Source organism: Sebastes umbrosus, chromosome 13, assembly GCF_015220745.1.
Source record: "Sebastes umbrosus isolate fSebUmb1 chromosome 13, fSebUmb1.pri, whole genome shotgun sequence".
NCBI classification, from domain to species: domain Eukaryota; kingdom Metazoa; phylum Chordata; class Actinopteri; order Perciformes; family Sebastidae; genus Sebastes; species Sebastes umbrosus.
Genome location: NC_051281.1, coordinates 16422311 through 16494399, shown reverse-complemented (window position 1 = coordinate 16494399; position 72089 = coordinate 16422311). Strand labels below are relative to the sequence as shown.

The following is a 72089-nucleotide window of genomic DNA, read 5'->3' as shown; positions in this document are numbered from 1 at the left end:
TTGCCTTAACCTAACAGTGGACATTTGCGTGGCGTACAAATGATGCTAAAAGAGTAAAATGCGTGCTTCTGACATGTGGAATGTCCGTGTAATGTCGTGGTATTTACCCGCCTTCCTGTGAGACTGGGTTGGTTTGATCAGATTTGATTGTATTTGATTACTGTGAGCAGATTACAGTGAACACAACGTGATTCAGTCTCACACACAAGGCAACTTCTACCTAAGATTAAATATAATTTTTCTTGATAAAGAAAACTGTAGATTTAGAGTCCAACGGGCCACGATGAACAGATTACAGAACTCCTTCATCCTTTACTCCATCAATTTGTTAAATCAGAGTAAAGGTCCTCAGTAGGCCAGGAGTAATGTTACATCAGGTTCTGATGTAATGCACCCAGTTGGTGAGTTTTAGGATTTTTTTACCTATGTAGGTCAAACACATGTGAAAGCAAGTGAGGAAATTTACTGCACTGAATCTATGCGTTTGTAATAATGTTGGAACATAGTACTCTTGGTCAATGTGTTTGCCTTTAAAATATATTGTTTTTATTTTATTTTAGATAGATCTGGAAAATGATGCCTGTTATTGCGACTCAAGTGAACACTATCTATTCTTTTTGTAGCATGTGATATTTAAGTCTCGGTTATACTTTCCACAAAGGCGGTCACACGGACATGAGCTGACGCGGAATCGTGACTTTTATACTCTGTGCATGTTTCTCCTTGCGGCAAACCAACATTCTCAAAGCTCCTCAAAATTCTCAATTTTTTCCGCCCATCTGTGTCCGCGCGGTTAAAAAATGTTGAATGTGCACGGACAGACAACAACCTGCCGCACGAAACCCCCGCTTTGGCTGTGCGGACACTCACGACCCTCATGGATGCCTTTACAACACGGAAAATAGAAATTTTAGATTAAAAAAAATAGATTTTAATCTCAATGACACTTTTATTTAGTTAAATAAACAAACTGCACTCAACAATTTGTTACTTTCTGAAAACAACAATGCGATAATGACGCCTACTTCATGCAATGATTAGCCATGTGTGTTGAGGTGAGAAAGTTAGCAGAGTTTGAATGTTTTCAGTCTTCACAGTACTTCCGTTACTTTTTCTGTGTACAACCGAGTGCAAAACTATGAATGCTTTCCTGGAGAGACTGTCCGAAAGTATGCTCCGTTATCCCCATATTTAAACGAATATCGCATCCCTCCCCTCTATGATGATGGGACGAGTTTGATGGTTTGGGACAACCACCGTAAAACTTCAATTAAAAGCCGAGCCCCAATTACACATTGAGTCCCATTTACTTGCCGGGTGTGGACACATGTTTGGAGAAATAAACGCAGGACTCAATCAGACACCGGGTATCTTTTGTCAATATGGACATAAACTGTACATTGTACTACACATGGGTTATATTCTCCACAATTCATTTGTTTAATGGTCAGAAACCATGGGCACAAAAGTATAATTCATTCAGATTTACAGGCATGGTATAAACAAGAGAGGCGGAAAAAAGTGGTGACTCCCTACCTTTGAAGCGGTCATAAAGTCTGAGTAGGCCTATGTATCCATTTGTTGATTATTTATAATCCTAGTCCATAATGATCCACTGATCAAAAGAATCAAAACTTTTTTTTCATTTCAATGATTTCAAGTTGTGTCATGTGAAGACTACACTTTAACTGACAAACAGTATTTTCTCTCCTTCCTGCACCGTGTTGTTGGGTATGCTTGTTTTTGTTACCTTGCTGGCTACAAAATGAAACTGTGCCCACCTTTCTGTGTTTAGTTCCTTTTCAATATACCAAATAGGCTTGTTGCTGATGGGCAGGTGGGTTTTAAGAAGGATAAAGAGGTGTAGTGTCAATAATAGCCACATTTTTATACAAGGAATATTCATATTGGTTTAAATAAACAATTTGATAGTATTTCCCATCTTTGCTGAGCAAGAGTTTTGTGCGAAAGGAATTAAGACTCTATAGACGCTTGTCCCAAATATACACTGGCTGAGTTCAGTAACCAAACTCAATACTGAAGCAAATAAAAGGCCGGGCTATTGATTACAGTTTTACGGTATAATCACGTTTGCCTTCTGAAGTGGTCGACAACATTTAGTGCGAATTAGTTTGTGTTGAGCATACCTCCACCTTAATGAAAACAAACTAATATCCTGAACCAGTGTTTCACTCACTGGTAGCACCCTGTTTTCTTGGATATATATGCAGATCGCTTACGTTCATTCAACATACAAGATGGAGGTGCATCTTATGGCATTTCATCTTTTTACTTCTAGTATATGGGAGAGGGAAGGAGTCGAATAAGAGATGTTGAATCCCTTCCTTTCCACACAGTCTGTGGGGATCCTATTCTGCAATAATGGTGTAGGGCTTGTGACATTCACTGCTGATAGAGGACATCATTTCACAGGAGACCTCACAGAGCAGCTCGACCAGGAAGAATGTGGCCAGATGGAACTGGGCTGAATTGTCAACATTTCCCTGTTGACTAGCCAGCTAAGCAAGTTCTACAATGCAGGCAGATTTTTACATTCAGGAGGCAACCGACGCCACACACACACAACGCCCCAAAAAAAGCCACTAAAACCAAACTAAAGTGAGTACACAGAGCCTCCTGAGTGCCTCGTCTGAGAGGGAGAGGACAAAGGTGAGGACTGGCTGTAATAAAGCCGTATGCCCGCTGTTAAGAAATGAAATGTAAAGCCATCACCGTGATCCATCTTCATTAAACAATTTCCCCTCTCCCTTGCTTGCGAGGGTATCAGTTTCAAGGGGTCAGGTGCTATTTCTCCTCCTCTTGGGTGTCGGCATGTGTTTAAATATACTGTAGAGTGCAGCACCAGTGCAGTGCAGCGAAGCAGAGGAATGGGAGGCCATTGGTCCCGTGCCGATTGGCTGCCATTCAAGGTTACTCTTGGAGGGTTTCCCATCACCCCCCTCTAAGTGATACATTGCAATCTGACAAATGCAAACTGTGACATTTAGGAAAGCACTGGGAGAATAACTACCGTTGTGTTGTTAATATGGGCTCCTCACTGCCAAACTAGATTGTTGGGCAGGCAGCTTTACAAGCCTGATGTCCATTACACAGCCGGATCATTTCATAATTACACTGCACGCGCTTTTCTCTTTTTTCAGCCCACAGTCCTCAAATGTTTTAATAGTTTTATGACATAGGAATTAACCGACTGAAGAACTGTAAGCCAGTGCACTATATGCAAACCTGTCTCCTACAAAATTACGTTCCCATACAACTAAACTGCATTCTTAATTTGCGTTTCAAAGGAAACATATTTGTTTGAAACAGTTTTAAACATGTTAATGTTGTAAATTGAAACAACAACAAAAAGGCAACCAAACTACTTTGTGAAGTTTAGCAAAAAAAAACATCATGGTTTGGCTTAAAAGGACTACGAAAACAAAACATAACAAAAATGCAACAGAACTACTTTGTTAGGTTCAGACAACAAAACTGTTTGGTTACGTTTAGTAAAAAAAACCCTGTTTAAAATAAGTGAATGCAACCTCCTCCCTATGTGGACTTCCGTGGACTCATTACAAACGGGTTTGTGGTATGTTAAAAACAAAAGTAATCTGCGACAAAATACGTTCCCCTCGAAACGTAATTCACAATGTAGTTTCTTTGTATGGGAATGTAATTTTTAGGAGACGGGGCTGCTATATGTACTGTATATTGCAACGTATTCTCATACAACCGTTCATATGATATCTTACGAAAAGTTACTCCTCATTTTTTGTGCGTTTTCCTAGAAATGTCCAGCGTCAATTTACGCTCCAGTCTTTTCAATATAAACTTCCGTCTTCAAAGGAAACAACTTGGTTAGGTTTAGACAACAAAACTACTAGTTAGGTTTAGGAAAAGATTGTGGTTAAGTTACGCTGCACCGGAAGTGAAAACTACTGAGGAAAAGATTGTGATTTGGGTTAAAATAATGGAAGTGCAGTTACTTCAGTACGGAAGTACTACAACGTTGACTTCTAGCTTCACACCGGGTACGAACACCGGCCTCCTGGGCGAAAGTCCGGTGATTTTGGATCTACCCCGAACCTCCTCCCAACGCAGTGTTCATCGCTCTTTATATTTCCTGGTTCCCGATTACATGGATTACATACCAATTGATTTTGTGGTATATATACGAATTACAGATAAAGCTAGGAATTGTGTATGAGAACAGCCTGGTGTATTGGCAACAGTAAAAGAGACAAAATGAAAATGTTACACTGTGCAGATGTTGAGTAATTCCACATCAAAAACTGTCTTCAACATCTGTGAATGCAACAGAGTATTTGTTTTGGATGCAAAGTTCACGCTCTGCTTATAATTCAGAGAGCGAGTGGCGAGTGTGAAAACTAGATTAATTAGGAACATCTAAGCAGAGCATAAACATGAAAGTATTTTTTTTATAGGTAAACAAAAGTGTGTGTGCAAAGATCAGATGTTGTTTTGACAACGTAATTACATGATTTATGCCCTTTTTTTTCTAATCTAAGTCAGGGATGGCCTCTCTGTTTTTGCTGATTCATAGAGAGAATACACCAGGACAGATCAGATGAATTGCCTTTTTCTCCGAGTCGTGTTTGTCTAAATAAGAACTCTGTGATCAATCTTCAGTCTTTCAGTTAAGTTTATTGTCTTGACTGGCTCCTCGTTGTCTGAGTAATAGCTAGGCATTTTCGAATAGCTGATTACCTCATCGCGCCGGGGCAAATCTGTTATAATTTGAGAGAGCAGGTACACCACATCGCACTGCCTCGCGCAGCCAAAATAAACACACAAGATAGGACGTGTAAATCCTTTGGAATCTCAATATAAATCTGCATGCAGAGATTTGTCAAAACATAAAAACCATGGCAGCAAAATCATATTGTATTATGCTGACGAAAATTACAGAAAGCAGGAGGGAACCGGAAGACTCGTGGGAGAAATTTCTCTCTTTTTGTTCCCCACATGCACTGAGCTGTTCCCCATGTATGGTTGCAAGGCATACATTAATTATACCGCTCACAGGAATTGCTCTGCTGCCATTGTCGCCGAATTACCGCCTTTCGCTACAGATCGGCTTCTTCTTCTTTAATGTGCCATTTAATGCAGTTTCTCCTAATCCAGTTCATAGATAGAGGTGAATGGAAATGCTGCCGTGTGTGTTTTATGCAAATTGCGAGAAGAGGTGATTAATTTATAATGGCTTTCAGTGCAATTGAAGGCAGCGGGAACTGATCAAGGGCAAGGACATTATAGAATGGTACAGGCTGCATAGGGGTGGCTCTGCTTGTTCTGCACTGTACCACAGCATGACAGTATCTCATTACATCGAGACAAAACACCTCCCCCATTGATAATGAGCATTTTTCATGAGGAGGGACCGTTTTCGTCTCTTGCTGAATTTTCCCGCACCGAGCTGCACATCATTCTTCATCTAGCTAAATCACGTATTGATCCAGCACTATATCTCATATCCATGCACTATAATGTGTTGTGTACTGTGCATGCAATGTGCCGGAGCTACTCTGAGGTTTTCTTTACCGTGGATGCTACATATGAACTGCAATGCATCATCATCCCACAATTTAATAACAATAGTCTTTACGTTGGCTAACTGAAATGTGTTTCATACTGACGTTTGAAAGTAAACCAAACACTCGTGCACATAAACCAACACTGTTTTCTCTCAGAGTCTCTTATGCAGCCACCGTTGTTTTAATGGAACGGCATAGACTCCTGGATATAATCTTTCTTGCCTGGGGAAATAAGACTGCAAAACTCTGTTTGTATGTTTTGGTGTCGTTCATTACTGATTGCAAACCGCCGAGAAGGCCTGGGCAGATTGATCAGAGTCAGTTGAGATTTTGGCTTTTGTCTGATGTTGTACAAAACATGCGGGCATAATTCAAATAAACAGAATCTGATGCAGCGCCAAGCAGCTGCGATGTTCGTTCTCACAGTCAGTGGATCATAACATACAGTGTGTTAGTATTTAAAAGCCTCTGGAGTCCCTCTATTGATCTGGGAATACATGTTTTATTTATAGTAACAACTTTATTTATACATCATGTAGATGCAAGCTGCAGAGAAAAAGTAAGGCTGGGTGATATAGCCAAAATCTCCTATCCCGATGAAGGTAATTTCATATCTCGATAACGATATATATCATGATATAGGACGTTTTCTGGTAATTCAATAAATAAATAAATACAGTCTATATGAAATAACCACATGGTAAAGCCTATTTTTATATACTCCTGTGTGAATTAAATACTTGCCAAATGAGTATTTTCTCATGTAATTAAAAACTTTATCACAAAATTATCAGATTTTCTGAGAAATTTGAGTTAGTATGTGCTTGTTATTATCAGTTTAGACAACGTGATTGAGTATCACGCTATCTCGATATATGATTTCATTACGATAGGATTCCATTGAAAGATGATCAATTATCATATTGAATTATCAGCAGCACTAGTTAACTATAGTAAACATCTGCAACAGATGTTCACAAGAAATCACTAGAAAGTGAAACTGCGGGCACGCCGTATCTCATTTGTCATTCAAAAAAAAGAAATGTTTAAAAACTATTAATGTTTTCAGTGATTTACAGGCATACATTGACTTTCAATGAAAGGTTGGGATAAAATCACTCTGTTATAGTTTTATTTCTCACATTTTTCTGCTGTACGTTTGTATGACCAGATAAACAATGTTTTAACAACCTAGAACTGTTCTCACTAAAGATTTGTCCTTTTTTATAAGCACCTGTGTAATTTCTCCATGTATTTTGGGTTCCTGGCAGCTTAATACTTTGTTAAATTGACAAAATGATGAATCAAACTTATAGAAGAGTTTGTGCTGAAGAGAAGGATACCCAATCTCATGGGAAGGCGTATAAATAGCACAACATTACGAGGGCATTCTGTCTGTCATGAGAACGTATTTTAGCCTTTTTTGCGTGTCATTTGTACGCCACACAACAAAACTACAATAACGGCTGCAGTTAGTGTTAAAGCAACAAAACCACTTAGCTATGTTTAGGAAAAACATCATAGTTGTTGTCGTAAAATAAGTAAAGTACGTACAGAAACAATGTAACTAAAGTATGGAAAACAACCGACATAACTTCAACAAGAATTTGGGATACAAACACCGGTTTCCTGGTTGAAAGACCACAAGCGGTCTTTCTCAAGTTTTAGTCCACGTCACTAGTTTTGAGCGTAGCATATGTACGTAGATGCATTTACATTGCAGTCAGTACAGACTACATGGCGTACACATGACACGCCAAAAGCAAGAATGGCGTTCTTATTGCACGCAAAATGACTTGCGTTTACCGTGTCATTCGTACGCCGTTTAGTGCAACCGGTCTATGGTTTAATTTCTAACATTTTTCTGCTGTATGTTTGTATCAACACTTAAACAATGTTTTAACAACCTAGAACTGTTCTATAATAATATTTTGAGTAATTATCACTCAAGATTTTTTAGGCGCCTGTGTAATTTCTCCATGAATTTTGGGTTCCTGGCAGCTTAATACTTTGTGAAATTGACAAAATGACAAGTTAGACTTATAACAGAGTTTGTACTGAAGAAAAGGATACCGTGCATGTGGGGAAATTATCCCAAAGTTAAATTAAATGAAATTAACCAAAATGAATCTGGACTTCAGAGGGTTATGATTGGTCTGGAAAAAATAAAAAAAAAACAGTTATAGCCATTTTAAAGCACTGTAGAGGAAAAAAAGACTTCTTGTCCTCAATGGTGCCATTAAAACGGGGTTATGTTAATATCACTGGTGGCTATCTGCCCCTGCTGCTTCTCATGAGTTCATATTATTAAATATTTACCAGCGCTTCAACAACAGTGAGACGATGGCATTTCCTAAGTGTTCCTTAAAGCAGTGTAACTTGGCAGCCAATAAGGTGTCACTGCGCTATAGTCACCATTATTACTTAATTTCTTCACTTGTGTTTTTTTTTTGCACATGTATAAATGCCAATGCAGAAGCCATCAAAAGCACGATTGTGATGTATTCCTCCTCGCTGCTTTGAGGAAAGGTGCATCATATACTTTATAGTGAAGAGAGCAGGAGCCCTGAACAGCCCAAGAGGCTTAGCACAGAGACACAAAGCAGCAGTGGCACCGCTCATACCTTCAGGTGACAGAGTGCTGATGATTATAGCAAGGACAATGCCCTGCATGTGTCAAACAATTGCCAAATAATTTATGTCATCTTTTCCACTGTTATTTCCGTGGAGGGCACTAACTGTGTTGCCAATATCAAACCTCCTGCAGAGGAGAGGCAAAAAAAAAAAGGGGGACGTGCTACAAAAGACTGATGGAGGGAGCGAGGAAGAGGGAGCAAGAGGAGCGGGTTGGGGGAGGGGAATAAGTGCCAGGCTCAGCTTTTTTTCCTGACTGAAGATGCACAGCCATCTGTGAGGAGACAAACACACGTATGGCCATCATTTGTCCAACATCTTACGTGATGTGAAGGCTTTTCACTCGCCATGCCAACCTGTGTGGCAGATGATGTATGTGTTTCTTCAGTCCCGTGATTACTAGCATGGAGCTGCAGAGCAATGCTCTTCACCTCATCAGTTCCACAGGCTGCGCTCCAAGGTGGGTGAGGGATTCGCTGCAAGATGGCTTCTGACACTCAGCACAACCAAGGCGTACCAGCATGAATATTATACAGTGCATTTCACCACAGCCACCCACTGTGAACAGATCAATCGAGGTGGATGAGGTGAATTAGAATTTTAATAGAGTGCCTAGGTGCAGTAATTAAAAAGAATGATTATATTTTCCCTAAATGTATGAAAAAGTGGATGGTCCATTGAGGTGGTGTTAGCTGCTTTGGTCTTATATAAATATATATATAGTGTACACTGCCTATTTGTTTCTCATATGTTCTTTGATGGAAACTTTTTAAATGACACTGCAATTACAAGAAATACAATAATGTACATCTGTATTATTTCCTTTCCTCATTCAGGCTGTTCTCTACACTGTTCGTAGCTATACCTACGAAAAACGTCCAAAAACACCGGACTTTCACCCAGGAGATCGGTGTTTATATCCCATGTGAAACCAGAAGTCAACATTGATCTATTTGTCACGCAACTTCCGTACTAAAGTTACGCCACTTACGGAGTTATTTTATCCCAAACCACGATCTTTTCCTTAAGCTAACTAAGTAGTTTTTGTCACGTAACGTCCGTACTTAAGTTACGGCACTTCCGGTGTTATTATAACCCAAACAGCGATCTTTTCTTAAACCTAACTAAGTAGTTTTATTTTGAAGAGACTGGAGCGGAAATTGACACATACGTCATGTGTTGCTGGACATTCTATTTATTTATTTTATTTGTTTATTTGTTTGGGACGGATCACGTTAATGAACATCAGTATAAAATACAGGTTGGAAACATGCAAGAGTTAGCAAAAATGCAAATTTTCATCCTTAGTCCCTCGGCAGATAACAATATACATTTGTATATTCATAGTAAAACACATGAAAAATGAGGAATAACTTTTTATAAGAAATCATATGAACCATTTTATGAGGATATGTTGCCCCATTGTAGTTTTCTTCTGTGTAATGGTGGTTAATGTTTATTTCTTTATATCCAATATTGTTCAAGAAAACAAAGCTTTGTTTATCTACCATAAAAAGCAGTTGCCCTGCATGTACATAACATTTTTGCGACGCCATTAATCACTGCCAGGATTTAGGCGAGAATTATTAAGTTTCACTTAATTTGGAGAATTAAGCCCATTGCTCCTTTTGGTCCATAATTATCTTTCATGGCCGGTGGGTGATGCATAACAGGTTTAAATACAACTAATGCGGCACAAACAAAAAGGTAAATACACAGAAGAGGAGGATGAGAAAAAGAAGCGGAGACAACAACACAGTGTCACAAGGTAACCTGAGAGACAAGCGGGTGATAATTGTTGTGGGAGCCACGGGTGCAATCGGCTCTTTGAGAGAAAGGTAACAAACCAGCAAAGCAATAGAGATGAATCACAGTGGAGGATCAGCTGCTGCCATCTACCTTCCACTGAGGCCCTATTAGAGTCAGCTCACAAGCTTTATGTTGCAGCCACAGACTTCTACTTACAGCTATGAAAGCAAAACAAATCCCTGGTGTTGAAAGTTTCAGATAAGGTAGGTTGATGTGAAAGGTTAAGAATTTACCTTTAATATTTGATAATTTACTCATCAAATATTGAATAACTGAGCTCCAGAGATGAGATATTGTGACCCGACAGATCCTCTAACAGAACAAGTCTCGTGCTAAGTTGAACAGCAGGACAGGAAGGATGTTATTGCTTTAAAGTTCACGACGAAATCTGCAAGACAAGTGAGCTTAGTCTCAATTAGAGCACCATGGGCCTGTCTGTCAACGAAAATATCGCCATTGTTCGGTGGCTTCATCCAGAGAGAGAGCGATGTTTTTGTAGGGTGACCTGGGCAACTATGCTGTGTCAACTGGTGTCAGGCTACAAGTACGATATACCAGCATGTCCGCAGGCTAAAAACCCCAAACGAGGCCCCTTGTGTCCCAAACAACACAACCAAAGATAAGGCTCAAAAGCCTCCTCCTTGACAAATATTTCTGGCTGAAAGGGCCAGAAAAGGTGACACAGCCACGCTGACTAGACAGGAAACGAGTCAGCCAACCTCTGTTTGGTATGTCAGCAGCTGAACAGGAGAGCGTGCATGAACATGGGTGCAAAAAAAAAGACATTTGAAGGGGTATCCTTATCAGGCGGTTCTAACAGTAGGAGTTCATCATCTAAATTGATAATCCTCTAATGTGCGACGATGCTTAAGATGTGTTCCTTTGTTCCTCCGGGGCAGAAGTCGAGGGCTCTCCTCTAATGGGACCTTGCACCACAGAGGAAGCTTTGTCTCTCGTCAAAGAAGAGGAAGTCCTCTGCTGCTGTAACCACGCCGCCGTGCCCCTCAGAGAGCATGTTACAGGCGACGCAGCATCTTTCATGTTCCAGTTAAGGGGAAGAGGGACAAGTGAACAACCCGACCTTTAACCCTCACGTGACGTTGCAGAGCATGTGGTGATTTGTCTAAAAGTTTGACCCTCACAAACGATGACCAGCCAGCGCGGCAGGCCATAATGAAATCCTTCACTTGAATTTGGAATTGGGTAGATTTTCAAAAGGGTCGAATTAATTTCCCATGAACAATGCAAGTTTTTTTGCCTTTCGGATACAAACCAGGCCATCCAGTTCAGTGGTTCTCAAAATGGGACGCAGGAAAAACTCATTAGGTTTCCCCTCACCTCCCTCAGCTGTGGTTGAGCTACAGCAGGTTAAGTGTCACTCAGAAATTAGCGTTCTCCTGGTAGAGCAGTGGACGCCACATCAGCTGCTACCATTTTTGTAACTACATTAAACAAACCCTCTGAAGGCCTCAATGATGCATGCAATCTTAATTTTTATTACAGCAATTTATTATACACTCCCCGAGCTTATGACAGCCCCGACTGTCATTAACAGATTAATTATAATTTCCCCCCGCGCTCAGAGTTAAAGGGAAACGTGAACACATACAGGCGCCCCCTTAAAAACAATGAGAGTTGGGTAGCCGTGTTTCATCATTCCAGTGGCTTTACCCTTCACCCTTCCTGAGAGCAAATGAAATGAAGGAACGAGGGGTCTAGCTCCTGAGGTCCTCCTTGCAGCCAATGTGCATAACAAAGCGCTCCGACATAACCGATGCACTACAAAGAGGAGAATCTCCTCAAGAAACTCTCACTAGGACTGACGTGAAAGTTGCCTTTTGGTTCCATCTCCTTTGAGCCATTGTCCAAAAAATATGCCAGTAATATCATGTACAGCACTAGTTTCCATGAAGGGTTTTAGGCCTGTCAAAGTTAACACTAAGTGAAGATACGGGCATCATATGAAACAAGGAATTCTAAGGAATCGTTGCAAACGTCATTGGTACCAACCATGTCATACTAGCTCGCTGTGAAGGAGGTTAAATAACGCTCCGAACTTTGGCGAGTAAAAACTGGCATGGCCATTTTCAAAGGGGTCCATTAACCTCTGACCTCAAGATATGTGAATGAAAATTGGTTCTATGGGTACCCACGAGTCTCCCCTTTACAGACATGCCCACTTTATGATAATCACATGCAGTTTGGGACAAGTCATAGTCAAGTCAGCACACTGACACACTGACAGCTGTTGTTGCCTGTTGGGCTTAAATTTGCCATGTTATGATCTGAGCATATTTGTTATGCTAAATGCAGTACCTGTGAGGGTTTCTGGACAATATTTGTCATTGTTTTGTGTTGTTAATTGATTTCCAATAATAAATATATACATACATTTGCATAAAGCAGCAGATTTGCCCACTTCCATATTGATAAGAGTATTAAAGAATTGACAAATCTCCCTTTAAGATTCTGAACACATAAAAAATGTGTGATTCATTTGTGATTAATCGCGATTAACTATGGACAATTATGCGATTAATCACGATTAAATAATTTAAGCGATTGACAGCCCTAGTTTTAACCTGACTCAACGTTTTGGTAAAGCAGAACATATAGTCTTGCATAAAGTTATTATACATTACTTTTAAGTTATTTTCACAAGCCTGAGAACTGAAACAAAATCCTACACTATAATATTAAATAACATTTCCCTGTTTCCTCTCATTAGTCCTAGTTATACAATCAACTCAGATTTCCATTAGAGAAAGTTGTATTTACTCTACAGAGAAGGTGAGAGCAAGCATACTGACAATTAACTATATTCCCGAGGCAAACTCCTCAACAGCCACGGCGACACTTATGAAGCTTACTGCACTTCAAAAACTGATATCATAACACAGAACTAATGATAAATAATGCATAGCTTTTCAGAAAAGGTGGAAAAAACAGCGAAAGAAGTAGTGGTCTGATTTTCACTAAATTTGTACTGATGATATCCAAGTTTGAACATGATGCATACATTGCAGCATCCCCGGCTGAATGATCACAAACGTATCGATAATACCGTAGCTTCAAACACATGGTGTGAACACACCGGAAGAATGAAACAAAACATTACTATTTTTTAACTTAACAACATCGGCCGGTACTCACTGAGTACTGAGTAGTGGCACTACTGATTTTTGTCCACATGAGTACCCTTACTTCTTATTGCGTACCACCACATCCTGGTGAGTCTAGGTGTGTACCCCTAAACACCTGTGTAACTGTGTCTCAGTGTTGAAAATGCCTTTGGTATTCCTTCTCATTATCCAATTTAATCTGTAGGCCAACAGATATTATATTAAGTTGGTTTTACTGTAGCGTATATACAATATTATATTTGTGTACAATTTGATTTGTATCAATAGCTACATGAAAACTGTTTATTAACCAAATATACATTTATGTGCAAACTGTGGAAATGTATGGTGTATGTAGGCCTAATGTATGTATGAAATGCATCCAAAAATACATTTGAGGTGGGATATATTACCTAGATATATACGTATAGATATAGGCATAAATATATCCAAGACACATACAATGATCATGTCATGCATTTTTCCAATTCGGGCACTGGCTAGAGGTAAGCATATTTCACTTAAAATGAAATGATTAGTCACTTTTTAACTAAAATCTCAGAAAACATCACAAAAACAATCAGTGAAAATCACACAACAGATGCAGCTCCAACCAACCATCCCAGTTCAAGCATGCTTCGCCCCTGATAGGCCTACAGTAAGTAGCCACTGCAATAAACACTTCCATAGTAACGTTACAGCCTTAATGCTCATTAATTGCTTGTTAACGTGACGGAAATGACGTTACATTGAGCCAACAGCATCCTTGCATATGCTTCCACACACTCACCCAAGCAAGCAAAACTACAAAAAACACATTAAAATGTAACTCAATCATATCACAATAGGAAAAAGAAATATTGTCAAACCTTGTGTCGTCATCAGCCAGATCCCAAAGACACACCTGCAGGTTTACCTTTTTCTCCTACCACCTACCGGCATTACTCCTTCAAAATAAAAGCATCGGTCTTTATTAAATAACAGGCGAAAAATTAACACATTGTCAAGGGGAGTTTGTCAGGTTGTTAAATATGTTTTATCATACTGAAATGAAAACAAGAAATAATACTTTCATCAGTAAACGAAATTTGCATTTTTATCACAACTGTCCATGTTCATTTCTATGTGGAAATATTATTTTCACATTTGTAGCCCAAGGGCTCATGTGAAAAACAAACAAATAAATATATTTCTATTCATAAAGTCTCTATTACACAGAATAACAGAACTATTATCATTTGTATCAAAACTGTCATTATATGTACGTCATCTCTTGGTGTGTTAGCAACCCTACCCGAATCAGCTGTGTCTTGTACACAACAAACATCCTAGGCTACCTACTGCAAACAAATGACTTAAATCGCTCACTCAATGAGTCCCTTGCTGCACGTTTGTTCGCAAGTTGAAAGCTCAACTGAACTGAGAATTGAACACATCATTTTCAGGAAGTGATTTAGTTCAGTTTGTTCCCCCAAAAGATTTGTTCTTTAGTTTGTCAGACTGACATAGAGTTGGTGCTCCGGCAACCTCTGCAGTACTAGTTTGGCGTGGGACACACGCTCCTGATAGGACTTGGCAAAATTCAGGATGTCATCAAGGTACACGTAAACAAATAGTTCTAGCATGTCCCTGAGAACGACATTTACGAACGCCTTAGAAGACTGCCGGAGAATATGAAAGACTGAAAGGCATGACGAGGTATTCATATTGGTTGAACGCCGTCTTCCACTTATCCTCCTCACGTGTGTGCACCAAATTGTAATGGAGAGATAATTAACCCAACCTGTGAGTGGCAAGCTCTCCTCACACACAGCCACATCCACGAAATGAACAAACATGAAAAACAACAGATTATCCAAGTATGCTGGACCATACTGAAGGTCATTTACATACTGTACATGTCACAAATGTATTCATTGAAGGTCTGTCACCTGCAAATTAATGCAAGAACACAGAGATATTGAGGTCAGAGTAAGTTTAGCTAATTTGTGTTTAAGGCTGTGAGGCAAGAACATTAAAAAGCTAGTTGGGCGTAAGGTAATAGCCCAATATTGGACAAAGGTGGAGATTAAACTCATTAGATCACCCTTAATCATCTCTAATGACCCTCACCTGTAATTTGTACCTCATAAAAGTTCTTCCATCTTAGAATTCATTATCTTGAGTTAAACTGATGAATTTAAAAACACTAAGAATGAGCGAGAGGAAGTGTTGGTCTATAATTAGTCATGTAAAATAGCGGAATAGATTCTATGAAAAATTGTGATGTTATATATAATGGTCATGGAAAATACTGTCTGCTAAACAATGACACCTCAAACATAGGTCCACTCAACAGGTAAAAGCACAGAAGCCCGCTCACACGTAATGTAACTAGCATAAAAAGGAAACTTTAGCATGTAAATCCTGCTGTTTACTGTCAACATATAACAGATATTGTATCATGTATCTTATGTTCATTCAAACAGGGATGTCTGCAGGGTGTAAAGGCAAAGCTTCACCCAGAACAAACTGTGTCAATACAGGATGTACTACGTTTTATTTATCAGCCACACAGGATCATCACAAGAGACTTTGTACAGAGAAGCAGAAGATGTCATACTCCCTCCGACAATGCTCACTATCATTCGATATTTATAAAAAAGAAAATCATGCGTGTGAAAATGTGAATCTAAGACATAAAATAGTGCAAAGCTAAAATATAGGGAAAAAATATTATATATATATAAATTTATATATAAATTTGCATCTTCACATCTCGTGGAGTTCAACTTTGCTTCAACCAATAGACGTGTGTGTGGTTGACCCCACTTGGCACTGCCCACATTCAGCATTACTATCACCTCGGCAGGCGATGGTCACTCGCCTGCATTCGCACGTGTGACCGTGCCCAGTCTGTTCCAGGCTACTTTCTACATAAATTATAAATTACAGTTGGATTTTGACCCTCAGCTTCACATTTGAGGCAACAAGAGTGGTTGTCGCATACAGTATTTCTCAAAATACATAATTTATTACAATGCAGCACTCCTAAAAACAAATATCCCTTGACTTTGAAAACTTCATTAAATGAGTCCAGCAGTATTTTCAAAGGTACTTATTGAGATACTGTTGCACTGGCTTTACTATTTGTTGCAGCAGGCTTAAATAAACAATGTATGGAGCGCTGTGTGAGTAATGCTTCAAAGTACAATGTTTCATTTATGAGCTGCGAGACACAATAGTAAAGAGAGCCACATTTCATTAAATTTTAATTAAGACAAACGATCTGCGAGGGCACACCATCTCTTAGGTGGTTCTCCCACATCACGTGACAACCAGATGGACACAACCACTGAGGACGGAGAGAGGAAATGATGGCGACCTGCTAATGGATGACAATACATTTGTGGGTTTCTCACTGAGTTACACACAAATATATATTTATACCTCAAACTAAAACAGCAAAAACAGGGGTGGTTGTACTAGTTTGAGGCAACATCCCTCTGGCAGGTGGTGTGATTTATGATGGGATGACTGTGATGAGAAAAGGTTAGCAGCATGTCATTAATGAGATTTCACAGTGCCACAGTAAAGAGGCATCCCATGTTGATGTTTCCAGCTTTTAATGTAGATACTAGTCTTTATATTGGTCATCAATGGCTTGAATAACATGAATGTCCTGTAACTGTGACAGGCTTGTGATGCAGTGTATGCAATTATTCAAATGTGCAATAATGTTATGGCCACTTTGAGCCAGCAGAAACAAGCTGAAACACAACACTGACATGTCACCACCTTGTCACAGTCAAGTCAGTCAGAGGATGGACGCCAGGAGGAGAGTAGAGATATGAACACATGAGAGGATAGCAAGGAGCAACAATGAATGATAACCCTCATCCCTGAAGTATTTCGGTTGAGAATCTTTCTGGGTCTATTTGTTTGTAAATGCCGAGCTCAGTGCATGGCGAGAGATGCTGCTGGGGAAGTGTGGAGTGACTGAAAACTTGTCGGGTACAGCTATGGCCTGCATCCTTCTCTTTTTGGCAATCATGGCATTCAGTGTATGTTGTAGCCTGTTAGAAGCAAATAAAGGCAAAAAGTTGGTGGTAATTAAATTCACTAGACATAACCTGAAAACATTTTACCAGTACTATCTTGGCCGTGACAATATTGTGAAGTTGTTGGCAAACAGTTGCTTATTTTACACACCCTGCACATACGGAGCAACATTATCATTCATTTGGAGTCGTGTTTCTGGTCACCTGACGAATGGAAGTCCAATATTCACTCTCCTTTTAGCTCCGTTTTTGGTCCCTACCAGCTAGGGCTTGGTATTGGTACCCAATACCTTCAAGTTATCGACCGAAATAACCCAGTACCAAGTAGTATCAGAACTTCTCCAGTCAAACGATACCATTTGATCCATTTTGTACCCAGATCTAGAAAAAAATGACTATTTGTATGGTTTTGCTTCGCAGCCAACCACCGCAAGAGTTCATCGGTTTAATGCGACATATGATTGGCCCACTACACCGCAGCAGTTACAACCCATACAGCCAGGACTGCCTGCACACGGCACTTAACATGGAGATGGCTGAACCGGCGGCTCGCAGGTAACGGTGCAAATAGCACAAACAGTGCTAGCAGTGCAAACAGTGCTAACAACAGCAACAATGCTGACAGAGCCCGAGCTAACAGAGTTAACAAGAACCGGAGGGTGGGTGTTACGCTTCCATGACGGGTAACTGCCGTATGAGTGCAGTGCAAAGCAGCGACGATTAGCTAGCCAGTGGGACACACACAGCCACATGATGGGTATCGAAACAAGCAGAAAAAAAAGGTATTAAATGAAGTACTCTATTGGTTTTGGTTTCACTTTAAGGGTACTGGTATTAGTGAGAGCCGTGAGAGTGAACCAAAACAGCTGTTCATATAAAAATATTAATTACAACAGCTTTAAGTAAGAGACATTAATGAAGTTGGTGATAATGGTTTTTGCATAATATTTTTGCCGATGCATCTTTTTCAATGGTTCCATATAAAGAAGTCAGAAACACACTTGTTGGCCTCTCTGGGAGTTTAAAGCAGGTCAGTTTCTGAATACATGGAGCGTGATATAGGTATGCTCAATGAGACAAAATATTATGTGGTGTTGCTCTGTGCACAGATTCACTATGAGGAAACAGCTCCGAATGTGAGTCACATTAGTAGAAAATCACATTCCTCCAACCCTCGACTAAAGAAGTCTAATGTCAGCACTTCCCAGGAGGAAAATCACGTAATTCATTTTCCTGTCAGTCAGACCTGACTAGAGTGCTGTCAGTCACCATAAGCAAAAGAGCCATGAACACACTGCTCTGCTACATACCATTAGGATCGGCAACAGTCACATTTTCAGGAGTTACTGGTTGTCAGCAACACATTTTTCATGAGCGAGCCTTTTGGACTTAATCCAGCCCTCAACATGCTGCTTTGTGGACAAGAGGTCTGAGGATGTAGCTCCATGTGGGATCCACAGCTGGAAGAAGGAAAGCAACTTAGTACAAAATCTCTCTAGAAAGACTGCACTTTAACATTATTTCTACCAGTTGTTTTTTTTAAAGAAAAAGCACATTTCATATCAGCAAAACTTGGAGAAGATGTTGATATTATGTATGCAGTCATTAGAGGCTCGGTAGAACAGAAAGAGATTGATGGACTCGTGTGCAGTCTGTGCTGCCTGGTCATACTAAGGCGAGCTCCTTATAGTGCTTTCCCCCTGGGCTAGCGCGACTATTGGTCGAAGTTCAGATATAACTTCATTTTCTATGTGGATGAAATGCACCTTAAGGGCATAGGCAGCGGGTGGAGGAGAGGAAGGAGCTGTGCAGAAACTGTGTTTCCAGCTCACACAGACGCTCGCTGAGAGTCAGAGGCTAGGGCATAAAAGAAATCCATTGTGGCTGTGGAGCCTGACTGCTGACAGAAATTAAATTGTGTCCACGGACTTTTCATATAACAACCCAAGGTCTATGTCAATAGTGCCAGAGTCTCAGTACCATTACCGAGCAGGCAAAAAAAAAGCCTTTTTATTTGTACTACAAATGTCAACCTTTCAGTTTCCTTTATCTCTCTGTCACATGAGCAATTTCTAATAAAGCAAAAACATCACAATTTTTACTGAGAAACATCACTTCAGGACAATCAACACAACAGCTTTTGTATTAACATCGAGTAGTTCATAATAAAGCTGCCTGTGTGTGTGTTCTGTATTTTGTTTTTGTTGTGATCACATACATCACACTCTCATCAAGTCAACAGCATGTTAGTTTAGTCAAAAGACATTCTGATAAAAATGTACTACGTCATGTATTATTTCCATTATGATGACGAGATGCTACTGAAATATGTACTATTGTAAAGTAAATAACAAATCATCACATTACTGTTGCTAAAAATGCATTGCTCTCAATACAGCTACAGTTTAGTCTCATGCTGACAACCAGTCAGATCCAGCCTACAACATGTTGTAGCTCTGATATAATGCGTACATTTACACCACTAGTACACCAGCACATTATTTAAGACAACTTCCAAAGGTAGTGCTGTATTTGAATGTTTTTGTATATGTATCAGAATCCAATAACAATCTCATGTTAAAGAGGAACTATTATGCTCATTTTCAGGTGCATACTTGTATTTCGGGTTTCTACTAGAACATGTTTACATGCTTTAATGTTCAAAATATGTTTTATTTTTCTCATACCAGCTGTGCTGCAGCACCTCTTTTCACCCTCTGTCTGAAACGCTCTGTTTGAGCTCCAGTCGGCTCTGATTGGTCAGCTGGCCCACTCTGTTGTGATTGGTCAACCAAACCAAACTCTTCAGACTCCGCTCCAGCTCCGCTCTAACTTTGTTTGAAGGCATGCCAAACTAGCCGCTAGGCAGGTATTATGCAAATATGTTACTTGGTGATATCACCACGTTACGGAAGAAAAGACGGGACTTCAAGCAAGGCGACAGTTCACACAAAAACTATATAACAACTAAAGGAAAGGGAAAAAGCACAAGAACATAATAGGTCCTCTTGAACTACCTAGTGGCAGCTAGGTCTGGATATCTAATGCTACTTACCTAAACTAACATAAAACATGCTAATCTTATTTTTGAAGGAATCTAACGTTTGAGGTAGAAAGATCTCACCCGGTAAATGTTTATTCAAATAATGAGTCTAGAGGGAAATATTTGTTCTTCAAATCTGACACCAAAGCCATTTGAAGAAATAGGTTTAGTATTTTGGTAAATAAACCGAAAGTTTTCTTTACTTATCTTGCCAAAATTTAGATAAAAAGATCGATACCACTCTCATATCTGTCTGATGAATATAAAGTTATAGTCGGTTAGCTTAGTTTAGAGGCTAGAAACAGCTAACCAAGCCACATTTTAAGGTAAACAACAAGTGAAAAATGTGCCATCAAATTCCATTATAGCTGATCTATGCAGTATAGTTGTGGACACCAATCAGTTATCAAATCAGAAAAATAAACCACTGTAAGATAGAAAAAAAGAAGAAAGGAATAGTTGTTTTTTTCATTCAATATGCTTCAATATACAACAACAAATCTTAATTTTCTTCAAAAGAATTGACTGTGATTAAATGGCAATTTACAGTATTTATATTTTATATCTCTAACTCCCATAAAAGTCTAGCTTCAGTTTTAAATATAAGATGAATGCACAGCTGTTTTTACAATCATATCCACATCACTGAAACCTGTGTCCCACACTGTAGCCATATATTTTTTTTAAATACATCTTAACAGACTGCGCGGTGAAATCTTGATTCAACAAGACAAGATAGTCACAAAATTCCCAGCTCAGTCTTAGTCTCTATTAAATCTTTGGAGACAGATACAGTGCTCAAACGAATATCAGATTGACAGATTGATACATGAGGATGCCGGACGTGTTGATAGTAGCAATCTGTATGAAACACAGGCCAGAGCAGCGGAGGAGAAATTACTTATTTTTTTGATGCATGGATCCCGCTGTTGAGCCTAGTTCACGGAAAGTTCAGTTGAGCAGCAGGCTCTGTCTCGGTCCTTTTGAATGGATTCACTCTCCACTATCTCTCTGGCAGGCCGGGGGTAATGGATGAGGTGCAAGGTTCCAACAAAAAGCACATCTGCATCCACACGATAAAGTGTCTCACAAAGGAGAGGCAGGTTTCTTTGAACGGGGGACCCTCTCGGAGTTTCCCACACATGGTCCTCATAAACAGTTGAGGTCCACAAAATGTTACTCTTTTGAGAAAGACTATTGGAAATACATGCAACTAAAACACATTCATGCATTCTCACAAACTGACCACAGCGTTATATGACACAATGATAAGAATATTCTAGTAATGGTGCGGCCATTGGTGTAAACTGTTCTGAGATGTGTTTTGCCGTTGGTCCATTATTGAGCACATGCCATTGCTCAGGGTAGACAGTATTGTGTAATTGACTGGCTGGCCCTGAGGCAACTGGAGATGTTAGGCATCTCTGTGGTCACACCTCAGTGCCTCACAGTTGGCAAGGCTGGGCTTGCAACAAATCACACTCCACTGACAGCCACGCTCGTCTTTCGCTGCTCGCATCCTGTGGAACTGCAGCAACAGCAACAAAATGGCCTGAAAGCCAAGGGCAGCACATTTAAATATTACTCAGCAGCACCAAAAATTAAGCCTAAATACTCTATCTGCACATAAGGACCAACTAGTTCCGATCAGAGAGCTGTGAGCACACGGTGGGAGCGCTTACCCTGCCTGTAACCTTAGAAATGGCTGGGAAACCTCTGCTCCAACAAATGGGAAGGTCTGGCGGGGGAGATGTATTGTCTGGGCGCTCCAGAGAGAGAACAGATGGGGACCTGCTCCTGTTGTTGGGCCAACAGGACACTTGAACAGGCAGATTGCACATTTACATTTACGCCTGAGAACTGGAGACATTACGAGCCAGCGCTTTATACAGCGTTAACATGCATCGCTGCATCCAACATGTAGGAGCAGATAGGTTTGCATGGATGTAGGTTTTCAATGCAGACATTGAGCAAATCAAAATTGTGATGGTTGTATGAGAAATGTCATGATATCAATCATAATTGGTCTATATAAAATCAGTTGTTCTATCTGGGACAGACAGGAGGCAAACAATTGCGAGAGTCGTTCCTGGGGACACAAATGTATTCAGATTATGCCTGGTGGTCAGAGTGCATCCCAAAAAAATCCTCTAGTTTGATTTTATCCCATCTATCATTATTCTCTTTGGCAAACACAATGCCATTGGTTCCCAGAAGAATTATAGGGCAAGCACTGCAGAAGACAAACAATTTACTGGCACTTTGCCTCACTGAACAGCACTGTCAGCCTGCCAGGAACCATCCATTTTAAACAATACATGTTTTAGTCACCAAGCTGCACATTTCTTGGACACAATAACTCACAGTATTCATACAGCCATTGAAGTTAAGCCAACTACTTAAGATAATAGAAGCTATTCAAACACTGGAAATGTGTACTCTCGCAACATATCCTCATACAAACGGTTCGTATGATATCTTACGAAAAGTCATTCCTCATTTTATGTGCGTTTTCCTACGAATGTACAGCAACACCCACACATTCTCATCCCAACTCGTCACATAGGGACCCTTTGTCAGACCCCTCGGTGTCACTTTACGGTCGCAGTAAACACATAGTTAATGCTGTGAATTAAACAAAAACACTTATTTAGGATTAGGCAACAAAACCACTTAGGTTTATGAAAAAACAACATAGTTGAGCTTAAAAACTACTCAGTTTGTACTGTGAAAATGGGACTGGAATTTGTCAACACAGGACACAAACAAACAGCTGATTATAGAGTGAAAGTGAAACTAACGCATGGGACACGAACAGAGGTCTCCTGGATGAAAGCCTTGTGTTTGTTGGACCTATCCACCTCCCCTCTTGTCCATTCCTGTGTGTCTCTTTCGCACTTTAAACTACGTCACCACATCACTTTCCCTGAGCATTTACTATTGATGCCTATAGGTTCACATTGTAGTTAATGGAAAGCCTGGTGCATCTCATATCATATCAAACGATGTGACAAAGCGTTGGTATTTGACGCCCTGGGAATGAGAACGGGCTGGCAACATATGACACACGTGTCAATTTCCGCTCCAGTCTTTTCAAAATAATCTTCTGTCTTCACAGGAAAAAACTTGGTTAGATTTAGGCAACAAAACTACTTTGTTAGGTTTAGGAAAAGATCGTGATTTGGCTTAAAATAACACCAGAAGTGACGTAACTTAAGTACGGAAGTAACGTGGCAAATAAATCAACGTTGACTTCTGGTTTTACACGGGGGTACGAAAGTCTGGTGTTTTTGACCCATCCATCCACTCCGTCCTCCTCCCTACGCAGCGTTTGTCGCTCTTTATACTTCCTGGTTCACAGTTACATGGATTACATACGAATTGATTTTGCGGGATACAAGTTACAGTGCATTACTTTTCGTACTGTAGGTATAGCTACGGACGGTGTGTTAGAACAGCCTGACTCTCATCACACTTTATGCTATTTAGATAAGCAAATATTACATCTTTAAATGAGCAGACAGGATGTTCTGGAAATCATCTTCCACATCTCTATTTAATATATTGTACCCTAACCTACCTCACCTTTAAAGAGGGAGAGCAGATACGATTGTTCTTGGCAGCCTTTTCTGCATTAACTCCCTCTCCTACCAGAGTGTAAATTAAGAGGGGAGCTAGTGCAGTGTGCCGAAGCAGGAATGTGGGCCTGAGGCAGAGCAGAGCCGAGCAGCGGGATGCTCCAGGGGAGCCGGAGGCCACATTATGCTGCAGCGGGGCCAGAGAGCTCGGTGTCTGACAGCCCCGCGCCCTCGGTGGACACACCAGGACCACTGCCACCGTATTCTCAGGACATTTACATTATTCAAAGATAAATGCATTGTCAATTTTGTGTCTCCCAGCACTAGATATGTGTGCCGCTTCACTCCTCCCGCAGCCAAAGGTGGGCTCACCTCCACCCGCTGCAAGACACGCTACAAATGAAATCAAATGTCTTTCTCAATGGTGCAGAATTACTTAACCCTGCACGCTGCCACTGTGCTCTTGGATTTTAGATTGTGATGCAGAGGGGCTGTAGGTAAGGAGAACAATGGAGGTAGGAAACGTGTCTTTGCATTTGGGTAGTTTTGAAATGTAAAATTTAACACTTAGAAAGAGGATAGTGAGGGGAATAGCACCAAGAGGAAGCTGTTCCTGTATGTTATTCTTACATATGGAACACTTCATCTCATCAAAGCCAGAAATTAGATTACCAAAAGTGTCGTTTATTATGTCGCATCAGTCTGGTGGGAGACTTGATAAGGTGCACTTGAAAAAAAATAATAATCATAATATAAATTAACGTTTTTGTGGCTAAAAATACTCATTTCTAACCAAGTTATACACTTAAAGGAAATGAAGTCTACCTTCTCTATAGAGCGCTGTAGGAATGAGTCCTAAAACCCCAAAACTGAGTTAGCATTTTAGCAATTCCGGTTCCCTCGTCTCAAAGTCAATGTTTTTTTTAATAGGTTTTTAGTTAGATGCTTGAAATAAGGTCTGTGGTTAACACAAGCTAAAGAGATTTTAACGTTTTATTCTACGATATAAAATACGTCAGTAAATATCCCACTTGTGAATTTTTAAGCTTTTACGCGTCTTAAAAAAGGCGGTTGCTAACAAGTATCTAAATGAGATTACTAAACGTCATCCTGCCACACTAGTACGCCTTTACAGCTTATTGCTGGTGACGTGAAGTCATGCAACCGTGGTGTAGTTTGTTTATAGCCTAACGTTAGCTTTTTACTTCTGCCGATTTAATTTATGCTTCAAAAATCCTAAAAGTTGTGTTCATTTGTGAAGATTATCTTGCTGAACAAAACATGTAAGTATCATAAACGTTTGTTTGCCACAGAGCTTATTTTCTGCAATAATCCAAAATCCAATGAAAAAATCCCTTTTGCTTTCTGTCGAGGGAACCATTATGATGCTAACCTCCTGGTTGGCCTACAAAAATACGTCATCTCTGCAGCACTCTATATGCTACTCAATGGTCTACTACTTAAAATTTTAAACTCAGAAGAGCTGTCTTAGGAAGATTGATGGTTTGGGAGGGTAAAGAAATATGGATATTGGCTTTAAATTCATGACACTGTATTTTTATAAAGCTGTAAAACTATGCAACAGATGTCAGATTTGATCTAAATGTCACAGCCGGATTGCTGAAAAAGTTAAAGCCAAACATGAGTTGTGGTATAAGGTCATCTTTTAAGATTTAGATAAATACTGTGTCACACTTCATATTTGTAATTTGTGATGTGTGCTCAAAGCCAGTTTGGTCCTTTTTCATCTGACAGTTACAGTGGATTATAGTACATAAACACCGCAAAAACATTTGTGGAGACAAAAAAAGAAAACTTGAATTACAGTTTTTTTCAATTACTAATACACATTTTTGAAAACAGGCCTCTCGCTGCTATGTTGGCTTCCATTGTTGTTGTTGTAAATAGGTACCTCTGGTCTTTTTGTAGTGCTTACATCCTGACTGATGAGTCCACAATCAAGCAAATAGGTGTTTGGCCCAGGTGGCGCGCTTTTTGGCCAATGGCTCCATGGGTGTGGCATTTTGAATGGCAGTGTTTTGAAATGACAAACAAGTGATTTTATGTCAGATTCCTGTGTCTTATGTAGAGAACTGTGTGCGGTGTGTAGCAAAAAGCTTAAGCTTGTAATAGAGTTTAAGCTTACACTTAGAAAGCAGAAAATGTGTTTGTAGTTTTGGATACTTGAACGGAGGTGTCAGGTTCAATAATTGTGCTTTATGTGTCATTTTAGTGTGTTAGCATTTGAAAAAAAAAACTGTAAATGATACATCTAGTGATATTCTGTATTTATATCATTGTCAACAAATCCCATGAAAAGACCAAAACCAACATTGTACCTTCTAATGAATTGTCTCCTGTTTGAATAACATTTGCTAAAACACACAGTGCCCAGCTGTTTTAGGGAATTATTTAGCCTTTTATGAAAATGAGACTATATATTTGTCATGAAAGATTTACATCTTCAGTAGGAACAAATGGACTTGGGGCTTAGTGCCACTGACAGGGACAGTCGGAAATGTATACCAGCCTCATCCTTTAGACGTGCATTTCTATTGATTTTCATGCCACACACTCCAAGCCATTCTTAATATTTCAGATCTCCTTTCTCTGCAGTGAATTTTCCTTTAATAATATATTATTCTGCTATCCACAGTAAACCATCCTGTACAGATGCTGCGTGTGTCAGACTGATAAAGATCTACCTCACATCCCCAGCAGAGGAAAAGACCTCCAACGAAGCAGGATCCAGTTTCCGTCCACTGTGAAGGAAAAGTTACCCGGGACAGAGTGTGGGATTGATGTTGAAACTTCCCTCCATGGATGAATTGTTAACTTTAATACGAAAACTTATGAATATACTTATTCATTCAACAATCCATCTCTCATATCTAAAAGTCACAGACTATTTTACTGAAATAATGTGTCTGGGATTACAAATGAAAACCACACAGGATCATTCTTTATCCAGCAGACAGATTAAATTCCAAACCCTGTTACAGTAATAGGCACACTTGTAGCTCGCCATGAATTAGAGCTCTAATTATATTAGGTACTATTTTAAACAAAATAACACATTTCTTATGATCCATAGGTGTAATTTATAGCAAAGCCAGGTTCATTTTCCTGGGCAATCAATTTCGTGGTGTAGCAGAAGACTAATATAATTATGTAAAGCGCTGAGAGCTGAGTATCGCAGTCAGCACAGAAGGGCTTTTCGAAGATAAATGAAGATGCAATTTATTCACTCATAATTCCATACGGAAAATGCCGTGAAAGAAATCCATATGAGCATCAGAAAAGGGTAGAGGCACTAATACTTTTTGATATAGACTAGCAGAGCATTGTAGTCAAGGCTTGGGTAATGTATGAGTTACTTCAGGTTTCCTCACATCAGTGAGCTATCTTTCACGCGACGAGGAAGGAGGAGAAGAGCCTTTTGGCCAAGCCCTCTAAATCATACCCAGAGGAGCGAGTCATTTATTATAGTTACAATTATATCAATATCACTAACACATAAGAGCTGCGATAAATCCACGCACATCAGTTTCTCTGACAACATGCGTGATCAATGTAGGGGGGTTCCTCAGCTACAGTTATTCTTAGCAGTTTGGCTGCAGTGTTTTATGAATCAGCAATGCCCCAACTCAAAACTCAGTGTATTAAAAATACTGTGCCTTGTCAAAATTGCACAACAAATGGAAAAATCCTGGATAACATTCAGTGCCAGTGTCTTTTTTGTGTGTCAAATGCCAATGTTTAAAAATTATATCTGCATATTGCAACACCAGTATGGTCAAGTTTAGGTAAAGATCATGGCTGCAGTTAAAAACAATAGAGCTGTCAAAGTTAACGTGATCATAAAGCTTGTTTAAACGCCACTAATGTCTTTAATGCATTACTGCAATTTGCGATTTTTAGGTTGTAGTGGGCTCAATTTTAAAGCTAGGGTGAAGATACTGGCACCACATGAAACCAGAAAACATAAAGAGTCCATTGGTACATTGTTGAGAAGGAGGTTAAATAACGCTCCAAACTTGGCAAAATGACATGGCCATTTTCAAAGGGGTTCCTTGACCTCTGACCTCAATATATGTGAATGAAAATGGGTTCTGTGGGTACCCACGAGTCTCCCCTTTACAGACATGCCCACTTTATGATAATCACATGCAGTTTGGGGCAAGTCATAGTCAAGTCAGCACACTGACACACTGACAGCTGTTTTTATCTGTTGGGCTGCAGTTTGCCATGTTATGATTTGAGCATATTTATTTATGCTAAATGCAGTACCTGTGAGAGTTTCAGGACAATATTTCTCATTGTTTTGTGTTGTTAAAGGATAATATTCAGATTTTCAGTTTTGTAATCAATGCTTTCTTCTTGGTTCCTCCTAATATTTTGCATACACTATCCCTGCTGTTGAGTATGCAAAACAAAGGACCACCCAGACTTCACTGGAAGTCAATTTCAGTCAGCTGCAGAGGACAGCTGCAGGAGAGTGGGAGCTGGCATTGTAAATAATCATTTTAAAGGTGCTTGTGATGTAGATTGTGCAAAATGTGGAGCAAACCTGCATCACTAAGTTAGTCTTCAATGAATGGCATCCAGTTCTGCAGTTTGATTTCAGGCTTTTCACCTTTAACAATCTACTTATTTGATCATTTAGTGATGATTCCTTGAACTAACTGTATTGTTTACACTTAAAGAACACTTGACTTGTATACAGATGCTTTATTTTATTTCTTATTTTATTGTTGGCCATTTGTGTTTTTTATATATATATCTATATATACACCTCTTGTTTCACTACTTGTCTAAATAAGTCCTGTCTATTCTATTATCTTTTATTTGTCCAGTTTTCTATTTCTGTGTAAGTACAGTGAGAGAGATGCATAATAAACAGTCAAATTCCTTGCATGTACTTAGCAAATAAAACTGGTTCTGATGATTTTACTTTGCTCAGTTTATGTGTGTGTACAGATCTTTTCAATATGCAATATGCCCTCTTTAATAATATAACAGAAGGAGAGATGTAGGCCCATGCAACCAATACACACATAATGTGTATTCAAGGATGTGATGTATTCCTGCAGTAGCTTTATAGTCGGTTTCCTTTCAGAAGGAAAATGCAGTGTATAGGTTTTATGAGTTGGCAAACAACACAGAGTGTCTGCCTCCTCTGCTCATCCACCTACACACGGTGTGGTGGATCCTTAATGACAGCAGAGGCCAGAGGACAGGAAGGACTTGTGACAATGGTGTCCTCCAACATTCACATCCTCTGTCAGGATTTACAGATGTGGTTGTGTGATACAGATCCTTCCTCCTCGTGTCTGATACCAAAGAATTACTGAACATCAACACAAACAAGGAAAGAAATTAAATCAGTTTAATGGACTGAAACAAAAATTAGGATTGTAAAACCATTTATGTAAAGCCTTTATATAAAATGTGTACTGTGTAGATGTGTGGACTTCTGTGAGGAAAAAGATGGCACATTCTTTACAGAATAAAATCAAATATTTTGACTCTCCTGTATTTTGTATAAATAGTTTAGATGAGTGAATAAAAAACTCACAATTTCAAGGCAAATTAAGTCTTTTATTTGAAGAAAAAGTGGGTATTTTAGATATTAATACATTCCCTTTTATCAATATACATTAAATGAGGTAAATTTTATTTAGCAACTTTTACATCACATAATGGCATACAAACAATATTATTTATATTAATAACAGCACCCTGTTATCCTTAGAAAGATGTAGAAATTCAATTAAACACACAAAATTAGTTATTGCGTTTATAGGCCTGCTTTAATTATTTTTGACTGTAAGAAACATAAAATACAGGTAAATAAATAAACATGTGAGTGAATCCACAGCAATATAATAATCTAGTACGTTAACTTCCCAATCATTAGTCAAAGGTGGCAAATTATTTTAAAGCAAATTTCCCTGAAACTGGAGCAATATGAGGCATTTAAGCTATTTGTTGTAGATTAAAGTCACAACAATAATAATAAATCCTGCACTTTAGGCTGCAGCAAGTTTCCTCAAATCATCACAGTTGGAGCTTTTCATCACAGTTTGAGAGACAGCGACAAAAAAACACAATCTATTTGTTCCATTAAGAGGAAATAAATGAGTTGCTGTGATAAAAACCAAAGCAGACCTTCAGGCCCTCCTTTTTTCTTTTCTTGTCCTCTGCTCCACGACTCTCTTTAAATCTGAAACAAACTACAAACCAACCAACCAAGTCCTTTTAGGGTTTTTTTTTTGTCAGATTTTGTTGAGATGAAAAATCCTTTCTCTGTTCACTTCTTCTTTGTTGTTGAAATTCAGTCTTGATCCGATGATAATCCAACTTCGCTCTGCAGGATGCATTTAATAAAAATACATTTTCTTTAATTTTGTCTGCGACTCCTGCAACTCCTGCTGGCGCTCGCCTCTCGAGCCATGCAGCGTGTAAAACAATAAAAGCCCTCTTGGGATGGAGATGAAAGCTGCTCACAGAGGAGGAACCATCGCGATATGTTCTGTGCGCACCAACTTTTCTTCCAAGGTCTGATTAAAGAAGTGTCTCATGTTGGTGCAGTGGGAATAAAGATTTCCTCCTGCAGCCTATAAATTAATATGAGCTGTGACTTCAAACAGAAGGCTGTAAGCTCTGTGTCCACCATCTTTAACATAAAAAAAATACCTATCAATATGTTTTAATTTAATTTAATTGACTGTTAGGATGCCCTGTTGGCTGTTAACACCTCTTGTTCTCATTAATAGGTCTCCTACAGTAGAGATACTTCCTCATATGTAAACATTAGCCTCCACTCAGTGGGCGTGGTCTGCTCTGCTTTCATCCAATCAGGAGCTCTAAATGAGTTCCAGCTGCACTGCACTGCTCCAACAAAAGCTTCTCTTCTCTTACTTATTTATAGCTATGATTCACTTAAGTTGCAAATCAAAATGTAAGCATAACCTAAAATCTTGCAAATCTTATTCTGTTTAAAAAAAGATTCAGACTCATAATATAGCAACAAGACTCTGTAAAGTAGCTTGTTTTCATATAGTTTTCTAACCAGACCTCACTTTATAAAGTATAGTCTTTTTTTTTTTTTTTTTAGAGCAGCTCTAATCAAAGGAACTATGCTGCTGCTATTTCCAAATGGGGTGAAACTTCCTTTTTGCATGCCACATTGTTTAATTTGATCTTGGCTACACCCTCATGTCCAATCACAGAGTCAGAGGCGTGATGGCAAAGATAACATCTGAAGCTCCATTTGCTCCATTTGGTGCTGCAGCTGTGAGATTTTGTTTGATTTTATTATTATTTCCTACTTTGATTGCCCATGGTAACCTATGTTTTCATCATCAGGTTTAAAAGTTTAGAATTGAAAAAAATAATATATATATGTATTATTATTTTTTCATATTAAAATTTTGAGAGCTCTTCTCACTCCAGAAAAAAAAAACTTTTATTCTAGATTAAATAATCTTCATTTGAATTAGTTAATTTTCATGCAAAATAATGCAGATCACATAAAATAATTTCATTAGCCTATAGTATTCAGCTTGTTTTGAAATGAAAAAAAATAATAATGTATTTTTCGTTCAATTTTCCAAATGTTATTTTATTAAGAGTATCACTAAAAGAGCAGAGCTGCAGAGAGCTGCAGTGGGGGAGATGAGAGAAGAAAGAGCTCACCAGGGTTAAAATGGCCGCCATCCACTGAATACTGAGGTGATTTGTAGCCTATTGTTTAGTAGCTCCTATAGCCAAGACCCAGAAAATAAATTCACAATGAAATGAGATGAAATCAACTTTCAAAAGCTTTAATACCTGCGAGCTGAGTCACATTCAGCTGAAACTTTTTCTGGGGGATCACTGTGAATTTAAAGTCACTGATGATCTTAAATCTGAGGATGCATCATCTCAGAAAATGTGAACACAGTAGGGTGTTTTTTTTTTCTTTAAACTCTCCCCCACCATTAAAGATGGAGGCTGCTCAGTTTGAAATGTGTTACTTGGATTTGGAATGCAAATGCTTTGTTCAGGAGGAGGAGGGATCAGCGAGGAGTCTGAAAGCGACGAGTTTTTGATTAATGAGCTTTGAAATGGCTCTCCAGGAGCAATAAAGGATGAACTGCTCTCTCTCTCTCTCTCTCTCTCTCTCTCTCTCTCTCTCCTTCTCTCTCACACACCCATCGTTGCATCATTTCCAATGTCAAAGCATCTTCTTTTGCTTTTATTTTATTGTCTCCAATATGCTCTGCCTTACCCATCCCCATCAGTAAATGTCCATATTTCTCTATTTATGAAACATTATTTTGAAGCTGTGTACCCATCAATTAGACAGCCAGTGATTATAATTATATTTATATTCTCTTGTCCCAGCAGATATAGGAAGGTAATCATGTGGTCGAGTCTTAAAAAAAAAATGATAAGTGACATGTGGAAGGTGCAATAAGCCCATAGACTGACTTCCCTCATACCAATGAAACATCAATAATGTGCAGAGCCCTTTATCCTGCTGAAATGCACTTTGCATTGGAAGCATAGAGCCGTCTGATGAGGTTTAGATATCCTGGTGTCTAATTATTGATTTGGACTGTATACAGTAGAGCTGTGGAGTCAATAAGCCTCCTCGGTACTGTTACCTGACAGTTTCACTGGGAGGAATTAAAATAATCAGAAAACAGTGCCGCAGGGTGTTTTACAAAAAAAATCAACAAAATGCAATAAAGAAAATACAAGTTTGAGCACTTTATTTACAAAATGTTAAACACAATAAAATATAACATTTCAATATCATTAGGGGTTTCATAAATTTATGGATATCCAACTGAATGGAATAACAATGGAAGACAAATCAAAAATAGTAATGGACTACACGAAATGACATGCTGGTGTGTATAATATTTCTCGATAGTCTACGTTTTGCTTTAGGTTTTGACACAAGATTAACCATGGACACGTAGTGGTGTTTATACACTATCAGATGTCCCATTTATCCCCAGATTTACAATTAGAAATGCTCTTTTTTCAACAATACACTGCGAGTCAATAGCATTTTTCAAACCCTGTTTTGCCAACACTTTCCAAGTGCACTGATCTGTCCAATCTTACAAAAAAAACAAAAACTCCACACTTATAAATACTCGCATATAAACGATAAATAATGTGCAATACAAAAAGTAATTAAATAATAAATAGGCTATATGCTAGTATGAAAAGATTATGCAAAAAATAATACAAAAATAAATAAATAGGATGCCCGTGAGGAGAATGAGATCCTATACAAAACAGGACAGAAAATGTCCCTAAAAGTCCTTCTCCCTAAAGATGAGCTTCTACTTCTTCTTCTTCTACAAGACTTACCTTCAAGTAACAGCATGAAATATTCAGTCAAAAAAAAAAATTGCGCATTGCACTTGAGAGAAAAAAACAAAACAAAGAAAAAAGGAACAACCAGGCTGCCCAAATATATTCAACAGAAATGGACAAAAAGCTGTATTATTATTTAGAAAATAATTACACATTAATAGTAATATCAATAATACTGTAATAATAATACAACACGACTCCGCTTGGGAGTGTAGTTATTAGACTAGTGAGGTAATAAAAAAAGAGCGCAACATAAATTTTGGCACACATACACACACACACGCGCGCACACGCACACACACACACACACACACACACAATAAAACCACATTATTATTATTATTACAAATGCGTGAGTTTAGGCGCTTCCTGAATCCTTCCCTGAGACGCTTGGTGAGAGGTGAGGTCTGTGTATGTGGGATGTGGATCACAGGGTCCATGGTGGTGGTTTCCTGGGATCTGAGCCGCACAGCTGTAGTCCACGCTGGTGGATGATGGGTGAGGAAGGTGACCCAGGTTGAACATGGGACCAGAGGCTGGCATGGAATCAACAAAGTTCCCACCCACATAAACTGGGCTGCCTTGCAAATTTGCATTGGCAAAGCTGCTGTTGCTCTGCTGCATGTGGTGGTCGTACTCGGAGTACCTCTTCTGCTGCGGGATGCATCCGCCTAAGGGTGCAGTGTAGGCGGCCAGGCCGTACATGTTCTGCTGCGGCTTGGCGAAGGATGGAGGCGACGGCGCGTCATAGCTGAGGCTGCTCACGTTTTGGAGCTGCTGGCCGGAGTATCCAATGTGATTTGGGCCACTCATTGGCGGGCTCCTGTCCGGGGAGTGTCCCAGGGGAGAGTGAGCCAGCCCTTTAGACTTCTGGTCCTTTTTGTATTTCATCCTCCTGTTCTGAAACCAGATCTTTATTTGGCGCTCGGTGAGATTCAACAGATTGGCCATCTCCACTCTCCTCGGGCGACACAGGTATCGGTTAAAGTGAAACTCCTTCTCCAGCTCCACCAGCTGCGCGCTGGTGTACGCGGTTCTGACCCGTTTGGAGGCTGGTCCAGGTGGGCTCTTCTCATCACTCAACTCGCCACCTGGAAAAAAACAACCACAGCATCAACTTATAGCCTCAGTGAATGACTGAATGTGAATACCTCTATCTGTGCAATATATCCTTGATGCAATATACACCTCAAGTGCATCTTTGTTTACATTTTATTTATTACATCTACTTTACCTATTTTACAAGTGCAATTACCTCTGTTTACATTACATCTATTTTTATATTTTATACTTCTAGTGTAACACTTCTGTTTATATTTATTTATTTATTACATCTACTTTACCTATTTTACAGGTGCAGTTACCTCTGTTTACATTACATCTATTTTTATATTTTATACTTCTAGTGTAACACTTGTGTTTATATTTTATTTATTACATCTACTTTACCTGTTTTATATTGCTTTATAACTGTGTATACCTGTTATATGTTTTATCTGCCTCGTTTAGTCTTGTCAAGTATTTGTTTTAAAGCACTGACCAGAAGAAGTGGCCACTGTGAATCTCGTTGTATTTAATACAATGACAATAAAAGCTTTCTATTCTATTCTCTATTCTATTTCAGCCCAAAGTCAAAGCAGCAAACATCAGCAAACAGAGTGAAACACAGGGGAGGTATAAAGGTATACAAAAATGATAAAAACAATAATAGAGATATAAAAGATACAGAGTGAATGGGTGAACATAGTGTGTGCAGTCCGTCAATAAATAAATGTAGTATGTGCAATAAATAAATGTAATATGTGCATATGTGCAGTCTATAAAGTGGTATATAGGATGTATAGTGTAAAGTGCGCCAGATGTTAGAGTCCCAGATGGTTGCAGATAGTGCATGTTTAAAGGCAGATAGTGCATGTTTAAAGTTCTTATTACCAATCACAAGCACAACTTTAGTAATTAATAAGTATTCTTGGGTGTGTAAGGGTATTATGGGCATTCCATGTTAAATGATGATATTTATCTGTTAGATCATGATAGATTCAGTCGGAGTCTTTTTCTATTTTCTTTGTGTTTTTGTCTTTTAAACTGTGTTATTGTTTTATTTACAGTTGACATGCATTACAATGTGTTATGTTAGTGTATGATGAGTAGTGTGAATTTTTGTATTGTCACCATGTAAACTATGTTAACCCCAGAAAGAATAGCTGCTGCTATGCAAAAGCTAATGGGGATCTAAATAAACAAACAAACAAACAAACAAACAAACAAGGCCCAGTCCACCCCCCACCACCCATACACACGCACCATCAGGGTCTCTACCTGCACTGGTGCAGTTGTTGCCCTTCTGCTTTGAGTTCTGCCTGGTCTCCTTCATCCAGGGGAATATCTGCTTGGTGAGAGTTGGTGTGGCAGTACTGGAAGAGCTGTTGCCGGATGGGGACTTCTTCTTCTGGGCTGCAGAGCTGATGGAGCCTGGAGAGGATGCAGACAGTGGAGGAGCCTGCTGCTCCACAATAATACTGGTGGCTTGGCTGCTGCTGTTGCTGCTGCTGCTTTGACTGCTGCTTTGACGCATGCAGTCTCCATTCAGGTCACTGTCTTTGAGGGTCGGTGGCCTGGTGACAACAGAGGAGGTCTGGATGGGACACACTGAGGCCTGGTAGTCATTGTCAATGCTAGAAGCTGGGTAGGACTGGTGAGCTGGGCCATAGTTGTAAGAGTCTGGTTTGGGGAAGGTGTAGCTTCCAAAAAGTCCAGAGTTATCGTAGTATGTTGCTTTCTGCATTTTTTTTTATGGATTCAAAGCCAATAAGCCAGTGCAACTCTATCCAATGGCATGGGTGTTGTTTATTCACGTGATTGGTGTTTCCCACCGTTGCTCCAGTCTGTGACCTACAAAAGAGAAATATATCAGACTCATCCGGACACACATGAATAAGGCCCACACTCATTATAGCTGCAACTTTTGAGATTGAGGGTTTAAATTCTCAAGAAAAAAATCCCTCTGCTTGGCCCAATACTCAGCTATACTACATTACAAGTTACCAACTGTCTCTAACAGTGATGCATCTCCCAGCTCCAAGATTCATTTCTGGCACAAAACAAGTTAAAGTTTAACTCGTGCTTAAAGGACCCTCTGGGAGGCTTTTAGGAGTCCCTCACAAATAAGCTGAATCAGCATTTGACACACACATACAAACAAAAGCCTTTTCACTAATCACAAGGCCTGACAAAGCCCGTCATGCATTGTGTTCCCTGCAGCAGAAATATATAGCCCACCAAGGCCGAGCGCATGCGTTTTGGATCACATGTTTACGCACACAAGAAGCTACATCCACTGTTTGTTATTAATGTTAATATTAAAAAAGGTAGGTGATAGAAACCCTCTATCCAAGGCTGGCGAAAAAAGTGATATTTGAGATGGTCCTTTTCTCACAAATATTCTACATGCCAAAGTAGATCAGTTCCACAATATTTGGCAGCCTTATCTGAATTATATTGGACCTGAACTCTCTTCCATTATCTCACAAGGAGTCTCTTCAACATGAATTCATATATCCTGTGACTTCCCTGCACTATATGGACTATTTCCTATGACCTCCTATATAAAAAAAAAAATCCTCAGCTGTACCAGTGTTTGTTGTTGTTGTTTTTTTTATTATTATTATTATTCTTGTGTTTGTGAAAATAAGAAAACCCAATAAACATATTAGTGAAAAAAAAAAAAGTAGGTGAAATCGGTGAGTAACTATGAGAGAGGTGGGAGTGGGAGTTAAATATGATATTTCTTTAGCCTTAACCCATATATTTTGGCTGGTTGGTTGGTTTTCAGCCTTTGTTCCATTCAGGCAAAAAATGCATCTTTAATTGTAAATAAAATTTTAATTCAGAGAGAATTAAATGTATCAAATATTCTGGATATTTTTTTTTTATAGTTGCTACATTTTGTTTCCAGAATATATAACAAGAGGCAACATTTGAACTCTTAAGTTGAAACAGAAATATCAAAGAGCCCTGTTACTGTAATGTTGGTGGCTCGAGGAGGTGCAGCCCGCGCGCCGTGCATAACAATTGCACCTGTCAGTGTGGACCGCGGCACAATTTATGACCGCAAATGTTATGGTTGTAAATGGCCTCAGAGAGGAATGAAAAGCAAAACAGTCCTCGAGACTCGCAGCCCTCAGAAGTGTAAAACTAAGCGTAGGAGGAAGGCAAGGGGAAAGAATTTCATACTCCTCTTCTCCCATACAGAGGCTTGGTTTATAAGCGATGCCTCCATGCTGGCTGAGCGCACTGAGTCTGCAGACAAACACCGAGGTGAAACACTGGAGAGCTGCTTAAAAAAGAGGCGGTTTGCATGATTTATAATTTGCATGTTTTTGACTAATGTATTGAGGAGAATGTAAGCTTAATTAAATTTCATTTTATAATGTATTTTCTTGTGGAAAAAGATATGTTTTTGTTGGCTTTAATTCGTTGCAATTGGACATACTGAAATACAATTTTTTTTATTCTTATTATATTCTAACGTTTTTATCTATTCTTTTGTTATTATACTGTTTAACTTGCACCAACAAAACCAAAGCAAATTCCTAGTGTCTTACACCTGGCAATAAACACCATTCAGATTCTGATTCTGATTCTGATTCTCATTCTCATTCTCATTCTCATTCTCATTCTGATTCTGATTCTGATTCTGATTCTGATTCTGATTCTGATTCTGACTCTGGCATCCGCAAATAATTAGCCGTATACATGCGAAGTTAAAGTCATCCCTCATGTCTGTGTTGGTGATTTAAGCCTCCTGTGAAACACTGTGAGCGTTAATATGTAGCCCTAATAACAAATCACCCTTTCACCTTGTTAGCAGTTTGTTGTCCAACTCCCTTCATTAAAGAAGTGTTACTCACCGAAATCTGCGCAAATCTCTTTTATCTCCCTCACGCATTCATCACTGCTCCCACCTCGACCTGCAAGAGAAATAACATAAGAGTTTCTTCACGTTAGATTTCTTTTTAAATCACAGTCACATATAGGCTCGATGCATATTTTATATAAAAAAAAATAAAGATTAATATCATCAGGCCCTGTCTTCTCCCCCACAAAAAAATAAATGTAATTTAATTATAAAAGTTCAAATAAAAAAAAATATATATTTTAATTCAAATAATTCCTGGACAATTTATTTTTTATTTTTTTTTATTTTGCTTAATTGGAAGACTGAATTTGACCACATATGACACTTTTTTTTCCAAGTCTCTGCTTGAGAGAGAGAGAAAAAAAAAAGTCTTACATGTGCACTTTTTTACACAAAGAGCCAGCCCAAATATTTAGCAGTCATAAGCTTTTTTTGGTGACCTTTTGGGTCATTCAGCTTTAAGTCAAAGTTTAATGAACAACGAGCAGTTTGGCTTCAAGTAGAACTCAACTCTCCACTAAATTCAAAGCAGCTTTTCAGAAACGGAGGAGAAGATGCTCGACCGACGGCGAGAAAAAGCAGAAATTACACCTCAGGAAATATCAGTGGATTGTTTTATTTACTGTGCGTGTGAAACCACCTCTGTTTCCCTGCTTCTATCTGAAGATAACTAGGAGATTTAAGCCTCCTTCCATGTTGAATATTTGTTTAAACTGGTCGATAATCTTTGCCTGAAGAGCTGTTTGAGCCCACTGGGCTGCTAGTAGCAGACATGGTTCCTCTTTTCAGACAGCAGTGTTTTTCGCCTACGCGCTGTTACGGTAAGTTTGGTTCACACAATGGGCCGGACTCAATGTGGAGTGTTATTATCCCAGTTAGTCGTTTCTCCTGGCTAGACCTCTCAAATCCTGCTCACATTTCAATTAAAAACAGCACTGGAGAGCCGGTTTGTTATTGTTGGAAATGTTTGTTACATGCAAGAAATAACTGCAGTTGATCATTTTTGTCTATTTGTAGTAAAAAATGCAAAGTCTGTTTTTGTTTGAGAAAGCTGCTCAGAGAATGTAAAATCACCAGTTGCAGCTATATAATGCTGCTTTTTGTTGATTTTAGGTAGAAATTCAGCAGCTATTCTGCAAATACGCACAATAAAGGATGTAGTGCTCATCAATTAAACCTAAATCTGTTAGCACAATATAAGCAAGATGTTTGTTACATGCAAGACATAACTGCAGTTGATCATTTTGTCTGTTTGTAGTAAAATGCAAAGGTCTGTTTTTGTTGGAGAAAGCTGCTTTGAAAATGCAAAATCACCAGTTGCAGCTATATAATGCTGCTTTTTGTGGATTTTTGGTAGAAATTCAGCAGCTATTCTGCAATTACGCACAATAAAAGATGCAGTGCACATAAATTAAATCCATTGTAAATATGTTAGCACCATATAATAAATGGGGAATAATCAAATTAAATATAAAATAAATAAGTTTTCATTGTCTTAACGACTCAGGTCTGATTTTAATTCTCAATACCAAAGAAAAAAAAAGAAAAATAACCGCATATATGCAAGTGAAGCCAAAAAAAAACGCATCCAAAAATAGTAGGAAAATTAAAGTATTTGCCTTTTTATCCTTGTTCACTATCCATCCCGGCAATCCTTCAAAACATCCAATATGAATTCATGTATAATATAACGTTGCAGGTTAACAAAGCCATATAGTTGAAACCACATAAATCACGGGCAAAACGCCACTGTGACGATAAGACAACAAATTAATGTGATTTACGATCCAAGAGTCAAAAAAGAAAAAAAGTTGCTCTCTTATACTTCTTCTTCTTCCCTATACGAGCCGGTTTTCATCGAAATGAGCTGAAAGAAAAGCAGCTGGAGCTCAAATCTGTCGATAATATTCTCAAGGAAAAAAAATAAAAATATATATATATGAATGTGCTTTAGAGGAGGTATAGCTGTGGACTCCATATCCGACTCCAGAGCGACATTAACAAGCATCAGCTCCACTGAGTGGAATAAATCATATATATATTTCCTTGCATTATATTAACCCGTTGGTTAAAGGTTGCTTTCTGCAGTGCGATTGCTTACCTGCGAATCAATTCATCATAAAGCAGCTTCCCATCTCAGTCTCAGTTGCTTTTCCACGCAGTCTCTAGAATAAATCCTTCACCCTTTGTCTGGAGACAATGCTGTCCTAAACCTGATCTTGCTGTTTTTCAGACATTTCCATAATACCAATGGAGACAGTATTCCCGAAAGAAATGGAAGGACTCGCATTCAACTACCAATAAAAAGCCAACAAGGTATCCTTATTCCAGAAAAAAAAATCCCTGGCAATCAATCACCTCATTTGAAATATATACAGGAATTCATAAAAAAAAAGGCCTGTACATATTTGGAGCTATAACATTGGGGATTTTTTTTAGGGGGTGTTTCGGAAGCTTTGTGATGACAAATAAAGGCGCTGCCTTAAGATACAAGCATATTTGTTCACGTGATTGTTCTCTTCTACAACCGAGCCTTATACCTCACCAATCCATTTTGATAAAGGGTGGCGTTTATTTCCTCATCTCAACTGTGTGAAAATGTCCCACTGCCTATTTCTTCTCATCTCCTGCTGAATTACAACTCGCACACAGTATTTAACCACACGCGTTATGATATTAAGGTATTAATAATACAGATTTGAACACTATCAGAGCAGTATGTTGCAGCACATGTAAGTGTGGAGTGTTTGCGTGCGTTATTATAATGAATTTCTGTGCATTTTTTTTTTTTTTTTGCTTCAGCAGCTTTTGAAATTTCCAGCCTTTTTTTATAGATTGTTATTAAAAAAGAAATTCCACAATAAAAGCATCCAAAGTGGAGCTTAAACGCACCACATTTTAAGTAGTTTGGATAATATTATACTTCCTATTATATGTCCTATTTAGTCGCCCAGTTCCTGAGATGATATATGTGCATTTAAAAAAAAATGATTTATGAAATAAACGTGTGGATTTTTTTTGTTTTCTTCCAGCTGGGACTTGATTGTATTCAAATAAGCCACATTATCATCTTTTGTTTGTTGTGTCTGCCTTCACACACTCACACACAAAGAGTGAGAGAGTCTTCTCCTGCATTGTTTTCTATATCAATCACAGAAATATATATATATATATTTTAAAAAGCAGGGTTTGATAACCAATAAATAAATATATTTGAAAAGACCAGATTGGAAGAGGAAGATTTGGAGCCGCAGAGAGCGTCGGCTGGTTCAGCGGTGGCTTATCTTTGCTGAGAAGAAGAAGAGGAGGAAGAAGAAGAAGATGCAGGACTGGTAGCGTCGCAGCATATGTTCAGAGGGTAATAAAAGTGAAAGATTTACAGTTTTCGCCCCCCAACAGCCTCGAAGCCTTTCAGGAATTACTGGGAATGATTTACAAGGAGGCAGAAGCTGTCAGCCTGCTCCAAACTTCCACCACTTTCTTTTTAGAAAATCTAAATCAAATCGTCCCCCATGCACTAACAATAAAAAAACCTGATAAATAACCTATTATTTATCTCGTGTTAAAAAAAACGTCCACAATAAATCAAGATATTTCTACTTAGCAATTTATAATGCAGTTTCTTTACAAAATAAATTTCCTTTTTTGATTTTTTTTTTTGTTGCACTAAACTGGTATAAATCTGATTTATTCACAGTGAATAAAGAAAGAAAAGAGTGGGCCCATGCAGTGGAGGGGCCACACTGAGCTGTGTCCGAAAGAAAGAGCATTTATTCACAGCGAGCAGCCATAAATACATGTCACTGCCCTTTACTTTTTACCATTCATCCTATCAATCCTGCAACATCTCTAATATATTTGATAAAAAAAAAGACATGCATATACAGCGACTACAGCATGCACATCAGAGCGCGCACACACACACACACACACCAAAAAAAAGGCATCAATTTATCAAATATCACGACATTTGATATCGTCATTTAGCAGCTCGTGGCTGGCAACATGAAGAATGCTGAAATATTTACCTACCCAAGCATCCATCGGTTCGGATGTGTCGCTGTATACGGTGTTGCCGGGTATCGGATATTATTTTCTTGGGGGGATCTCTTCAGTTTTCAAGTCTGATAGAGTCCTCGCGATTAATGACGACGCCGTGTTTCTAGGGGGACGTGCTGCATTAATTATTTAGACAATCACGTGGTCGAGAATAGAGAAGCGGAGTGGTATAGTCTCTGGATTATATCTCTGGATGCAGACAGCAGCACTTTAATATATCTTATAGGGGGGTTTGTTGTCTGGCTCGGAGAGAGAGCTTCTGCGAAAAAAAAAAAACAGCTGGAAATCAAATATGGCCGGATGGAGAGCAACGACGTTGTATTCCTGCACTGGGTGCAGTGTCATTGAAAATGGCACTGCCTTTGGCTCCCATTTATTGCTGCTCAGACATGTAGGTCAGTGTGGCTACAACACTGTACGTTGTAGTAGGCTGCTCTGACCTGATAATAGCTGCAGGAGGGGGGAGTGTGTTGTGTTTAATTTCATGTTTTAATAGCAGGAGTTCAGCTCAGCTCATGGTTATTAAATTGCTTTTAAATAAAAAATAAATAAAAAAAATTATAGTTATGTTATCTTTAATGTATATAAGGTAGGTTAGTGTCCAATTGTGCCAATAACAGGTCAGTGTGGCTACAACACTGTACGTTGTAGTAGGCTGCTCTGACCTGATAATAGTTGGAGGTGGGGGAGTGTGTTGTGTTTAATTTCATGTTTTAATAGTTCAGCTCAGCTCATATTAAATTGATTTTAAATAAAAAATACATTTTTATAGTTATGTTATCTTTAATGTGTATAAGGTAGGTTAGTGTCCAATTCTGCCAATAACAGGTCAGTGTGGCTACACACTAGTAGGCTGCTCTGACCTGATAATAGCTGGAGGAGGAAGAGGAGGAGGGGGAGTGTGTTGGGTTTAATTTCAGCTGATTTCTGTTTTATTTTGAAGGCCTTTTATTGTAACTTTCAACTTGTCAACAACGTGAATCAAGCTGTAAAAATATAACCAAAATGTTATATATATATATATTAAACAAAACGACTTAATGCACCATCCAGTAAATAATCAGTTAATAAAAACGTTCCTACATGTCCTTTCTTTTTTTCTTATTAAAGAAGAAAACATCGACTGAATGTCTGAATGCCCAATCTTTATTCAAGCTTTTCCAGAGCTGTGACGTGAACGCAGTGTCACATATTGCCAAACTATTTTGGCTGAGTTCAGCTCAGCTCATGGTTGATATTAAATTGCATTTAAATTAAAAAAAAACATATTTACAGTTACGTTATCTTTAATGTATATAAGGTAGGTTAGTGTCCAATTGTGCCAATAACACCCCTCCTCCCCTCCCCCACTCCTCTCATCTCTCTCTCTTTCTCCTCATCCTCTCTTCAGCATCTATGTGCAGATCATTTATGGCAGGATGGTGGATTGGTGGCATCACTTTGTCTCAGCTTCCCTCTGAATCTATATGACACAACTCGTGTATTTTACGCATACACACACACACACACAAACATATCATGTGTGCATGCCTAGTAGGCCTAGTAGTGTAGTAGCTCTGCAGCAGGGGATCAGTTCAGTGGTCACTGGGGATGAAAACACTGCTGAGTGACTGACTGAGATTGTCTTTCCACATGTCCGTTTTATAACCACTTGTGTTTGTATCAGGGCTGATTCTGCAGTGTGGAGGGTCGGAGGTCAGTGTAGCACTGGGTCATTTTCAATAAAGGCATATAGATCATGAAGCACGAGGGGGTTTTAATATCAAATATAAAGTAGATTATATAGTAGTTTATGTGTAATGATAAATGTGTTGTAATCTGGTTTTGGAGTAGGACCACCAAGTTTTTATTTGTCAGTTTGAATCTACCAGAAGAGTAAATTTCTTTTGTGTTTCTCTTCTGTAATAAAGACTCATGCATAACTATTTGTAATAAAGAATCAAGTTTTCTAAAAACCCAAATGCTGTTTTCATTGAATCAAATCACCTTGAGAAGCTCCACTATACGAGTATATGAGGATGTTTTTGCGCACTCGCTCCTTTCGATAAGAGCTAATGAGTGGAAATGATGACAAGCCAGAGTTAAAAACCTCGTTTTTTAACATGTTTTTTAAAGATATGCCATACTTTTAGGTAGACCAATGATATATTTATGCTCGTAAATTTCATGCTTGACAGGAGAAGAGGCTGAATTTGCCCACGCAGCGCACATTTGGTGCGTTTGTGGATGTTTATATGTCCATATGGCTCCACACGCTCGTTACCACTGAAGAAAAAACTCTTTTCCCACCAAAAGTGATCTTTTTGTAATTGGCGCAAAACGAATGACACTAAATAAAACCCATAACAATTCAAACAAAATAAGTTTTGAGCAATGAGAGAAATTATATAAAAAAAAATACCTCACATGTGCCCAGAATAAAAATAGATTTCCCCTAAAAATCTAAATATTTCTCGGAGTGGAATAAAAATAAAATAAAAATCGCGACAAAAAAGTGCCTTCTGCAGTCATTTTAAATGCATAATCAGTAGAAATCTTTATTTTTTTCCAATATACTTCTCGCATCTCAATGCACAATACAAGGTAAAAAGCATGTACAAAAATAAAACCAAAAAAGAGATTGCATATTGACATATGAGGAGACAAATGCACAAATCAGAAGCTTTTTTTTAGGGGGGCTGATAATATAAATAAGGCCTGCTGTTGAAACACGTGTTAAAAACTGTGGAATTTAACGCACTGACTTTTGCTTTGAATTGCTTTGGCTTTTTAAAGTGTGGAAAAAAAACAACAAGCTCCAAACCAAAGCGAGCATCGCCTGCATGGAGAGAAATGCAGCCTGTCCGTCGGGTCAGGGTGCTGGGGTCAGTCCTCGAGGCTGAAATGTGTCCCCTGGATGAACCTGCCACTGCTGCTTTTGTCGACCTTCGGTTGAAATACCTTTTCAAAGCCTCTCATCGTGAAGACTTCACAGAGAAGACCTCAGAGCTTCTGGGCTTTTTTTTTTTTTTTGTCCTTAGACAATGAAGGTTTAAAACAAGAAAATATCTGTCTTGATGCTCGGTGGAAATGACAAACTAGAAGATTCCCACATCAACTAAAAAAAGACTAAAACGTTGCATTAAAGCCATGCTAATAATCCACAAGAGTTCAAACATATTTTTAGATTAATTAAATTTTAACGAATACTTTTTAATTAAAAATTGTATGTGTGCTTATACGAAAATGTACACGTTTTTTTTTTTTTAAACAAATAAATAAATGAAAAAATCATATCAAGAAGAAATAAACACTCCTAAATATTCTGGATTTTTGATCTGAACATCCAATATCAATTCGATGCCATGCAGGAAAACAAAATGATCTTTCATATATAAGACTTTCAAATGGAGCCTCTTGAAAATGTACACTGTTTACAAAGATGTCAGGAGAGATTTATTATAAGGGCACTCTGAATAGTAACGCACACAGGAATGTCTTTGCTTTTTGGGAATAATATTTAGGCTAAGAAAATTTTCAAAGCTTTTATTGTACAAAATAAGTTAAAACATATTATAGTCACAAAGAAAACGTGGAACTGAAACGTTTTGTTTTTTTTGCAACTTACGAAAAAGTAGGTTGTGTTTGGCGTGCTCTATGGAAATAATGGTTCCTTCAAGTATATATATATTGTGCGTTTAATGTGAGGTTTGACTAGGAAGATAAACTGAAATAACCTTTGTGTGTGTGTGTGTGTGTGCTCTGAATAAAGATATTTCAATCTTTAAACCAGCGTGAATCCACGTGATGAGGAGCTGCAACACTTTTGTTTAAATCCATTGAAATCAGCCGAGGTTGATCATTAAATGTCCTCAGATGGGAAACGTCCAAAAAAAAAAAAAAAAAGAAAAAAGAAGTTTGTTTCGATGTTTTTGCTGTGTCTCTTTGAGGAAATTAAAACAACTTTCAAACTTATATAAAAGACTGATTGATTTTCTGACTCTTGAGTGTGGAGAGTCAAACACTGCTGGGGTCTTTTTTTGTTAAATAATAATAATAAAAAATGGCTAAAACAACATCAGTCCATGCAAAAAAAGTCAGATGCAACCTCTGTCTTTTTTTTTATGTACAGTTTTCTAAAAGGTGTTCCTCCTCCTCTCTTATAAAGATGTGATCGCAGTCTGGTTATCCTTCTGGAGGCTTTGCAGATGGCTGGAGACTGCTGGTGCAGATCTGCCCTTGGTGTTGGGCAGTTTGTGATCTTTCTTCCATTTCATCCGTCTGTTCTGAAACCAGATTTTGATCTGCCTTTCAGAGAGACAAAGAGTGTGGGCAATCTCGATCCGTCGCCTCCTGGTCAGATACCTGTTAAAATGAAACTCCTTTTCAAGCTCCAAAACCTGCTGCCTGGTGTAAGCTGTTCTGGACCGTTTGGGCTCGGGTCCTGTGTGGTCCGGGTTCACTATAGAGGAGAAAGAAAAACAAATCAGGGTATTAAACAAAAACAAAACAAAAAGATGGTGCAAAAAAGTCACCAAATGTGGCAAGCAAAACAATACAACAAGAGAAGTCTCTCTCTAGGCGCTCAAACTTTATTCACGTGGAAGCGAGTGAAGGAAATAATGAGTGCTTTTTTAACTGAATTTCTGCACATTTGCTGCAGATTTAAGCACCATTACAAACGGTCAATATGTGTGTTTCAGGAGCTTTTCAGGCGCTCACCTAGCGGCCTATTTCCAGAGCTATAAAAATTTATGACTTGTGTAATTGGCGAGGCCCTTTCAAAAGACTCCCATAAATATTACACTGAATGATTCCTAAAGTACAGGTCTCAGTTGGTCCATATAAGACAAGAAGAAGAAGAAGAAGAAAATCTTACCAGTAGTGATGTGGACTTTCTTCATCCAGGGGTAAACTACTGCAGACTGCTTGGACTGTATCCCATTTGGGCTCTTTGTGTTTTGCTGCTGTCCACAAGTCCTGGGTCCGGCCACTTGGACCGGGGGCCCCTCCTCAGTCTGCGCGCTAAAGGGGCTCGAGCGGCCGGATCTCTCGCGCACATGACCCCGTGGCTGCACCGTGGAGTCGTGCACAGTGGTGCAGCTGAAGGGCTGCTGCTCCGTGTAGTTTGGCCGTGGTGCTGGGTAGATCCCTGGATGCTGAAAGTCTGTGTCCTGTGTCGCCTGACTGTAGAAGTCCGAGCCCTGCTCAGGTATATAGTTATTTTGTGAATATTCCTCGCAGGGAGGAAATTGTGGGTCCACATACTTAGAGTTCACCATATACGAACTCATGGCCATTAATTTCTGAAGGTAGAAAAATACTAATTTTTCTCGAGTTGTCTTTTTTTTCCTCCCTTCCATAAAGCCCTCCTACTTGGTGTCAACTGAATAAAGTTAGCGAACCATGTGACCAGATGGGCCAATGGAGGTGATGCTGGTCCATAAACGGGTAAACATACAACTAAAGGCAATTTTATCTAACTTAAAGATGCACCCAAATTAGACCCCAGTGGGATAAAAAAAAATATTTTGCTCTGAAACATCTGGGTGCGCATTTTTGGATAATAAGAGAGCATGCTGGGAAAATAAGAAAAACACACAACTCAATATTTAACTTTAAAATGATATATTATAAAGAAATAGGAGACTATGCATGCATGGGATTGTTTTTATGCAAGATATATAAAATATATCAGTTTAAGGTCTAACTTTGAGGCATGCTGGGAAAATAAAAAAAACACACAAAGCAATATTTAACTTTAAAATTATATATTATAAAGAAATAGGAGACTGTGCATGCATGTGGTTGTTTTATGCAATATATATATAAAATATATCAGTTTAAAGGTCTAACTTTGAAGGCATGGTGTTCAACAGAGAAACCAACAAAAGATACAAAAAGCCCCTTGGCATAAAAGCAGCGAATAATGACTGAGGACAATTGATGGACACTGTCTTTGTCAAGAAGGGGTCATCCAAAAGTTACACGAATCTCATCACTTCATCTGCTCCCATCCCCTTTGAGGAAAACAGTCTCAGGAGCCTATTGGCCAGTAGCAGCAGCCTCTGGGAATCAATAATGTGGAGACACACAAGCGACCCACAGGAGGAAGAAGCTACAGCTTGGAGAAGTGCATGCTAAACCCATATCAACATGAAATAGAAATAACTCCCTCATTATATGTCTGTTTTCATGTGAAACATTTTGCTCAGATTTCCCTTGAAGCCTCTAGAGTTTCATGCCCTGAGCGCTTCTTGTGAAGTATATGTGGTGTTGTCAGATTGGCTCTCATTCATAAACCAACACTGTCACTGCAGGAGCATCTATATCTGACAGCAAGAAGCAACTCATAATAAAGATGTGCAATAAGTCATTGGATCGAAGTTTTTTCATCGACCATATACTCCCCTAGAATCGAATCTGTGATTGTGGTTTTATCACACAAATTCGGTTCTACAGGGTATATATAGACGACGGCAAGCCACACTGCACACTTTGAGCAGCCATATCCACATCAGCAGAGCACTTCAAGCCAAGCATCATTTACAAAGTGGCTTTACAGAAACAATGTTACATAAGGAAATAAGAGATGCATCACAACCAGATGGGAGAAAAAAACACAATCTGAAGAAGCCATATTATAGGCTATAATAATACTCTTTTTCTATTTTCTCTCATTAAAGCAGCCTTTACTTTCGTTTTCTTGTAATATTTCTCTGGTACAATCATCTCTTTGAGTTTAGGTCATGTCAGACTTCAAAAAAAAAAAAAGAAGAAGAAGAAACTTGTAGGCCTACAGGCTTCTTCTGGATATTCCTGTCAATTTAAGCAGCAAATGACAAGCAACTGAAGGAAAATATCAGGCAGTATCTCTCAGGTCAACCCAGGTTTCTGTGCAGTGGGTCCTCTCCACTCTAGCATATAGTCCAAGTTCAAAGTTAGAGGAAAAAATACACCTTCTTCAAATAATATAAAGAACTTTTGCAAGCTTGTCACCCTCACAATCACAGATACAGTTATAAACTCAACAGAGGACCGTTTGCTGGCTAATATAGCAGCTTATCGCCACTGCCTCCAGAAGATGAGGCTGGAGGCCACCAAGGTCAAACTAAATCATTTACAAACTTATCAAAAAGTTCAATTATTTTCAATCCTGGTGACAGCTCAAAGGGTGCAAAAGTTTACAGCCATTAACTAGACCGCCATGGAGGCTACTGCAAGTCTGTCTGAGACAAATGAATTAAAGCTGATAATGGTGAACATTGGCTTATTCTACAAAATGACAAAAATCTGATAAAAACATGTCAATTAATTTTATAATAATATAATTTCATCCAGCCTATATCAACCTGAGAGTTTCTTATATTAAAACAAAAAAAGTCTAAATCCTTATGGCACCTATAGGCCTGTATGAGGCTTTGAGTGTGTCAGATTTGAACAATTAAATTATTATTAAATATTTATTGGGAAGCACATTTGGCCAAATGTGACACTGCGTTCACGTCACAGCTCTAGAAAAGCTTGAATAAAGATTGGGCCAGACATTCAGTCGATGTTTTCTTCTTTAATAAGAAAAAAAAAACGTTTTTATTAACTGATTATTTACTGGATGGTCTATTAAGTCGTTTTGTTTAATATATATAACATTTTGGTTATATTTGCAGCTTGATTCACGTTGTTGACCAGTTGAAAGTTACAATAAAAGGCCTTCAAAATAAAACAGAAATCAGCAAAATGAGAAGTTGACTTGACGCAAAATGAGATTATTATTATTACTTATTTATATATATTTTCATACCAAGTAAAACAAATTGGCATAATGCAGAAATAAACGTTAATCTCCACTCTGCAAAATGTACATTCATATTTCAACAAAAATCATTAAATATTCGTTTCAACCACAGTTAAAAGATAAATATTAGCATCTGTAAGAATTCGTTCTTGCACTTCACATTTCAATATTAGTTAGACAGCCTGACCTGTCTTTCACCTTCCTCTGCTAGCCCTTCAGACGGGTCAAAGCCGAGAATCACAACAAAAGAATGATAAAGTCAGCGTTTCCTGCCAGCTTGTGTTAAAAGAAGAGCTAACTAGTTCAGCTCGACTCTTTTTTCATCACAATTACAAGGTTTTTCAATCAAAAAAGCACAGAACTTAGCGTTTGGGAGCAACAGAAAAACACGAGGCCTATTTAATCTAATTTTCGGGCGAAGTAAGGGAGTGTTTTTTTGACTGATAATTAAAGAAAAAAATATTATTGTTATTTATTTTCTTGGTTTTGTTTCGGTTTTGAATGTTGAGGTTGTTTTCTCTAGTGTATATGGGTTTGTCTGTAAGCTCATCTACTTAAAAGTTGGTTTATTGGATTGCATATATGAAAACTGCCTTGAAAAAAAAAAGATAATAAAAGAAAATAAAGCTTAAATTCCCTGTTAAATTTGTATTAAATATTATTTAACCATTATTAGACTGGATTTTCTAAAAATAAGTGGGGGAATTAATAATTTAAAGGCCTATAGCACAAGAAATGCAATAAGGCCTATACAGTGAATAGAGCAGCAGTAATGTGGATTTTTTTTATTTTTGTAATCTCAATGCTGTTTTTTAGTTGTTTATATATAATAATAATATAATATTTATTATATATATATTATATAAGTGCTTAACACTGAAGCTAATGTTGCACAAACGAATTGTGAATAATAAAAAATGATAGTTGTAACATAATTACACCACATAACTTGTGTTATTTTAATTAGGCCTTCAAAATATTTCCCCAAATTCTTCAGGAATCTTTTAAAAAAAAACTCTAGTGACAACAGGTTGATTTCTCTCCACCTCCAAGCAAATAAGAAATCATGTGGCAGTGAAACAAAACCAACAACATGAAGAACACCATCCGAAAAAAAGCATCGATTGACTCCTTAAGAGGTTTAAAGCCAAACCAAAGCTCTTTATAATAAGATTAAACACGATTTCCTTCCAGCATCATCCAACTATCTGTGTGTCCTCCTGAGCTGAGCGCGCACTGCTGCAGCTTTTAGAGGCAGGAAACAGTGACATCACACGCCCATAATAACCACCACCACGAGCAGAATGATAAAAACACAGCTTACCACAGAGACAGTAACGCATGGCACACCGAGGAACAAACACGTCCATGCTGAAGAGGAAAAGTCAGCCTATACTGGTACACAACAAGCTCGCTGCCAATTCACAGCTCTATTCCAACCCATCTGGACGCTCTTACTAATACACAATGAGAATTATATTTTGGCTTGTCAAGTCCCGGGCCATAAAACAAACTTTAATGGCATCACGTGTTTCCTCACAGCCACTCACAACACCGCCCAGGCCCATAAATAATCCTCAAAGTTGCACTTACTCAATAACAGCGATTACACTGATGTGCATGGAGGAAAAGTCGTAGAAAGGAAAGGAAAGGAGGAAGCTGGAGACTAACTGCCATGATAGACATGGGAACAAGGGTGCACTATAATAAAAAATACTTTTAGTTATTTGCAAACCCTATAAGATATAAGTTATTAATACAATGCTTTAACAAACAACAAAGTCTGATAACTTAATATTCCTATGACCTGTTCTCTGGTTATTTAATTCAAGAATTTCCACACCTGATTATACCATTTCACTGAAGCCCTATTGACCTCTAAAGTGTTAACAAAAAATGCCAAACATGCATCATTGTTTTATGAACTTGTCCTACCACTTCTATTGTTATTGATATGTTCTGTGATGTTCTGTTTTAGCAGTATTACCATATTTGTTTTACTCTATCTGCTTTTATTGTCTGATGTTCTGTTTTAACAGTTACCATATCTTTTACTTTATTTATCTGCTTTTATTGTCTTGTGAAGCACTTTGTAACATCTGTTTTGAGAAGTGCTATATATATACATGTATTATTATTATTATTAACTTGAACAAACAACAAAGTCTGATAACTGGGTCTTAATATTAACATTCCTATGATCTGTTCTCTGGTTATTTAATTCAAGAATTTCCACAACTAATTATAACATTTCACTGAAAGCCTCTTGACCTCTAAAGTGTTAACATGCAACACTGATTTGTGCTCAAATACATTTTTCTCCCCAGTGAACCTGACACAATAAGACTGATGTCATTCATTCATCCGGGCCAATCCCAGAGTGCAGAGCGGTTTTGTTGCTCCTCCTCTCCTTTTGCCTGTGTTCAACTGCAGAGAGAGGAGGCTGATGATGATGATGATGATGATGATGTTGAGGGTTTGGATGGCTGCCACTTGTGGGGCAGGTATGATAAATGGATGAGTATCAAATCAGAGGCTTGTCACTTTTTACATGCATGTCCTCATAAAAAGTTATTTCCTTGGAGATAATTTGAGGGTAAAAGGTCCCTGTGTGGCCTCCTGGGGGTTTAAACTGCACTCACATATTTCCTGTTGTTAGTTGGTGCTATGTTTTCTGTCGTTTAATGGCTTTATTTTAAGTTTTACACATATTAATTAAGTCATTTATTTTTCAGCTCTCAGCTTTCTTAAAGACTGTTTCCTTCATCATCATCATCATGATGTCATAACTCCCAATAATCTGTATGAAAATGTTCACTTGCTGTCAATGAAGCTACAAGTTTGTTCAACATCTGTAACTCAGATAGTTACAAAGCATCCACTGTGCTGTCTGATAAATTAATGGCCACAATAAACAACAGTTTTTGCTTTGTAGAGCTCTTGGACACATAAAAAAATCCCCCACACAACACCAAATGCAGCACTAGAGCAGCTGATCTCATTTGCTAAACAAAAACGGATCTTTTCCTGTATGATAAAAAAAAAAAAAAAAATGGTGAATTAATTTTCTTACACACAATTCTTCAAAACAACTTTCAAATAATGAACCAGATCACGTGACCAGGTGTCTCAGCCAATCAGTGCGCTCGTGAAGCTGCTGGTCACAGCCTGCTGAATGGGAGCAGAGAGGCTGACTGTTGGACAACAGCGCCTTCTGCTGGCACTTTAACGACCTCCCCCACCTTCACACTGCAAAAAATGTCCATCTATACTAACAAGTAATTTCACCTAATCATAATGTTTGATAAAACTATGTTTGATGATGATACAGATGTGCAAGAAGAAGGAAGAAATCCCCCCTTTTAAATGCAAATGAGTTTATTCCAATATTCGATTAATTAAGTGTAGGTCCATTGTCTGATACAACTTGATTTAAAGACTTTGGATTAATTAAGTAGTTGCAAGCAATTAAACTGCATTTGACACAAGAAGAATCATCCAAACCTTTTGCAAATTGATGTTTTGGAATATATGTAGAAAACTGAATATGGAACGAGTGCTGTGCGAATATGGGCATGTTTTTGCAGTGTAGATGTTATTACTTATCATTAAGCAGGTAAAACGAAATGATTTTATTGCTCGTGATGATGGTGATAATGATACAGAAACACAATCAATTCATATTTTTTTTCTAAGTGGAAAACGAAAATAATAATATTAATAGAAGTTATTGTGCCTTTCAGCTTTCATCTCCTTGTATTTTTATATCTGGTATATTTTTTTGTACTTTGTACTTTGCACTACTAACTTTTTTACTGCCTTTTTACTAATAATATGTTTTGCACTATGGAACTGTGATGCTTGAAACTTGAATTTCCCTCGGGATTAATAAAGTTACTATCTATCTATCTATCTATCTATCTATCTATCTATCTATCTATCTATAACTTGCTATGAAGAAACATTTGTTTCCAAAAGCTCTCACTGAGTCACACATTGATCCAGAAGAATGTTAATATTGGACCAGACTACATATCTGGAGGGGGGGGATTTAAATGAGGGTGAAAAAGGGGAAACATCCATTCATGGAAACTGCTATCTGTTCAAATGTGTTGCAAGGCCTGCGGTCAGACATTGCCTTACACAATTACATATATAACACACACAGAAATGATATAAGCTAATATGTTGAATTGTGAAACCACAGACTGAAGCCTGTCTAATCTGCAGGCTTCTACTTGTGCCTGTTCTTGCAGGGTCCATTTTGCCGCATTGCAGTAAGGCTGTAAATACTTTCGCAGCTGCCTGTCAGCCAACAGTGAAATACTGTCTTTGTTCACGTTGCATGGCCCCCATCTCCAGGCAGCTGAAGACCGCTATGAAAACTCTACTTCTTCTGCCAACCCTTGCATATGTGGAATATATAGCAAAGCACATTTGTTCTGTGAGATATATAGTGTCGCATTTTAGCAAATGAACAGGAAATATAGTGGGGGTAGGTCACATCATAGCAGGTTTTCTGGTATAGCTAAAGAAATGCAAAATGATAGAAGTTTGGCTTTAATAAACTGAGGAACATATGAATAAAAAAAGTCTAGTCGTTGTTCTAAAAACAAAACAAAAAACGAAATGGAGGATGTTTAGTTCAATACATGAAGCTGAAACTGCACTCAGTTATGTGCATCAAAAAAATACTTCTCAAACATCATCATCACTGACTTTAAAAAAAAGAGCTATATTTCTGGAGATTATCTTCAAATAGAAAGGTGTGAGCCTAAAAATGAAAAAGGTTTCCAAGGAACATTTAAGTTGATTATTTCTTATAATATCCTTATTTGATACGTGCAGCATATTAGCACATAAAGGCACATTTTCATCAACACTAACATGATTTTTTCTGCGTTTAAAAACTATTTATTTCAAAACATCCAGCAACACGTGAAACAAACCAAATTACACCAGAGCCATCATCACCCTTGCTGCTGATTTACATGACTAATGAAACAGGAAGCTGTCAAACTCCACATGCACACACACATTAATAATAAAACCCTATTAGCACCCAGAAAGCTTACCTATAGTTGGGAGGTAATCCATGTTGATTCTTGGAGGTTTACCTCTGCAGAGCATTTTTGGATAATGAAGCAGTGAAGAGCTGCTGCTGCTGCTGCTGTTGTGTGTGTGGAGAGGTCAGATATGTAGAAAGTTGCTCCTCTTGTCATCCAGCAGAATGAGCAGCTCAGTGGTGCAAATATGTGCTGATCAGACGTTTATGAAACGAATGCAATTTTTTTTTTTTTTTTAAAGAAAGCCCGACCGTGCAGCATCGGTTTGAACGCCATATAGAAGCAGAATGCAGTGGGAAGAAAAAATCGCCTGGGAAATCAGGAAAAGAGCCATGAAGACGTTTGCCTCTCACACATGACCAGTGGCATCCAATGACAGGCGATGGAGGCACATAAAAAGGTCTATTACCAAGTTGTAAATTGTCCTCGCACAAAAAAGGAATTTGGACTGCAGCAGTTCTGCCCATCTTTGCGCATAATAGCAGAAGCCTCCTCTAGAGGAAAACAACAAGAGGGGTTTTGTTTCCATCACTCAACCATAAAATGTTATAATCTTAAAGTGCAAAAGAGCAGTTAGACTAGTTTTTAGCTTCATCATAATGCACATTCGTTCGTATAACAAAAAAAACACAAGATATTAATGTGTAAAAGGTATATTATTTTCTTAAAAATATGGCAAAATCACCATGTTTGGTGATTTTGCCATATTTAATATAAGCATATACATTTAATATATTTATATAAGCAATGTTTGCTTTGCTGCGTATTAAAGGCGACATATTTCTGTTTAACTTTAATTAAAAAAAACATTATTTAGAAATTATGTCTGGACGCTTTTTTGTGCCAATGAAAGGACAACATCATGTGCTTTTATTTCTATTTTTTCTTGTTCTTTTTCAATAAGCGGCCTATATGCACCAACTGTTAACAAAATGCCCCATGATTAAACCAGCTACCTTATTAGGCTTCATTATAACTAATATTCATTAAAATAAATATATATATATATATATAAACAAAATGTCCCATGATTAAACCAGCTATCTTATTAGGCTTCATTATAACTAATATTCATTAAAATAAATATATATTTATAAACAAAATATCCCATGATTAAACCAGCTATCTTATTAGGCTTCATTATAACTAATATTCATTAAAATAAATATATATATATAAACAAAATATCCCATGATTAAACCAGCTATCTTATTAGGCTTCATTATAACTAATATTCATTAAAATAAATATATATGTATAAAATAATAATAATAAATAAAAAAATGGAAACAAAAACTACATGGTCTGATATTGGGATATTGGCCTTTACGCGTTCATCCTGAATTATTGTTCTAGACGACACAATGTGTTTTGAATTGTGCGTCACATTAAGCTACATATTGCATATCATCGTCCTCTCTCTGCGCGCCCTTACAGGCCTGCTGTTATTCACAAATATGGAGAAAAAATCAGGGAGAAATAAATTATGGCATATGGCACATTGTTCACGCTTTTTTGACCCTCCAGATTTAAAGGCTAAATATTACAAACTGTTATCACGTCCATGTGGACAATTCCGCAGCAAAAAAAAAAAGAAAAAAGGAATTTCTTTCATTTCATTCTTGTTCATCTGGTGGCATGCCAGAGTCAGCACTGTGCGATTTATAGCCATGCAGGCTATGGCTCGGCCTCTGGTTTCCTGTCTTATAGCTGTGTGTGTGTGTGTGCATGTGCGTAATGCAAGAGACCAGCATTTGTTGCATTGCACAAGCACATAGTGTAACTCTATAGTCCAGTGTAGTCCATTGGGGCAAGGTCATTAGGAGGAACCAAAATACCTGGATTATCATCACGTTAGTCTCGGTGCAGATATATACAGGACTATTTGTCTGCTCGTTCTTCTTACATGATGTTCCCAGTCTTTTATTCGAGGTCACTTGATGGGAAGAGAGTCGCCACGTTGCGTTGAGCATGGGCGGATGGTATTATAGCTCCAGTATGTGATATGGTGGTGAACCAGTGCGCACTAAATGAATGATGGAGAGCCAAAAAGACAAATTATAGCACCCAGCTCACATTGGCCATTTCCTTTGATTAGGGGGAAACAAATGGTGTCTGCTCCAGGTCCGTTAGATGAGCTGCTACACATCAAACATGCACTTCAAAATACAAGTTAGAGCTAGTTAGATAGAAAGATAGATGTCCTTTGTGTCATAAGAAAGGAAACTAGACAGCATCCACTGCTTTAGTTTAACATTCCTGACTGATATTGGGGTGAAAAAAAAATAAATAAAGACATGTGGTCAGTGGATGGAGGTGGTAAGCTAAACACACAGCTGCAACACTGTTAGACACCTAGAGGACTAATAAAGATGTGGCAACCAACAGGACAGCACAGAGTAGCCAGTCTCCATGTCTTTTCTTTACTTCCAATTTATCAGGTTTAAGAATATTGAATCAAATTAGCTTCCTTTCATATCAGTTATATGAAGTTATATGGCAAGATAGCCCCTACATATGAATTGAATGATGAACTGCTGTGGTCTTATCTTGTATATTTTTTGTTTCTTTTTCTTTTCTTTTATTGCTATGGACCTTCCTGTGTGTCTGAAATAAAGTTTGAATTGAGTTAAGAAGCACAGTAAATTCGCTATAGCCTATATGTGTTTAATTTTCCATATGGCTTGTTTTGAGTTTAAAAAAAACATTTAAAATAAAAACATTGTTCCTAAAGTGAATTTAAATACACGTGTTTAACAAGAGAGGCGCCTAACAAGAAAGTATAGGTTATGGTAATGTGACATTATCAACGTATAAAGTGACAATCTCGAAGATATTCATTTAAATACATGTCTGTTATGTCATTATCTAAATGAGGTAACATAATGGTGAGTGAGGCTATATTACCCACAGACAAAGGTATGACAAAACTTATAAATTTGTAGTATTATAAACTGGGTGTCTATGGTGACATTCCCGGAAAAAGAATGTTCTGTTACAATTTGTATCCATTGTATACACACACAAATGAAACCATGCACACAATTCTGAAAGCCTGAAGCTCATTATTTTTTCATATTCTCTCTCTATGCTCAACAAAAAGACTCCAGACTGCTAAACCCTGCAGGGCACATTTCCATTGTTTTTACTCAAATAGAAATTCTAAATCAATCAGGACTGAAATCGTAGGGATTGAAACTCAAATGATGTTTATACTTTCATCACAGAGCATATAGGCCTAATTTATGCGCAGCCTAGAGATGATTCTTCTGTAATTAACCCAAATATGAAGAGACTGTTATATATTTTTTACACCATGTTGTTGCACTGACAATTCCAGTGCATCATGTTTGCTCATAGGCCTATACTCCGCTTTTCCCAAATACATGGATTCAGAATAACATTAGCAAAATCTGGCGCCAAGAAAATAACGACATCACCCACACACACACACCAACACGTCACACTTGTGTCATTATTGCCAAGCAGACATGATGACCGGATCCATCGTGATTCAACATGCATTCCATTCTAATGCTTCATTGTTTCATTCAGTGTTCCAAGGTCTTCTTATCCAATAGAATCACACGCACAACGTTCGGCTCTAGAACGTGGGACGTCACAATTCACTCTATACAGAGTATACCTTCGCGTTATTGGATTGGATAAGAGACAATATATTGAATGTATAGTCTGTAATGGAATGTAACTAAGTACATTTACTCAAGTACTTAAACCTGCAGTAGGCAGAATGTTTTTTTGGCATCATTGGGCAATAAAAAATCCATAATAACCTTTCAGCATATTGTAATTCAAGTGTTCTGAGAGAAAACTAGACTTCTGCACCTCCTCATGGCTCTGTTTTCAGGCTTTAAAAAAATCTAACCCGTGAAGGGAGACTTTGGCCAATCACAGGTCATTTCAGAGAGAAAGAGCGTTCCTATTGGCTGTTCATTCAATGGAGGCAGCTGTCAATCACTCGCAAACTCCGATCAAATGGTCAAACTAGGGAGAGCTGATTAAATATGAATTAATATTCTGTTACTGTAATGCCTATTTATCGCCTCAAATGTTTTCAGAAACATCTTGTAGTGTACTGTTTAGCTGTAAAATGAGAAAGTTTGCTCCGGCTGGTGGGCGGTGCTTGGTATTTCCTAGTTTGCCTAGTTTGAGCGGAGTTCGCGAGTGATTGACAGCTGCTCAGAGACAGCAAGGCTCCAGCTCAGCTCTGATAATTATTTTCCTCCTGTCTGTGAAATCTTGCAGATGCCATTAGGGGGGACACAGAGGCACATGATTTTTTTTTTTACAGATTACCTGTCTCATGCACTACTGTCAGGATATAGTGACCATTTTATAAAAATAACTTTTTTTAATCATATTTGCTCTAATTCACTGCAGCTTCAAGTACAAATTTGAAGTTGTAGCCTATATACTTTACTTGATTTCATATTATTTTATACTTCAGAGGGTTATATTGTACTTTTTACTCCATTACATATGTCTGACAGCTTTAGTTACTTTGCAGACTAAGAAACTATAGCTCAAATCAGCTCCACCTGACTGACTACAAAAGTAACACTAATTACACATATAGATGCATCAGTAATAATATTAATACAATATATACTAGTAAAACACTCACACTCATCATTTTAAACATTATGAGTATTTTACTCTTGACACTTTAAGTACATTTTGCTGATAGGCTATTTCTACTTCCAATGCAGGACTTTTCTTGCACTATACTCATTTTTAACAGTCTCTTCTGCACTATATTCACTTTTTTAATAGTCCTGTATCACAGCTGTTACCCTGCATTATATTCAGTTTTAACAGTTTTCTTCATCTCCTTGTAATTTTATATCTGGTATATTTGTTGGTACTTTGTACTACTAACTTTTTTACTGCCTTTTTACGAACATGTTTTGCACTATGGACCTCTGATGCTGGAAACTTGAATTTCCATCACGATCAATAAAGTTACTATCTATCTATCTATCTATCTATACTGGTATTGCTACTTTTACTTAAGTAGGCTATAGGATCACACACACACACACAGGGATATAGACTGCTAGGCTAAATGTTTTCTACTTTCACATATTGTCCATTGAATGTACTTTACTATTGCACACTGTTCTGGGAACATTAGCCCAAGTGTTTTTCCCAATTGGTCACACACAGCTAATTTCCACAGCTCTTATTTTCATACATCCTCCACAGAGACACTGGACAGATATAGTGTGTGAATATGGAGCAACACAGCAGCATTTACGTGGTGTAACATGACTGTAGCTAATGACATGAGTGGAATAGGCTATGTGACCCCCACACATGACCTGTAGGGACAGAGACACATGACCATCTGTAACGGTGCTGGATACAGTGAGGGTGAAATGGGTGAAATGGGCATGTTGACAGAAATCCCCTCCTATAATCGCATGTTTCTCGTTATCAAAGAAAAGGTTTGATCCCGTCATTGTGCGCGTGTAAACAGCGTGTAATCATGCAGTCATATATTTTTTAAATATAGAGAAGCTGAACATCGTCATTCTGGGGTCAAGTTTTCAGCCGTGACTGTCACCACTGTACTCTGTATACGCAGAAAAACGCAAACCATCAATGCAACATTTCCTCTAATTGCTTCAATGTTTTCTATCCATCGGCTGCCAGTGTTTGGATACTCTGAACAACTACAAACTTCACGACTATTATCACTTTTAATGGATGAAGTAATTCACTTTAACTCCTCAGGACACACTCGCTCTCTGCAGACTGAATTAAAACCGCTGCGTTTTCACCAAATAATATGCATAATAAATAGGAAATTGCCACAATCCTGGAGCTTATTATGGTCAGGAGGTTTGGCACCAGATAACGGAAATTAGTATAGTCTACATTCAGGGGCCAAAAGTGTGTGTTTGTGCTACTATTCTCACTTTTAGAGCCACAGAAACCTTCATTGCCTGTTTTAATTATTCTTTTTCAGTGTATTGAATTTGATCATTCTAATAATGAGTATATGCCATGTTTGTGTTAATAGTAGGCTTTGCCTTTTGGAGAAAGGAAAAAATAAAATAAATTGTATTTATTTTCTTCCAAAGGCCCAATATACCACCACATATGTGTTCATTCTGACTCAGCTTTGTCCATGTCAGTGATTTAAACAGTATGAAAGTTGAATTTGTTCACTACTGAACTTACATAAAATAGAATATTAGTCTGTCATCAATATTTTCATATCTCACTATATACAAGGACAACAAAAGACTACTTCGCTGCACCAACATTTAAAATGCTAAATCAATTTGATTAAGTTTATATGTATATGGTGTTTGAATGGACAATGTAGATGAATGCATTTCTGAAAGTTGATTATAATGGTTGCTGTGGTTGTCTTCTGTAAATGATGATGGACTGAGGCTGCTCCCTTTTACTATCGATTAAAATTGGCTGCTCTTTTGTGCAAATGTAAGCTGAGATGTGGGGTCTTGTAAAAGAGATTTGTAAAAAAAAAAAAAAACAATATAAATTAGAACTTTCAACTTTGCAACTATTAAAGAAGAGTACTATATATATTTTTTTCAATAACAACAGATTTCGATTCAGCACCAACATTTGTATTATTATCACTGCTTTGAAACTGATGTCTGGACTTTTAGATGTTCACAATCCAAAACCCTCCAGTTCTATAAATGATATTCAGAGCTAAAGGCCTCCAAAAACACGCTCTCTTTCATATAAATCAATGAATGCATGTTGTATGTTATGGTCCATGTGTTGCCAACACAACCTAAATGTTCCAGCTGTGAATGAATGGCTGTAACTGAGACCAACAGACCAATATCGCCCTCTAGCGCTCTCATTACTTTACCAATGAAGCCTATATACTGCTCCAGCAGAGGAACACAGATTGGATTTAGTTCTGTATAATTCAGTTTTTTTTCCCATTTGATTAGACTAGTTAAAAAAAATGTTGTCATTAATTTATTTTCACAAATTTAAGAACAATCCCAAATTATCAAGGTGTATTTTGTTCCCTCTGATGCAGCCTGTGTGGGGGTAAAATTAGGACACATTTCCTGTTTTACATTTCAATATAAAATCTCCAGAAGGTAAAAACTGCTTCGGACACCAGTCAAAGTTAAGTTTTTTTTTCCCATCGGTGGGAAGTGCAGTTGGTGAATAAACGTGACCATTAAGGTGGGGGTGGTTTCCTCTAAAACAATTCATCGACCAGACACCCTGTGGAAAAGTGTCTACATTCTGTTTGTCAGCAACAGACGCAAACGCCCCAGAAAAAAGGGGGTTTCAAAGGAGAGTGTAATTACTGGCCAGCACCATAAACTCATTTAGGCCAGACGTCTAGCCATTTCTATAGCTTTATTGGACCGAGCTTCTTCCTGCTTTAAAGTAATTATTCGTACAAGTTGGACAATAAATCGAAAATCCGCCGCAACACCTCTCCCAATCGTAAACACTTTATTACTCTACGTTTCCAAATCCACTGTTTCTTTTTTTTTTTTAAATTCAACATACATTATGCAACCTTTTTAGGATTAAAGAGCGGTTTAAATCCATTTGCGGATTAATTTGTTGGCTGCAAATAAGCAAAATTGTTAAAAAAAAGAAACTGTGAAACACTATTTGTGTTGTTAAACTGTGTGGCTGCCAGACTTGGTGCTGCAGTAGCATTCTTATTGAAAACAAGGCCTCGGGTGTGATTTTTTTTTTTTTTATCTTAAAAAAAAAATCTAATTACGTAAATGAAATAAACCACAAAGTGTGCCCGAAACGGTTGTTAAATAAATTAAAGGAAATTTGTTAATTTTACGCATTGATGTTGGAGATAATTAAGGATAATTTGCTTGGTGAGGAAGCATTACGCACGGCTATGTTTTTCATTATAGGGGCAACAATTTCAAAGTAAAAGTCTTTGTGAGAAATGGTTTTAGCATCTCAGTGTGTGTGTCTCACACACCTAAAACCATCTCAGTGTGTCAGTGTGTGTGTGTACCGACAACAGACAGTCAAAATATTCCAGCTGTGAAAATGTTTTATATATACAACTCCAAATTCTTAACAACTATAAAAGCAATACACATAGTTTCCTACTGAGGAGAGGCTCAACACATCTCAAACTGCTTGTTGTGTAAAATGCAAAACAGAGAAAATACCATTTAAAAACAGTATTTTGACGGATCCAGTCTGAATGTCACCAAGACAAATTCCTGCACATGTTATTTTGACGCATATGTGGCCAACACTTCATGACACTGACACGCAATATTAAGCTATAGAGAGGGCTAATAAAAATGAAAATGGCTACCACCATGCTCCTACCAAAAAAAATGAATTTAATTGTTCAGATGGCTTCCTTGTTGGTGTGTCAAATAGATGTGCAGTGATTTCATAGCAGATCTCTGCCGTTGGTTTTCTCTCTGTTCATCTTCTTCATCTTCATCCTCCTGTTCTGGAACCAGATCTTCACTTGTCTCTCGGTTAAAGTGAGTATGCGAGCCACTTCATAGCGTCGGTCTCTGGTCAAATACATGTTGAAGAGGAACTCCTTCTCCAGCTCTAAAGTCTGATATTTAGTGTACGGGCATCGCTTCTTTCTCGTGGAGCGAGCGTGAATCCAGTTTGCTGCAGGGTTGTCTGAAATAAACAGATATATATGGGGGTTATATGAAGTGAAAGACACATGGGATGATGTTTTTCATTTTAAAAACTGCACTAAATGGTTCTCAGATTAGGGATCTGTAAGGACACTGGTGTGGTTGCAGGGAATTAAAAAGCTAAATGAGAGGTTGGTTTAGTGTGTTAGACAATGCGCAAAGATGATCCATAAGAGGGCCTGGTATGTTTTCCTGTTTTACTATATAGGTAAGGCAAGGCAGCTTTATTTGTATAGCATATTTCAGCAAAAGGGGAATTCAAAGTGCTTTACATAAACATTCAAGAACATTGCAACAAAGTGCAAAAGAACATTAAGACATAATTAAAACAGTTATAAAAACATTAAAGATTAGAAAACAAGCTAAAAATTAAAGCTATAGGATAGAAGCTAAAATTGAGTATAACACACAAGAGTAAAGGTTATAGTGCAGTATAAGATCATTATCTGGTTTAATAAAACGCAGCAGCAGCAAAACAGGAACGTTTTAAGCTTTGATTTAAAAGAACTCAGAGTTGTGGCTGGTCCTGCAGGTTTCTGGGAGCTTGTTCCAGATATTTGGTGCATAAAAACTGAGCTTCTGCATGTTTAGTTCTGACTCTGGACACTAAGCAGACCTGATCCAGATGAACCTGAGAGGTCTGGATGGTTCATAACATATAGAAAATATCTATCCCTAAAGTCTAGCTCAGGTCAAAATCTTATTAAAAAAAAAAAGCAGCAATGTGTGACACACTGGTGTGGTTGCAGGAAATTAAAAAGCTAAATGAGAGGTTGTTTAGTGCGATAGACAATGCGCAAAGATGATCCATAAGAGGGCCTGGTATGTTTTTCATGTTTTACTATATAAGATAACATATAGAAAATATCTATCCCTAAAGTCTAGCTCAGGTAAAATCTCATTAAAAAGAAAAAAAAGCAGCAATGTGTGTCTATATTCTGGGCGTCCTGTGACATGAAAAACTTATTACAGGATCCCCTATAATAACCCGAGTAGGGCGGGTTTTTTTCTCCCCTTCCTCGAGGTAGCCGAGGTATAGCAGCCCATACGAGACACTTTTATAGGTTAGTAAAACCTCCAGTTTTACACACCCAGCTCATACAGTTCTTCAGGGTTGTAAATCAGGATTTCGTTTTTTTACTTACTTGGGTCAAGTTGTTGTTGTTTCTCCTCTTTGGGCTCGCTGTGGATGGAAAGCTCACTTCCACTGAGCTCTTTGCTCGCTTTTTGCTCCGCGCAATCCGATACTCCACGCGCGTATTCACGAGGAGCTTCTGCCTCCGACGCGTCGCAATCTGTGGCTTTGAGTAGTGATAATGGTGGTGCTTGTAGTGGTGGTGGCGGTGGATGCAACACCTCTGGTTTTGTCCCATACGGCCGACTGCTGGAGTGGAATCCTGCGAAGGAAACGTGGTTGGAGACGTGGTTGGAGAGCGGATCCATCCAGGAGCGCACGCCGACATATCTGCCGTCCGAGGCGGGCAGATGAGACTGGTGTATCTGGTGGTGGTGGTGGTGGTGATGCATGTACGGATGATAAATCCCCTGCGGATGAAACGACGACGAGAAAACGCTGGACTTTGGTGCAAAATTGCAAGAAGAAGAGGAGTAGTCTGCGTTGTCTCCTCCACCACCACCACCACCACCACCTGACGGCCTCGAGGTCACCGTGTGCGGAGCCGGAATGAAGCGCGCTCCTCCGTACACATCCTCCACAGCCTCCTGCTGCTGCTGGCCCAGAACAGCGTCCACATAGCAGTTACTGAGGGTGCCACTGGAAGACATTTTTTTGTGATCTCTTCCTTACTCATATAATAAGGCTTGTTGCACTGTTATGTGGAAGCGTCCCTCTCTATGAACAATCATAGTATTTTTTGCTGGCCCGCATCTACAGGGATTGGTTACATGGATCACGTGGTCATATTTACCAATACAGAGAGTAAATCAATCCTGCCTTTGCTCTGCTCTGCTGCTTTTTTTTTTTTTTTTTTAGTCAGGTTTAATTTAGCTTTTCATTTCACATATAATAAAAAAGCCCCATCAGATGTGACTGGATTTCTTTTATTAACTTATTTGTTGATTTCATTTTTTGTTACACTCGTATTTTTGTACTATTATTGTTTTTTTTTTTTGTTATGTGTGTTTTGTTTTTTTTAGACACAGTATAGCCTCTATAAGGATATTATGGGAATATTAAAATAATAATCATGCCACTGGAGATATAAACCGACTATAAAACAGACAGTCATGTGAACTCCTATAGCCTATAACAATATCCTCCAATGGAAATTGGTCTTTTATAACGATGTGACATGAGATCACAAGAGGAAGATAGGCTTTAATTAAGATCAACAATCGTTTTTTTTTTTGTTTGCTTTGTTTTGTTTTTTAACTCTACTCTTTATTTTTGTCATTATTATTATTGTTATTTCTTTTCCTGGTTTTGTTTTGGTTTTGAATGTTGAGGTTGTTTTCTCTATAGTGTACTTGATTGGTTTGTCTGTAAGCTCATCTACTTAAAAGTTGGTTTATAGACTGTTATAATTACAAATAGTAGGATTGCATATATGAAAACAGCCTTGAAAAAAGGGAAAAATAAAGTATAAAAAAAAAAAAGCTGTGACTGGAGGGGAAAAAACAGTCGCTCAAATGAATGCAAATGGGGTTTTTTTGGTCTGTTTGTGCACAAAAAGGAAAATAAGATACATATTATCCTCCAACACACACACACACACAGTCCACCAAACATCTTAATGTTGGAGAAAAACTCTTCTAATATCGTCCTGATACCCTCAATGCTAGTAAAATGCTTTATGGACTTACGGGCTTCCTCGTAAAAAATAGATGTAATAACATGTTGTAAAATAACAGACGCCATTTCCGTTCACAATGCGCTGGATCCTTTGTTAATATTCGGTGAGGAAACATATTTTCTGGGGTTGGTTTAATTTTTAAAAGCTAAGACCGGAAACGGCAGTTGTGAAAATGATTGTATTCATTCAAAGGAGGGTAATAATGTCTTTATGCATCAATAAATGTTTTATGAGGTGCGTGTGATTATACATGCCGTCAATAAAAAAAAAAGAACAGACTAAAGGAGAAGCAAAGTCCGTCTGTGTTTTTCTGTCTGAAAGCTTATTTTAAATGCAACTTCTTTTTTTTTTTTTGTAGAAATGAACGTTTGAGCTTGTTTTGGGGAGAAAAAAAGAGTTTGTTGACCTTCAGTGCATAAAAAAAACAGAAGCACGTGTCTAAAGGGAAATCTAGTGAGGAATTAGGTCAAATGTGCAGATTGAATCAGACTGGCGGTCACATGTCATTTCATCATATAATAATCAGAAAATATGAAGTTATTCTGCACAATGAAAAGAAACGAGGCTACTGAGGCCTGTGAATGAGAGGAAGAGAAGAGCTGCCTGTGAATTTGTGCTTGAACATAACAAACCCAGTCCGATGGTTGACTGTTGGTTTAGTCACAAACAAGAGCTGAAAACAAAAAAACAACATATTGATTTCATTATAAGACATCCGCCTTTTATTATAGTCTCTCTACACAAGAGAGGCTGCATGGGACATTTTTGTCATCTTAGATTTAGTTTGTTGTGCTTAAATTCACAAATATCACTCTAGTTTTCAGTTTATCTTAAAGGTGTTGGTATATCTTTTAAAAACATGCAATAATAGGCTAGGTATTGTATCCCAACAACTAAAAACCGCATGTGTTAAAAGTGCTGGGTAAACCACAAACTAAATATTTTCATGTTTTTAAGCTTGCAGGCTCACAGCCAGCTGAAATTAGAAACAATTATGCTCTAATTGAGTTAAATTAGAAACACATTAGGAACATTTCTGGAACACTATTTCCTTTCTTGCAGTAAAGGCTCGTTTAGAAAATGTGTTTTTCTTTGTTTCCCCACTTGTTCATGACCATTTTACGCAAACTATAATAATGCCTGCGTCAAAGCAAATAAGCGCTAACTGAGATCATTGTAAACCTTTGAGACTTTGAAAAGCATAAGCACAACACAAAACGATATTATTTGACAATTTATTGCAAGGTACATGCACAAACATGCAAGAAATTCACAGATTTAACATCGTTTTTTTTCCAGCCATAGAAACACATTTCACTTGCTGAGCAAATACTGTAAAACAAATGTTGCACTATACACGACAATAAATGTGCTTTCATGACTGAAAATAAAGAGTTTTTTTTCCAAAACAGCTCGGCGACACAATAGGACATCCATGTCTAGAAGAAATCTCCAATAATTTAAGACCAAAAAAAGTGTTACCCTGTGATAAAATAAAAAACAAACACACGACGACACACACAAAGTACTAAAATTGGCTTATATATATATTTATATATATATATATATATATAGTCACAGTTTCGTTGAAATTGCAGATAAACGTCTAATGCCACCAAAGCATCAAACTGAACATGAGAGAAAAAAAAAAGACGCTCTATAACCACAGATATATAACATGCACAGCTCACGAAAAGGTGAGATTTGAGGTGAGTTCTCGGATGCGGTTTTCTCTGTTCATCTTCTTCAGTTTCATCCTGCGGTTCTGAAACCAGATCTTGACCTGCCTGTCGGTCAGGTTGACGCCTCTGCTGATCTCTAGGCGGCGCTCTCGGGTCAGATACATATTGAAGAGAAACTCCTTCTCCAACTCCAAGGTCTGGTGCTTTGTGTAGGGACATCTTTTCTTTCTCCCACTCTTTGCGGTTAACCAGTTGCTCGTCGGTCTGTCGCAGTCTGAGAAAGATTCAAATCAAGAAGACACATTCAGTGATTCAAGCTTTAACAAAACTCTCACCTGCTGCTTTTTGGATTTTACCTCTGGGAAATAAATCATTTCCCAGAATAAATAAAATGCAGGGGGTGTTATTAGTCACGTACATGACAACCACTAATAAAATAGAAATGAAATTAAACCCCCAAATGATCAAACGGCGCGCCATAGGACAACACATCTTGATACAGCTGGAAGCATGATGAGCAAAAAGTCTATTAATTTAATGAAAGCTTTCAAATGCATTAAAATGTTTGATTAAATTGTTAAAATTAGCAACTAAAAAAAAAGCATTTCAAACTGTGATTTTGTCACCTTCTAGTTAAAGTTGTCTTTTGTTGTCTGCTCTGTTGACCTGTTTTTATTCTGCACTATGTCTGTAAAGCACTTTGGTCAGCTCATGTTGTTTTAAATGTGCTATAGAAATAAATTTGACTTGACTTGACTTAAAGACTCAACTATCCACAATTACGCATGGAGCTGCAAAATGCACCAATTTTGGAAGCTCCTGGAGTTATTTAATTAGCATTTATATGCAAACACATATGCATATTTCAAGTTCTGAAAAAAAGAGTGCAAATATAAAAGCAACATAATGGGATTTTGTCACTTTCTAGTTAAAGACTCAACTAAATTACGCATGGAGCTACAAAATGCACCAATTTAAGAAGCTCCTGGAGTTATTTAATTAGCATTTATATGCAACACTAATGCCATTTCAAGTTCTAAAAACAATGCAAAATACAAAGCAACATAATGTGAATTTTTGTTTTTTAAATTGCACATTACTTGCATTTAAATATGTGAGGAAATGGCAACACACAGTGTGCATGCTGCATGATGGTAAAACCATTCTCTGTTGCCCATTACTGCAACCTGAGAAAGACTCTCATTAAACATTACGACTTTAGGGTTGTTTGTGTTTTATACTTTGGTTTTTATGATGCTGGAGCCTTCTCAGCACAGCACTGCAAGATAAAAAGCTTTTCATTGTGTAGCCAACCCACCTTTGCCTTCCTTGTGGAGCAGCTCAGGACTGGACACAGAGGCGGATTCCATGGAGCAGCTTTTCTCCAGTCCGGAGCTGCTGGACTTGGGATCCGGGCTTTCTGCTGCTGCAGGGACCGGTGTCCTTGAGGTCTCGGGGTTCTTCTGCTTGACGTCGTCTTCACTTTTCTTTTCCACCACCTCTGCGAAATTTGCAGGCACCGAGTTGTTGGAGGAGGGCTGCGGTTTGAGCTGCAGCAGTGTTGGGTTTGGACTCGGAGGTGCATGGCAGTAGTTCTCCTGCTGTTTCGCATAAGTTTGGCTCAGTCTGAAATACCCTGGAACCGGGATCTCTGGACCATCGACAGGACAAGCCTCGGAAATAACATTAGAATAAGCTGGGACATCTGTCGAGCTGACTTTTTGCACTCTCTTATCAGAGTACATGCAGCAGTTACTCTCTTCCTTTATGCTCTGTGAGAATGTACAGTTTGACATCTGCTCTATTCTGCAGGGTCTGCTCGGATCAGTCCAGTTTGAGTCTATTTGAGGTATGTACGAGTGGACATTCATGCCCACATTTTGGTGGTGGTTCACCTCCCCTCTTTTTTGCACGAAAGACGGCAGGAGTCCACAGGTTTGCATTCCGTAAGTTCCCATTTCTGAGCCAGACGGCATGTACATGTTGCTGCTGCTGGAGTAAAAGCTGTCCGACCTGCAAGCACCAATTAAAGAGTCCACTAGAAATGTGTTTGCCGCAGGAGAGCTACTGGGGAAGGACATTTTTGGGTTAGGGTTAAGTTCTTTAAGGAGGAGAGAGATGTCCCTTTTGTAAGATGACATATCTAGGAAAAAACAATCTCCGTGTAAGTCAGGATGCCATCCCAGACCACATGACAAACCCACCAATGAGATTTGAAAATGGCCTTGAGACGCAGCCTCCTCTCTCTGTGTGCGCACTCACTGGCACTGCGGATGCAGACGTGGTCAACAGCGACACCTACAACACGGACTTGAAATTGGTTTTGCAGACTTAACCGAGGCTGTTCAACCCAAACAATCACATTTAAAAAAAAAAAAAAGAAAGACGATTTGAGTGGGAAAATAGCACACTTTCGTTTGGATTTCACGTTTGCAAACAAGTGAAGTACTATGAAATGTCTTCAAAGAGTTCAATGCTTCAAAGGATGTGTGTTTCTTTGTGTGAGAGACTGAGGAAAAGGAGTGTGTATGTGTGCGTAAAATGCCTATATGGCGCATAGGCGACAACTGCAGACTGTGAAAGAATGTAACCATCTCTACTGAATTTAATGCTGTTTTTTTTTTTTTTTTGGACAACAGTGTGCATATTTACTGTTTGCATTTCACTGTGTTAATATTTTTGATTTATTATAAGAATGGATAACATAATAAAGATGGCACATTGGTAATATACTGTTTGCTATGTCAATCTTTAATTATTTAAGGGTTTGAGAAATGTTACCATCTCTACTGAATATAATGGTGTTTTGTTTTTGTTATTTTTGGACAACAGTGTCCACATTAACTGTTTACATTTAAGTGTGTCAAATATTTTTTGGAGTTAATATAAGAATGGATAACATAATAAAGATGGCACATTGCTAATATACTGTTTGCTCTGTCAATCTTTAATTATTTCAGGGTTTGTTTTATTTCTTGCATCTTCCTGTTGATTTATTTTGCAATCAAACAACACCCAAAACATTTGATGTAGTTCTCTTTTAATGCACATTTTAGTGCTTTCAGTGTTTGTGAATTGTATTTTATCTCTATTTGTGTCTGCAACTTTGTGTTCTTGCTGCTGACCGTCTTGGCCATGCAGGTCTCCCTTTGGAAAAGAGGTTCTTAATCTCAATGGGACTAACCTGGTTAAATAAAGGTTAAATAAATAAAATACATGTAAGGACATTTAGATTCCATGCAGCATATCAGCATGTAAAAATAAATAATCTAGAAGGCAAAATGTGTCCATCATTCACACATTTAAATAGCTAAGAAGCTCTGTCTGTACGCATGAAGGTCAATATTATAATCCTGCAACCTTTCAAATAAACTCCCACTTAATTAAGACGGATAGAAAAGTGTCCTTTATTATTTGCACAGATTATTAAGCACATTATCTTTATTTACATTTTTTTCCACAGGTATTTTTCTGATGTCCGATGAAAATAAAAAAACCTGGCTGGTGTGAACAGTCTGGGGATTATTTTTGCTCAGGGCTCCATTGTTTTTGTCTGCAAGGAAGTCAAATGCAAATGTGTGCAAGATAAAGTGTGCCTGTTAAACTGAGGAGGGGACAAAATAAAAAAAACACTTTGAACCTGAAAATAACCATCGACCGAAACTCTGAAGTCAGGCCACAACTAGCAACGATCCTACAGGTATTTCACAAATAAACAAAGCTCAATAAATGCAGCATGTAATAATCATATCTTTGGTATTTATGCGACAAGCTTTAAATAATCCTTCAACGTGTTTGAGTTTTAGATATTTACAGTTGGTTGTAAATAAGCATATAATAGACTATGCAAATCATCTCAACATCACAGGATTCACAAACAAAATAAAGGCTTCTTAACCCAAATTTAATCACTGAATATGTGTAAAAA

At 38.1% G+C, this 72089-nt stretch overlaps 5 protein-coding genes across 6 annotated transcripts in view; all 5 read right to left on the bottom strand.

Moving 5' to 3' along the window:
• Nucleotides 1-32533: 32533 nt before the first annotated feature.
• hoxd3a (homeobox D3a) lies at nt 32534-56068 on the bottom strand. 2 transcript variants are annotated; one of them, XM_037790625.1, is made up of 4 exons: nt 54995-56068; nt 38079-38138; nt 35473-36060; nt 32534-34259 (listed from the first exon to the last, which is right to left on the bottom strand). In XM_037790625.1, exons 3-4 carry the CDS (start codon nt 35951-35953, stop codon nt 33511-33513), a joined length of 1230 nt encoding a protein of 409 aa, XP_037646553.1. In that variant the 5' UTR covers nt 35954-36060; nt 38079-38138; nt 54995-56068; the 3' UTR covers nt 32534-33510. The 2 variants fall into 2 exon arrangements, with proteins under 2 accessions (XP_037646553.1, XP_037646554.1); XM_037790626.1 differs by having other exon boundaries at nt 35488-36060.
• Nucleotides 45100-49170, bottom strand: hoxd4a (homeobox D4a). Its single transcript, XM_037790627.1, has 2 exons — nt 47004-49170; nt 45100-46586 (listed from the first exon to the last, which is right to left on the bottom strand). The coding sequence occupies exons 1-2, from the start codon at nt 47485-47487 to the stop codon at nt 46285-46287; spliced, it is 786 nt and encodes a 261-aa protein (XP_037646555.1). The 5' UTR covers nt 47488-49170; the 3' UTR covers nt 45100-46284.
• A 6958-nt stretch (nt 56069-63026) lies between the features above and the next one.
• hoxd9a (homeobox D9a) lies at nt 63027-65534 on the bottom strand. Its single transcript, XM_037790992.1, has 2 exons — nt 64812-65534; nt 63027-63646 (listed from the first exon to the last, which is right to left on the bottom strand). The coding sequence occupies exons 1-2, from the start codon at nt 65449-65451 to the stop codon at nt 63399-63401; spliced, it is 888 nt and encodes a 295-aa protein (XP_037646920.1). The 5' UTR covers nt 65452-65534; the 3' UTR covers nt 63027-63398.
• A 1923-nt stretch (nt 65535-67457) lies between these two features.
• hoxd10a (homeobox D10a) lies at nt 67458-70354 on the bottom strand. Its single transcript, XM_037788899.1, has 2 exons — nt 69480-70354; nt 67458-68435 (listed from the first exon to the last, which is right to left on the bottom strand). The coding sequence occupies exons 1-2, from the start codon at nt 70300-70302 to the stop codon at nt 68167-68169; spliced, it is 1092 nt and encodes a 363-aa protein (XP_037644827.1). The 5' UTR covers nt 70303-70354; the 3' UTR covers nt 67458-68166.
• A 1190-nt stretch (nt 70355-71544) lies between these two features.
• hoxd11a (homeobox D11a) overlaps nt 71545-72089 on the bottom strand; it is a 5189-nt gene continuing 4644 nt past the window's right edge. The window contains exon 2 of the mRNA XM_037788896.1: nt 71545-72089. This exon is cut by the window's right edge and continues 2754 nt beyond it. The gene's annotated coding sequence lies outside the window, so the exon portion shown is untranslated.

Bases quoted from the DNA above. Each gene is read 5' to 3' on its own strand.
- hoxd3a (XM_037790625.1), bottom strand. From the start codon at position 35,953: ATGCAGAAAGCAACATACTACGATAACTCTGGACTTTTTGGAAGCTAC. The intron at 34,260-35,472 runs GTGCGTGTGTAT...GTTTTTTTCCAG, and splicing joins TGCAGGTAGAGACCCTGATG to GTGGCGAGTTGAGTGATGAG.
- hoxd4a (XM_037790627.1), bottom strand. From the start codon at position 47,487: ATGGAAGGGAGGAAAAAAAAGACAACTCGAGAAAAATTAGTATTTTTC. The intron at 46,587-47,003 runs GTAAGATTTTCT...TCTCCTCTATAG, and splicing joins GAAAGTCCACATCACTACTG to TGAACCCGGACCACACAGGA.
- hoxd9a (XM_037790992.1), bottom strand. From the start codon at position 65,451: ATGTCTTCCAGTGGCACCCTCAGTAACTGCTATGTGGACGCTGTTCTG. The intron at 63,647-64,811 runs GTAAGTAAAAAA...TGTTTATTTCAG, and splicing joins ACAACAACAACTTGACCCAA to ACAACCCTGCAGCAAACTGG.
- hoxd10a (XM_037788899.1), bottom strand. From the start codon at position 70,302: ATGTCATCTTACAAAAGGGACATCTCTCTCCTCCTTAAAGAACTTAAC. The intron at 68,436-69,479 runs GTGGGTTGGCTA...AATCTTTCTCAG, and splicing joins GCTCCACAAGGAAGGCAAAG to ACTGCGACAGACCGACGAGC.